Raw genomic sequence first — 72089 nt, forward strand, 5'->3', positions numbered from 1 at the left:
ACCTGTGGACCGCAAAAAAAAAGAGGTGTGTTTTTACAACTTGAGCCAATTACTGTTGAATCCACTAAAGTCTGGAAATCCCCACCCATAAAAGCTTGCCAGAACTTTCCTGACTTGAATGTCCCCTTAACAAATAGTGGAATCGTGCAGGTCTGAAACAAAATTCCACACTAATAAAAATCCAACACTCTTAGTAAATCAGGGCCATTGGCAGGGATTTACAAAGTCTGGTGTGAGTTATCAACAGCTTTAGAGCACAAATTGTGCAGCAAAAGTTGAGGACATGTGCCAAATTTATCAAATGTCGCGCAGACTTTGATACATTTTGCAGACGCTGAATCAAATTTACACAATAGAAAAGTCACAGAGTAAATGGCGTCCGTGCAACAATTGTTGCAAATGTTGCATGGACCTTAATACAATTGTCGAGTTCTATAGGACAGGGTTGACTTGCCCTGTGATAGCTACTAAATCTGTCCCGTGTGACATTTCCACAACATTTCACAAAAGTCGCACATGATAAATCAGTGACCACTGCACAAAATGCTTTAAATAAGAACACTTCATGGGAATGGTAGGCCAGCCTGCAACTTTTTTGTATGCCACAAATTTATACGAAAAAAGCAGACAAATTGGTTTAATAAATTCCCCTTATTGTGTTGAGTTTATGCAAGAATAATAGAAATATGTCCAAATAAAGGGATCCTTTGGATGTAAACAGAAAACCAAAAAGGGGACTAGAATTGCTGTAAAGAACAGTAAGTACTGTAAAAAAATGCTGGGATTTTTAACTAAAGTGTCCAGACACATATCCTTAATACAAATGGGCTATACCAGTAGATGGCCAGTTTGACTTCATTTGCTGTCTATGAAAAACAGAAAGGCAAATCTCTAGGGGAGAGCAAACATTGGATAATTGGACAGTGGAAAACATTGCCTGGTCAGATGAATCCGGATTTCTGTTGTACTGTGCTGATAGAGAGACAGAATATAGCTCAAGCAGCATAAACCGATCTACCCTTCTTATCAGGTTTCAACAGTTCGTGCTGGTGGAGGTGGCAAAATGTTGAAGAGAATGTTTTCATAAATCACCATGGCTCCCCTGATACCTGTGGACTGAGATTTGGACAGGGAGAAATGTCATGCCTTCATACAGTTGTGTACCCTATAGTAGGAGGATACTGTCAACAGGACAATGCACCATGATACAAATATAGAAATGTGTCGACAGATAAGAACCATTTGGCCCATCTAGTCTGCTCAATAATCTGAATCCTATCAATAGTCCCTGGCCCTATCTTATATGAAGGATAGCCTTATGCTTATCCCATGTATGCTTAAACTCCTTCACTGTATTTGCAGCAGCCACTTCTGCAGGAAGGCTATTCCATGCATCCACTACTCTCTCAGTAAAATAATACTTCCTGATATTACTATTAAACCTTTGTCCAGCTAATTTAAAACTATGTCCTATACAAGGGTCCTATAGCCATGAATTGGTTCCAGGGACATGGCAGCAAATTTACCTGGTGTCCCTGCATGTAACAGTTCCCATATCTTATTCCTATAGAGCATGTAGATCAGGCTATTAAGACCATCTAATGTGTGGCACTGGCAACAAGGAAAAGCAATATTCCTGCAGAACAATGAAATCTCTACCATAAATTTAGATTGATCTATTGCTTCTCAGCAAAACTTTAAAGAACTAATATAAGTAATAGTATACATAGGTAGTTGGTACGTATTTTGATCAAACTGTGTAAGCTAACTTGCCACTTCACAGTCTCCTCTTTCAAGTGGGTCTCTAAACCAAAGCTATCATACATAGAAAGTTGAGCTTTTGAGATCTGTTGACATGGTGTGGTGCAGTGTGGCAGCCATTGTTACTGTAGTGTTGTGTATATGGAATGAGTTGGGCGACTTATTATGGCAGTGGGGTTGCTGGACTACTGGGTCACTGGTGTTGCCGCGGTGGTGGTTACTGCCCAGCGCTATGCCTATAAGGTTAGGGATCTACTTTACAGAGGTGGTTATGAGGGGGCAAGTGGTCTAATATAGTTTGACCAAAATGTGTACTAATATACTCTGAAAGTATGCCAGTACTAAAGCATGATTACATAAACAGAATATGCAGTGAGTTTCGTTATGCATAATAAAATACACAATTTCACAAAGTACAAAAATCGAAATATATAAATATTGGAGAAGATGGAATATCCTGGAAGGTACATGTGTATATTAATAATGAAACATAAATTATTTTTGTTTAAGCCGCACGGAGCTCACGTCTGCAGTGTGAACTGCCAATATGCCTCCCTACTGAGGAGCTTGTAATGCATATCACCTCCTCTTACTGCTTTGTCTTGAGATTCTCAATAGCATAGATTTTACAATTATCAATTCGACCACCATGTACCTCCAGAAAATGTGCCGATGCTCCAAGATTTATTTCTATTTCCATCTGTTGTAGTTGCATCATTCAAATGCTCTCTGATTCTTACTTTCAGCATACGTGAAGTGCATCCTACATATTTTAATTCACAATTTGTGCACTCAATAATATAAGCCACATTCACAGAAATGCAATTCATGTATTGTGTTATCTTGTATTGCTTGTCGCCTGCAGAATCTAAAAGCACCACACCTGTAGAAGCCTGCATTCCCCAACCACCAATTCACACCTTGTGTTTGTGGTTTTACCAAACTAGGAGCCAAACTTTGTGTGGTGGCTTTTTTTTAGGTACTACAGTGACCTCTTGACTAAGTATGCCAGCTAATTTGCTGTCCTCTTTTAACAGAAGCAAATCGTTTTTACACTATATTTCGAATGGTTTTGAAATGGGGGTTGTTAAAGGGGTACTCCGCCCCTAGACATGTTATCCCCTATCTCATGCCAGATGACAGGCTTGTGACGTCATGCCGTGGAGGCTCGTGTCGTCATGCCGCACCCCGCTAGTAACGTCATGGCCATGCCCGCTCAATGCAAGTCTATGGGAGGGGGTGGGAGGGGGTTCCCAGCTATCAATATTCCTCCCCTCTTTCTTCATTACAGAGCGGGGAGAAGAGGGAGGGGCAGAGTAAGGGGAAGAATATTGATGAGCTGGGTGGCGCTGCGGCCAGTGGCGCTGATGTCAGAGTGCCAGTAAGCCCGGCCGGCGCCAGTTAGTACCTCATTAGCATATACCGAAAATCGAAGATTACGGCCAAACGGAGATCATTTATGAACCTTCTATACCACTGCACGTGAACTGAAAAATGATTTGTTACTGTATACAAAGTTTTTTCTTCCCAATAGGACATTGTTAAATTAGCTTACGAAGCAGAATGTCTTGCCCCCATTGAAACTCCACTACACTGGATAAAAAACTTTTATTTAAACTGAAAAAAATTGTGCGATATAAGAAACCAAGTCACCTTTTCAAAAATTCACAAAGATCCATAGAATAGTTACTGTGCCGACTCAGATGTAATCTAGGGCTTCCAATGTAAAAACTCAAAAATGAAATTACAATACAGACGGAGGTCGGGACACAGTATGGAATAACACACACTAACAGAAATATAAACTAAACATACACACACAATGGCCCTCATTTAGTAAGAGTGGAGTGTAGGTTTCTTTGTGGGTTTTAATTTCCTACAATTTATTTTCCACAGTAGTTACTAAGGTTTCCCTACATTTTCCACTTTCCCTACACTTTGCTTTTTTTTTTTACACATGTTCTGATCTGTCTGGTTCTCCTCAGCTCAAATCCACCACATTTTATGTGGAAACCTTAGTAAATATGTTGGGTTTTTGTGAAAATGTCGGGCGCAGACAGACTTTCTGGCGCAATGCGACAGAATCTGGCGCACAACCCAACAAAACATGTCGGCTTTGCAATAGTAAATGAGGGCCAATATGTTACAGTCCACAAGCCGAGTCAGTACCAAGAGATAACAGAAAAGCCAAATCGCAGAGACAGGAGAGGAGACAGAGAGCGAAGCCAATGGGTGAAATATAGCAGAAATACAAGATACAGTACAAAGGCTAGCTAGGAATATGAGCTCTTTCGCAGGCAAGGTATGGGAGCAGACTGCCAGTTTAAATAAGAGCCAGACCAGGTGCTCTCATCAGGGTCAGCTGACAAGCCAGAGAACAGGGCGTTTCCACAGTAACCAGAGTAACACAAGTGCAGATTAACCCTTTGGGTTCTTACAGCTGTCTCCTGTTAACAAGAATGTAACTATTATAATACTGCTCTTTATGAACTTGGTATGATATTTGTCTTGTCTTGTTGATTTTGTACTGACAGTGTGAGATTGTATAAGTTATATATATTATGCATCCAGTTATTATAGCATGCTCTGGATACATTGTGATACCTGTTGGTAATTTACAATGAATGGTTTTTCTGCCACATTTCCTCCTGGAGCTTGTGGTCGTTTTGCTGTCGGGGAGGATTAAATGCAATTAATAAATGTGAACTTCTCATCACTTCATCATTTGTTTTGTTTTTATTGAGTTATCTAGAACCGGCATTGTGGTGACTCAGCATTCGAATGAAGTGAGGGGCCGTGTTTGATGAGGGGGGCAGTGGTTCCTGCGCCATTTCATCACAATTACTGCATCTTTCTTTCTGAATCCATGACACCCTGCGCTCCGTGCACTAACACGAGCATTGATGTCATTCACAGAGTCAATAAGTATAAGGAGCTGTCACCGGAGGAGATCTGCAGTAAATCACAGGAATTACCTCTAATTCAGTGGTGCAATTTATTTTAATATAGAAATGGATTTGTTCTTTTATCCTCCGTGGTATAAGGGTTGAGTTGTAAAGAAGAAAGATTATTGATAAAGTCATAAACAATTAATGTCAGTCTATAGAGGATGAAGAGCGCCAGCACGAGTACTGAAGGGAAAGGCGTTATTGTTGCCCACAGTGTCCGTCCTCACTGCAGCTCTAGCATTTTATTCATGAAGAAGGTTAAGAATGATCTGAGCTTCATGTATCACCCTAAGATAGTTAGCAGTAAAACTTGGCTTCAGTGAGGCTTTTCTGTCCTCTGTTTCTATGACACAGCTCTGGAGATAACAGACATATGACCGCCAATGTTTAAAATCAGTTCTGACAACTTTGACTAAAGAAATCAAATCCATTGTAATAATGTAGAGAGACCAATTTGCCCTATTCTTAGCATCTTATCTTCTGCATTGATGCAAAATAATCAGACATGATGTGTTTACACACTGGACGGTCCCCCCAATAATAGTGATGTGAGCAGTGGTAACAAGCAGGGGAGGGAATATTTGTTATTTCTCTTCTCTCGTTTTTTATTGTTGGCTGCATCAATGTAAATATGATCAGGAATGAAAAAGGACTGAGCACAGAGAGTCAATAATGCTAATTCACTGAAGGGTCCGGATAACCATCAAACTATTATTTAATGGGGTTTATCTCAGGCAGGACAGGTCCACATAGCATCACCCAGGATTCACTGCTTCCTTGGCTATCCCCTACTAATCCAAAACAAGTGTGACACAATACAACCATAGCTAGCCCCAACCCTGTGGTAACATTAGCTGGACCACGAAACAGAGATGGATCACATTATATTGACAGTAACCCTGGAGTCTATGTGAATATGATCTGTTGCTCTCTGTTACCTGCCATTTGAAGAACAATAGAGGTCCAATGCACTACTAGATGGATGATGCTTTGGTCACATGATCATCCCAACCAATGGTTGCACGAGCAGTCCCTAATCTAATCCAACCTCTCTTTTCCAGGAGAAGGAGTGGACCCAAAACCTGCTAGAACCACTTGAGGCCTGGTCTAAGCCAGTGTCACATGTAAATCTCCTAGCTATGCTATTGTTAGGCATACCTTCATCTAGGCCACTTGCCTACAATAAAGTCTACTGTCTACAATAAACTCACTGTTCCTGCTTCTGTCCATGCTGTGAGAATAAAAGTTCTACAAGTTTGCACATCTTCAAGAAGGAGAATATAATCTTCACCAGAGAGGAGAAGGTTGAACAAGGACATATCTGAAATACACTAATCTCTCGTCAGCCTGTGGTTGGAGTTAGTGCTGCTTGGCTGCCACGTTAGGATGATTTCCCTGGATATTTCCGGGTACCGTATCACAGGACCCCTCTTGTGTAAGTACAGAAAGGTCTACATATTTCACCATAGTAAGCCACCCTGTGAAGATTCTCATCATTAGTTTCAGTCATTTTGGACTGAGAACCTGAGAACCTGCCCATATTACATCTGCATTAGACAACACACATATATGTGCTAGTGTGGTGACAGGTATGGGAGGGCAGATGTTATTAACCCTTTCACAGGTATTGGAGGGCAGATTGTGATGCCAAGGCATGGTTTACTTATTTCACATCTTGAGGAATAGCCAATTATTCCTGGGCCAGGCACGGGGCAAATAATCACTCCGACGCAAGGTTACGGAACAATGGTTCTTTACTGAGACAGGCAAGGTGTTACTGTCTATACAGCTCAGTTCAGCACCAAGGAGATGCAGGGTGAACTTAGGAAAGCTTATCGGCTTGCTGGGACTTGTAGTTGTAATATACTTGTCTGAGGCAACCATGCTTGAATTAAGTAATTGACAGACTTGACTATCTTGACTGGACTTGGACTTCTGTAGTTTTCCCACTGATTTAGTTATTGCCTTGCAGCTTTGACTTTCACTAGGTGCAGGGATTAACTTGCAGTAGAAGTGTGGTTGCAGGACTAGGCCTCAGGCCTCCTCCTGGATCTCACAGACAAACTCCTCAGCTCTTCACTTCACTGTACCTGACTAGCTGAACCCTGACCTCACCATATAAGGGGTACAGTTTAGAGAGATCCCATTGGTCACCGACAAGCCACCTGTTCACCTTGCATACTCCCCTTGACCACAAAGGTCCTTAGTAACACAGATTTAAGGTAACAGTGCATATAAAAGACATTATATTAACTCTTATGGAACAATACATTAATAATACATTCCTTAATGTAATAAAGAGAGTTCTAGGGAGAAGGGACCCATGACGGACATTGAGCTGGATCTGCCAGACAGGATGGGCAGAAGTACAGAGGAATACATGACTTTGTACTGGGTCACCACACTAGCACCTCAACATTGCTAAATTCAGTAACGCTACTATAAAAGCAACATTCAAAGGAATAGTGACCAAATATTCCATCTTCAGGCTAAAAGTTGTAAAATTCCAAGTTATACCAAAGCAACTGCATTTTATTGAAGTAAAGTTCTTAAAGGGGTTCTCCGGTGCTTACACATCTTATCCCCTATCCAAAGGATAGGGGATAAGATGCCTAATCGCGGGAGTCCCGCCGCTGGGGACCCCCGGGATCATGCACGCGGCACCCCGTTTGTAATCAGTCCCCGGAGCGTGTTCGCTCCGGGTCTGATTACCGATGACCACAAGGCCGGCGGCGTGTGACATCATGCCTCCGCCCCCGTGTCACGTCACGCTCCGTCCCTCAATGCAAGCCTATGGGAGGGGGCGTGATTGCTGTCACGCCCCCTCCTGTAGGCTTGCATTGAGGGGCAGAGCGTGACGTGACACGGGGGCGGAGGCATGATGTCACACGCCGCCGGCCTTGTGGTCGTCGGTAATCAGACCCGGAGCGAACACGCTCCGGGGACTGATTACAAACGAGGTGCCGCATGCATGATCCCGGTGGTCCCCAGCGGCGGGACTCCCGCAATCAGGCATCTTATCCCCTATCCTTTGGATAGGGGATAAGATGTGTAAGCACCGGAGAACCCCTTTAAAGTTGTCTAGAGGTATCATTCCTGCACTTTGCATATGGGAACAGCTTCCTTGACAAAAGGTTGTGGTTGGGTCACAAGGGAACAACGGGTTAGCTACAACACTCTACCAGGAGACATATACTAAGGATTACTACACCCAATGTCACCTAGTGTCAGATGTATCCCCTCAATCTATACCTGTAACAGAATTTGAAAGATACAGTGTAAAAATTGCCTTAGTGGTGAATCCTAGTTGAGTATACTGATGACATCACAGAAAGATTTCCACATAGAGGTCAATGTTGGCAGGGTAAGGGCAGGGTCACAGGGGGCACATACGCAGCGTATTTCATATGCTGCGGATTCACCGATTCAGGTACTTCCATTTGCAGATCCGCAGCATGAAATATGCTGCGGATGCGCCCCGTGTGACCATGCCCTAAAGCTTCAGTATGTTCTCTATCCTGTATGATAGAGCAACAAAACACATTCCAGGACGGTCACATGGGCTGAGGATCTTAAAGCAGATAACGCTGTCACTGAATATTGTGAGACAGTGACAGGAATGTCATCAGGGATCACTGTATTTCCCCAAGGTAGCGCATATCTACTCCAGGTAAAGCTGGGTGTAATATAGGAACTCTAGAAATAGTTAAAAATCCTGACGAGATTTACCTTGCTAGAGAAGTTGATAAGTCCTGTTATTGGGTCTAAAAGTCTGGACTGGCCCAAAAGGGGGATGGTAGACCCTACTACCAAACCTGCTTTTCATCCCTTTCCTTTTAGGTTGGCCCCAAGTCAGCACAGGTGCTGCAGCCAATTAATACTAGGGTTAAAGGGGTAATCTGGTGGGAAAAAAATTTTTGGGAAATCAACTGGTGCTAGAAAGTTAAACAGATTTGTAAATTACTTCTATTTAAAAGTCTTAATCCTTTGAGTACTTATCAGCTGCTGTATGCTCCACATGAAGTTCTTTTCTTTCTGGAATTCTTTTCAGTCTGAAAACAGTGCTCTCTGTTGACATCTCTGTCCATGTCAGGAACTGTCCAGAGTAAAAGCAAATCCCTATGTCAAACCTCTCCTGCTGTGGACAGTTCCTGATACGGACAGAGGTGTCAGCAGAGAGCACTGTGGTCAAACTGGTCAAACTCCAGAAAGAAATACAACTTCTTCTGGGACATACAGCAGCTGATAACTACTGTAAGGATTAAAAATTTTAAATAGCAGAAATTTACAAATCTGTTAAACTTTCTGGTACCAGTTGATTAAAAAAAAATTGTTTTCCACCGTAGTACCCCTTTAACAAAAGGTATAAAGAAGTCTGCTTTGAGAGGCTGTGATCAACCTCTGATGAGGTGTGCAGCCTTAAAGGGGACATTAACCATTTTGTTGACTGCTTTGTTGGGTGGCTGACCACCTATTGAGAAAGAAGATTTTATGAAGCTAGCATGGGACAAGCAGGATTTATTTTATTTGTGCCTGAATTAAAGGCTGTATTTGTCCTGTAACTGAAAAATAAAAACAGGAGAAGCCCTGTTTGAAGACCACTTCCCTGTCTCTTACTGCTATTTTGCCACTATTTGCCACCGATTATACGGCGCTAATCTCTCACAATATCCACTGAGTATCCCAATCTCTCTGCAATTGTAAATGATGTCATGGCTGCAGGATTACTTTGTCAGGTCTCCATCACAGCAATGCAAATTACTGCTGGGATTAGATGGAAATGAACAATGAGCCGGTGTAGAGGGCTGATCCGCAGCAGCTGCAGCCATGTCCTGGGATCATTGCCCCTTGCAGAGGCAGCAGTGTTGATTAACCCTTCATGTGCTCTTCATCAAAAGTGTCTGGAATTAAAAAATCTAAAAAATTTTAAAACATTTTAAAAAGTATAAAATTATAACTCTAGCAGTCCACAACATCAAAATATATATTTTTACACTGTAGTAAGCACAGGGAATGATAAAGGGTTATACTGGGTGGCATCTGTTTTACTATACTCCAATACTGCTTTATTGCCTCTGTATGGAATGTATATTTTTGGTAGTATGCCTGAAGTTGTAGTTTAACAACCGCTGTAGAACCAGAGGTTGGGGACTTCCTCTGATATTGTTCAGCTCCGGTCAGTGGGAGACATGTATCATTATTTGTGTATGGTAGAAGCAGTTTACCCCTTTTCCCGAATTCTAAATTATGTGCAGAAGCGCTAAATTTATCAATCAAGTGCAATGAGCTTCATAAATTGCGGGTAAATGTAGTAATCTCCTCAATCCCCTCTTTGGAAAATAGAATCGATGATTTAGAGCATCTCGCTACGTTAAGTCCAAGATGGCTTATATTTGCGCAAAAAAAACAGCTCTTGTGGCAAATTTTTTGGTGTAAAGGAAAAGTACGCAGTTAATAAATCCATGTGTACTATAGATGTCACTCCAAGGTACCCTGATTAGGCCACATCTGGAGGACATGCTCTACCAAAACTTGCGCAAAAAAATGTGCAAAAAAAAGGGCTTGCGCAAAATTTTGCGCCAAAAAATACACACAAAACAGGGGTAAAATCTTTGATACATGTCCCCCAGTATGTATCTGTATAATATTATAGACCTCAGGTCATTCATGATAAAAACACTGCACTTTGCTAATCCCTTGCCTCATTGTTTTCGTCTCAGTAGATTGTAAGCTCTTATGCTTAAAAGCTCTTGTTGGTTTGCAAGCTCTATTGTTGTATTTATCATACAGTACATGGTTTTACATGCATTGTCACTGTGGAATACTTTTCACTATATAAGCCGCGTGGTTGGGGGAGGTTTCAGGTTAATGAGTGTATGTATATCGATTGGTGTCAGATGGTGCGGAGCTGTGTAGGTGTCCATACATTATATATCAGACAAGGGCTCGGATCACACAGGTGACTCTCTAGGAAGATGATAAGCACTCACAGCCTCTTCATAATTCAGTACAAATCTATCAACTTCAAGGCTTCAGATGCTCATCCCACTGACATACTGTAGGGAGCAGCCATGTTCACTGACGGAGCGCTATCTCCGGGGAAGCGTATCCTGGAGTCAGGGGCGAATTTAATGAAGTGTTTTGTAACACACAAAAAAAGGCATACACACAGGAGGGGGGAGGGGAAATACTCTTTTCCTAAAGATAGAAGCTGGTAACTTCTAGGTGTAGAGCAGACTAAAGTACAAAGCTTCCTCACAGGGGATAGATCTAATTAAAGGAGTACTCCGGTGGAAAACATTTTTTTTTAATCAACTGGTGCCAGAAAGTTATACAGATTTGTAAATTACTTCTATTTAAAAATCTAAACCTTTCCAGAACTTAGCTGCTGTATGCTCCACAGGAAGTGGTTTTCTTTTTAATTTACTTTATGTCTGACCATTTTAGGAACTATCCTGCTCTAGACAGTTCCTGACATGGACAGAGTTGTCAGCAGAGAGCACTGTGGTCAGACAGAAAGGAAATTCAAAAAGAAAACAACGTCCTGTGGAGCATACAGCAGCTGGCAGGTACTGGAAGGATTAAGATTTTTAAATAGAAGTAATTTACAAATCTGCTTAACTTTCTGGCACCAGTGGATTAACAAAAAACGTTTTCCATGATGTCCGTGACGTCCCTGCTCCGCCCCCCGTGTGACGTCACGCTCCGCCTCCTCAATATAAGTCTATGGCAGGGGGCGAGACAGCTGTCTCGCCCCTGCAATAGACTTGCATTGAGGGGGCAGAGCGTGACGTCACACGGGGGCGGAGCTGGGACATCACGATCACCGGCCCCGTCATCAGATCTGGAGCGAATGTTCGCTCCAGGGCCTGATGAGAGCGCGGTGCTGCATGCGAGACCGCGGGTGTCCCCAACGGTGGGACCCCGCACGATCAGGAAACGTATCCCCGATCCTTTAGATAGGGGATAAGTTGTCAGCACGGTAGTACCCCTTTAAGTATCGTCCAAGGACTAAGAGATGTAACAAGACAAGACACTTATGCCGGATTTTCGCAATGTCGCTGCCACATGCAAATGGAAACTACACCCATGTACATTGGCCAATACTTGCACGATTTTGTTAGTAATACTTTGGTTTCACTGCTCCAGGGGACGAGGGGGGGCATTTACTTAATGCACATGGAAATTCACCTTATCTTGCACTTGCCTGGTTCCTCCAGTAACTGCACCTTGCCTTTTCTTTTCATTACATTTTGCATCAAATATTCCGTGTGATCCACCTGGGCATTTCCCAGCGACTGTAAAAAGCAAGACCATCTGCATCCTGCCACGAAAGGGATACCGATGTGTACTGCGGCATACTGCAGCGGCCCTATTCATTTCAATGGCTTGAAAGTTGTCACTTAGAGGGGAATTCATCAATTGTTGTCTAGTAGGTGTACTATTTTTGAGCAGAAAAGTTGTGTTTGAGGTTACCTTCCTGTGCCAAATTAATGAAAAGTCGCATGCCACTTGATTTACTGGCTCCTACGCCCATGGTACCTGTTTAGACTGCTTTACAGGGTTGAAGTAAATGAGTGTGGGTTTGTGTCTATAAGACAGCCGCTGCAACTTTTTTGCGACTTTCAGAGAAAAGTCACACTTAATGAATCAGTGCCCACTGCATAACACTAGTCTAAAGCACTGCATATTGTAGTTCACGTTCCAATATGATCAAAAGCAAAAGTATCTCAAAAGTTGCATGAAAAGTGACAGACTTTTTGTGCAACAATTTTAGACAAAAAAAAAAAGGTTCTAAATAGCTTGATGAATTTCCGCTTATTCACTACACTTGGGCCAATTCCAATAGTATACACATATTTAAGGCACTCAATAGTGTGGTTAGTCCCGTTAGACTAGCGTATTTCAGCAGAAAGTTGTCTGAACATAGTAGCTGAACTATGCCGAGGCCACTGAAATTAATAGGGCTCGCTGAAATACGTTGTTTTGCAAAATTACAACTCCCAGCATGCACTGACAGACCGTACATGCTGGGAGTTGTAGTTATGCAACAGCTTGAGGCACACTGGTTGGGATTGGGAAACACTGAGTTACGTAACAGACTACCACAGTGTTTCCGCACCACTGTCTGTTTCCTAACTCAGTGTTTCCCAACCCATGTGCCTCCAGGTGTTGCAAAACTACAACTCCCAGCATGCATGGTCTATTAGTGCATGCTGGGAGTTATAGTTTTGCAACAGCAGGAGGCACACGGGTTGGGAAACAATGGGGGATATTTATCAAAGGATTTAGACTGGTTTTTCCTGTCTAAATTCGCAGTCTAAATATGTGCGACTTTTTTGCGACTTTTGCTCTAGAGGATTTTTAGAACATGATGCATTCTAGTCTATTTTAGACGGAAATGCATTGGAAAATGCATTGGTGCTGAATTTATCAAAAGCGAGTTTTCAGCGACAAGTTGCATTGGCTGAAAATACGCTGAAATGTCAGACCATGCTGGAGCAGGTTTAAATACAGTCTAAAGTATAAATCACAAAGTCTGTGCACAGAATTTATCAAGAGCCGTGCGCCTTTTGATAAATTAGGCGCACAATAGATCAGCCTAACCCTCTGTGGTTTGGTCTATATTGATGCGGGACATAGACAACTTTGATAAATATCCCCATTGAGTTAGGAAACAGACAATGTTTCCCAAACAGTGTGCCTCCAGTTGTTGCAATACTACAACTCCCAACATGCCCAGACAGTCGAAGGGCATGTTGTGAGTTGTAGTTTTGCAACAACTGGGGACAGTTTGGAGACCACTTTGTAGTGGTCTCCAAACTGTTGCCCTCCAGATGTTGCAAAACTTTAACTCCAAGCATGCCCAGACTGCCGTGGCATGAAGGGCCAGATGTTGCTGAACTATAACTACCAGCATGCCTGGACAGTCTCGGCATGCTCTGAATTGACATCTGGAGCGCTACAGTTTGGAGACCACTGTATATGTGCCCTTCCAGATGTTGCAAAACTACAACTCCCAGCATGCTGAGACTGTTCACGCATGCTGGAAATTGTAGTACACGGTACATTCACATGGGCGGGGGTTTACAGCAAGTTTCCAGCTTTAAGTTTGAGATGTGACAAATTTTCCACTGTAGCGGGAAACTCACTGTAAACCCCCCCCCCCCGTGTGAATGTAGTCCAAAAACACTACACTACACTACCCCTAAATAAAGAGTAAAACACTACATATACACTCTACCCTTACACTGTCCCCCCCCCCCCTATAAAAATTTAAAATGTCTTGTACGTCAGTTTTTCCAAAACGGAGCCTCCAGCTGTTGCAACATAACAACTCCCAGTATTACCGGACAGCCATTGACTGTTCAGGCATGTTGGGAGTTTTACAACAGCTGGAGGTACTCTGTTTTGGAAAAGCTGACGTACAGTATTTTTGGTATCGGAGGCAAGTGTAATGCTTACATCCGGGTACACCCCTATGAAAATTCCTAATTTAGGTCTCAAATGGGCATGGCGCTCTCTCACTTCAGAGCCCTGTCATATTTCAAGGCAACAGTTTAGGGCCACATATGGGGTATTTCTGTACCTGGGAGAAATTACGCTACAAATATTTGGTGGCTTTTTCTCCTTTTACCCCTCATGAAATGGGGTCTACACCAGCATGTTAGTGTAAATTTTTAGTAATTTTTTACACTAACATGCTGGTGTTGCCCCATACTTTTCATTTCATAAGAGGTAAAAGGAAAAAAAAAAGACCCCCAAAATGTAATTTTTCATTTGCACAGCCCACTGTTCCAAAGATCTGTCAAACGCCAGTGGGGTGTAAATGCTCACTGCACCCCTTGTTACGTTCCTTGAGGGGTTTCGTTTCCCAAATAGTGTGTCATGTGGGGTGTTCTTCGCTGTTCTGGCACCATTGGGGCTTCCTAAATGAGAGATGCCACCCAAAAACCATTTCAGCAAAATTTGTTTTCCAAAAGCCCAAAGTCGCTACCTCCCTTCTGAACCCTCAAGCTCACCCACAGAGCACTTTACATCCACATATGAGGTATTTCCTTACACAAGAGAAATGGGGTTTCAAATCTGGGGGGAGATTTTTACCTATTACCCCTTGTGAAAATGAAAAATTTGGGGTAACATAAGCATTTTAGTGAAAAAATAACAATCTTTCATTTTCACGTCCAACTTTATTGAAAAAACGTCAAACACCTGTGGGGTGTTAAGGCTCACTGTACCCACTTGTTACGTTCCTTGAGGGGTGTAGTTTCCCAAATAGTATACATGTGGGGTGTTTTGCGCTGTTCTGGAACCATAGGGGCTTCCTAAATGTGACATGCCCAGCAAAAACCATTTTGGCAAAATTCGCTCTCCAAAATCCCATTGTCGGTCCTTCTCTTCTGAGCCCTCTAGTGCACCAACAAAGCGCTTTGCATCCACATATGAGGTATTTCCTTACTCAAGAGGGGTTGGGTTACAAATTTTGGGGGGCTTTTTCTCCTTTTACCCCTTGTAAAAAAAAAATATGGATCTACAAGAACATTCAATAATTGGGTCTACAAGAACATGATAGTGTAAAAAATTAAGAATTTGAATTTTCGCCTCCACTTTGCTGCTATTCCTGTGAAACACCTAAAGGGTTAACAAACTTTCTGAATGTCATTTTGAATATGTTGCAGTTTTCATAATGGGGTCCATTATGGCGTATGTCTAACATAAAGACCCCCAAATTCACTTCAAACTGAACTGGCCTCTAAAAAAATTCAGATTTTGAAATTTACATGAAAATTTGGAAAATTGCTGCTGAACTTTGAAGCCCTCTGATGTCTTCAAATAGTAAAAACATGTCAATTTTATGATGCCAACATAAAGTAGACATATTGTATATGTGAATCAATATATAATTTATTTGGTATTAGAAAATGAAACATTTTCTAATTTTTCATAAAAGTTTGGATTTTTTCACCAAAAAAAGATGCAAGTATCAACGAAAATGTACTAACATAAAGTAGAATATGTCACGAAAAAACGATCTCTGAAACAAATTAATAAGTACAAGCATCCCAGAGTTATTAATACTTAAAGGGACAGTGGTCAGATGTGCAAAAAATGCTCGTGTCCTTAGGGTCAAAATGGGCTTGATCCCCGAAGGGTTAGGCTCCTTGCCCCCCCAGTGGAAAATCTATAACAGGACCCCCCCCCACACACCCCATCACATGCTATTTCTAGTGCTTTTGGGATTCCACAGGATATAAGGCTGGGGTGTGAATGGCACCTGTGCAGCAGTTCAGCTGTACACCTTATGCAGCAGTCCTGGGATCTCTGCCCCTTTAGTACCACACATGGCTTGTAAGAGCGCAGGAGTGAGGAAGAGAGGTGCAGGAGGGAGGTGACAGTGGGAGAGGAGGAGGAGGAGAGGAGACAACAGACGCTCGACAAATTCCTTTTATTTTGCTGGCAGCAGCCAGTGAGGAGATGGGATGGAGACAGCAGAGCAGAGAGGAGGATGAGGAGAACCAGTCATCGACACTTACCTGGTGAGGGAACTTTACAGCAAGTGTCCTGCCTGATACCATGGAATTACTGCATCACTCCCATCATCCACTACCATCACCTGATGCATCAGCCAGCACTATCCATGCAGATTCTTTTTCAATGAACTACCACAATAAGAAAGTAGTGTTGTGTAGTTCTCTGCACCATCTATTACACATTATAGGCTTAAATACATGGTTCAACAGAAAGTATCACTCATGATAGGATTCCATACAGCAGCCGAGTTGACGTTATCCTATACAATAGGCTTATGTAGAGGGGCTCAGCAGGCTATATCATACAGAATAAGCTTAGATACCCCAGCACGGGCACCCACCACAAACATATATACACATTCCATCCCTCCTGGATCTACTTCGTATTTGTTAGTGATCGTCTTCCTCTCTTGCAGTTTTCCTGTGTGAAGTGTCAGCTTTCCATCAGAGATGCCTATAATCTCAGGAAGCAGCGAGCACGACTACAGCAACCTCAGCTACACCTCAAGCAGTACATTAAACCACTTCTTCCCCGTAGCTGTAGAGTCGCAGACACTTAAAGGGGTAAAGTACCAAAGGGCAAAGAGAATCTATGACCCCGATGATTTGTACACAGTCGACTTTAAGCGAGAGGTCATCATTAACGTGGGAGGCTTTCGGTACCTCATCCCTTGGAGTACACTGGACGAGTTCCCCATGACAAGGCTTGGCAAGTTGAGGTTTTGCAGCAACTATGACGAGATCATCCAGATCTGTGATGACTTTGATGAAGACACCAATGAGTTTTTCTTTGACAGGAACCCGTGTGCATTCAGGATGATAGTCAGCTTTTTGGCAGTGGGGAAACTGCGTCTGCTGCGTGAGATGTGCGCCTTGTCTTTTCAGGATGAGCTGATGTACTGGGGCATCGAGGAGTCCAACCTGGAGCACTGCTGCCTGAGGAAGCTGTTCCAAAAACTCGAGGAACTGGCAGAATTCAGGAAGGAGGAGGAGGCGCAGAGAACCCGGGAGACCATCTGTGTGCTAGAAGACCACTCCAAGATGGGCTACTATATGAGCAAACTGCGGGACATGGTGGAGAACCCCCAGTCTGGCTTGCCCGGGAAGGTATTTGCCTGTCTGTCCATCTTATTTGTGGCCACCACGGCCATCAACCTATGCGTCAGCACCATGCCGGACCTCCGTGCTGAGGAAGACAGGGTGAGTGTACGTCTCATGGATGTGAAGATTAGTGTTGCCACCTCTCTTGCCATGCTAATTTGCATAACTAATTATATATGCGCGACAACACAGAATACACATATGCGAGGAAAATTTTCTCCTATTCTGACCACCCCTATAACTTTTTTTTATTTCCCCTTATACGGGCCTGTATAAGGGCTCATTTTTTGTGCCCCAATCTGTAGTTTTTAACAGTACTATTTTGGTTATGATGTGACTTTTTGATCGCTTTTTTTTAAATTAAATTCGGGAGTTACTAACTGCAACTCCCAGCATTCCCTGATACAGCCTGTGGCTCAGCAGCTGCCCCAAACGAAAACTACAACTCCCAGCACGTTGGACTATATAGTAGTATATAGTATAGGTCAGTGTTTCCCAACCAGGGTGCATCCAGCTCTTGCAAAACTACAACTCCCAGCATGTTGGACTATATATTAGTACATAGTATAGGTTAGTGTTTCTCAACGAGAGTGCCTCCAGCTGTTGCAAAACTACAACTCACAGCATGTTGGACTATATAGTAGTATATAGTATAGGTTAGTGTTTCCCAACCAGGGGTGCCTCCAGCTGTGGCAAAACTACAACTCCCAGCATGTTGGACTATATAGTAGTGTATAGTATAGGTCAGTGTTTCCCAAACAGGGGTTCCTCCAGCTGTTGCAAAACTACAACTCCCAGCATGTTGGACTATATAGTAGTATATAGTATAGGTCAGTGTTTCCCAACCAGGGGTGCCTCCAGCTGTTGCAAAACTACAAATCCCAGCATGTTGGACTATATAGTAGTGTACAGTATAGGTCAGTGTTTCCCAAACAGGGGTTCCTCCAGCTGTTGCCAAACTACAACTCCCAGCATGTTGGACTATATAGTAGTATATAGTATAGGTCAGTGTTTCCCAACCAGGGGTGCCTCCAGCTGTTGCAAAACTATAACTCCCAGCATGTTGGACTATATAGTAGTGTACAGTATAGGTCAGTGTTTCCCAAACAGGGGTTCCTCCAGCTGTTGCCAAACTACAACTCCCAGCATGTTGGACTATATAGTAGTATATAGTATAGGTCAGTGTTTCCCAACCAGGGGTGCCTCCAGCTGTTGCAAAACTACAAATCCCAGCATGTTGGACTATATAGTAGTGTACAGTATAGGTCAGTGTTTCCCAAACAGGGGTTCCTCCAGCTGTTGCCAAACTACAACTCCCAGCATGTTGGACTATATAGTAGTATATAGTATAGGTCAGTGTTTCCCAACCAGGGGTGCCTCCAGCTGTTGCAAAACTACAACTCCCAGCATGCCCGGACAGCCGTTGGCTGTCCGGGCATGCTGGGAGTTGTAGTTTTGCAACAGCTGGAAGTGCTCTGATTGGGAAACACTAGTATAGTATATGGTGCAACACTACGGGAACACTACAGGAATTTTTAATATAAAAATACCGTCAAGGTGGTCAAAATATTGGCTGTGCCAGTAAATTACCAGGTGGCAACCCTAGTGAAGATGGGGTCACAGATATCTGACCAATGTCAGTTCAATCAGATCAATATTAATCCCTGTATGTAAATCCTCTACTGATCTGACTGGAATCTCTGACAGAGGATTACTTTCAGTATCACTACGATTGTAGATCACAAACAGCCGTACAAGAGGCGTCTCCAGTGTAGGGAGTGAGGGGTTATTTACTGGGATGCACAGAGATTCCTGGAGGAAGCAGCATCACTGGGGAAATGTCACATGCCTACATTATGGCTGAGGTTGTTGTATACAGTGGGTTAATAGTGATGTCTCCACTCCAGGTGAAAGTCTCCATCCAGAGCAAGAATATAACATAAAGTAGTGGGAAACAAGAAGGCGCGGTAACAGCAAGCCAAAAATTTTAAATGGTAAAGTGACCTCAAGGTGGCAGTGTCTTATCAACCAATGTATAAAGCAAAGTAACTGTTACACGTGGTCTATAATATACAGAGAAGTACAACACAGCTCTTGTATCCAAGCCTATCATTTGTACTACTGTCTGCTGAGAGGCTCTCTTTAATTCTGTCATGTGTGATACTATCTGCTGAGTTGATGTATCTAATCTAAACTTATGTAATTCTATCTGATGAGCTTCTCTGTAAAAAAAAATAAACTGTGTGATACCGGCTCCAGAGCCACTGTATCTAATCCTATCATGCGTAATACTGTCTGCTGGGTCTATTTATCTAGGCCTAGTATGCATGATACTGTCTGCTAAACTGCTGTATCTAAACTTTCATGTGTGATACTGCCTGCACGGCTTCTGTACTTAAACCCATCCTGTACGATATTGTTTGCTGAGCTGCTGTATCTAATCTTATCATATGTGATACTATGTGCTGAGATGCTGTCTGTAATCCTATCATGTGTGATACTGTCTGTTGAGCTGCTGTATGCAATACAATCCTGTGTGATGCTGTCTACAGAACTTCTTTATCTAATCTTATTTTGTGTGATACAGTCTACTGGGCTACGGTATCTAATACCATCATGTGCGATACTATCTGATGAATCTAATCTGAGCCATTGTAATACCACCTGCTGAGTCTCTGTATCCAATCCAATTCTGTTGGATACCATCTGCTGAGTTGCTGTATCTAAGCCTATTATGTGTGATACTTTGGTGGTAAACCAAAGTATTGTGTGTCTGAGGAGCTGTGGTACCTGTGGTAAAGGCTGAGCTAGTGAAACATATCTGATAGCTTACAGCGAAACAGCTTTTTGTCCAGATGCCTCCACACATATGATCGCTTTGTTTAGAATTGTGTTCCTGTGTTCAGAATTGAGGGAGAAGGAGGAAGGAGTCTGGTGGCGGCTCATCTCCTAGAACAAGAGGATCGAGTTGGAATTCAAGAAGCCCAATCTTTTTCTCCTCTAACATCATATGTCAGAATAGAATTTGGAGGCCCCCATACACATTAAATGGGCAGCCGATCCCACCTAAATGTAGGACGAAGCACTGCAGTTATGCAGTAGAAAATGAACCAAAGGCAGAAGTGGATCCAGCTGGAAGAAGGAATTTTAACACATTCCTTTAGATTTTTCCCTTCCAGATGGATCCCCTTCTGCCTTTGGCTTAATTTTGGATGCACACACAAAAAGGATCGTATATGGACCAAGTAATATCATAAGAGTATGCAAAAATTACATACATCTAAAATCATTTAAAATACATATGGATAAAAAACGGAGATGCAACTCCATGATACAGAGACAAAGAAAGGGGGATCTGGAAAAAACTCCAAATGCTTCAGCAGTGCAATAAGTATAAGGTATAAGGATTAAACCACCTGAGACAGCCCACAGTACCATACATGAAGCAAATTAGGGTAACTAAAAAAGACTGCAAATGAATGCATAGGAAAATATAAGAATTTATATAAAGGTAGCGCAAAGAGAAGAATAAAATAGCGGAAGCAAGGAGTTAGGTATTAGCAAGATGTGTAACAAACATAATTACCGAGTGGACAAAAGAGACCCAAACCCCCATCACCTGATGTTTCACCACTCAATGCTTCTTCCGGTTAGTGGAAATCTGCAGTGTATCTGCAATGTATGTTCATAACCTAAATCACCAGGTTCAGCCGGCACATGGCTAGAATGTATGGGAACCTTAAAGAGTACCTGTCATATACCACAAAAAATTGTTATATGTTACTCGGTACCTAATACTGATTGTATGCATACATTGTCGTGCGGTAATAACTCAATTATGAATTATGGTCATAACATTTTTTCATTATGAGAAATTAAAAATGTATTAAAATTATCAAAAATATCAAAATTATGACCTGGTGAATTGTAGACAAAGCCAATAAATACAATTCACATCTGAGTCCGACTATTTCCTCAGATATCAACAAGTTATTTTGCTTTAATGACATTAATGCTTAAAGGGGTATTCCAGGAAAAACCTTTTTTTATATATATCAACTGGCTCCGGAAAGTTAAACAGATTTGTAAATTACTTCTATTAAAAAATCTTAATCCTTCCAATAGTTATTAGCTTCTGAAGTTTTCTGTCTAACTGCTCAATGATGATGTCACGTCCCGGGAGCTGTGCATGATGGGAGAATATCCCCATAGGAGCTGGACAGCTCCCGGGACGTGAGTCATCAGAGAGCAGTTAGACAGAAAACAACTCAACTTCAGAAGCTAATAATTATTGGAAGGATTAAGATTTTTTTTATAGAAGTAATTTACAAATCTGTTTAACTTTCCGGAGCCAGTTGATATATAAAAAAAAGTTTTGGCCTGGAATACCCCTTTAAGGTAGTTTTGCAATATACAATAATACACAGGTATTATTAAAGTATGCAGATTTATTCGTTATAATGTTATAAACATAAAAGAGTAACAAACACAGTGATATATGCAAATGATTTCAATTAGATATATTAGTAAACATTATAAGCTTGTTAATTGACTACATAACAGTAGAACAATACATGTGAGTAGTAAGTAAGTAAGTAACTTGTTACAATGAAACATGAGCTATTAGGTCAGGATATTACACAAGAAAAAGGTTTATACATCACTCTGTCCAGAGGAAACCTCATTAAATCAAGATGGGCAATATCTAATCATAGACATCAATATGGAATGCTAAATACACTCCACCCCTTCTAACCAACTAAACGTTACAACTCCAAGAATGGGCAAATCCATCTAAGGATATAAACATGGAAGAAATTTTATATATTTCCACCTCATTCTAGACAATTTTATACATGACTTTGGTAAGATTATTAAGACAATTAAATAGAAATGATATATGATCTTGCTAGACTATATTTTAGGAGGAAGAACTTGAAGCAAGTTTCCTGTGTGGGAAATATACTTATAACACTTATACAAAAAAAGAAGATTGCAGCATCACACATTGGTCAAAAAATTGAGGCTCTTATCGCACTTTTTGATCAAAATGTGTCCCCCCCCATCCACCATGGGGAGGTGGCCTCATTAAGGATGGGACCCTAGCACAAATTCTGAGCCTAACGCTCGTATCCACTCACCCCTGCTGGACATAGCCTCTGACTGGGTGACATGCTGGATCCATTAACAATGTAAAACACCACCTGTGAAAAGGAGGGAGGGGTGCACATCTAAAGAGGGTGCCATTCCCCCTGAGTTGTACAAACAAGCAAAAAGAAAAATAGCCAGCACAACAACCTAATACACGGGTGCACGCTGCTGTGGCAGATACAGAGTATACAAAAAAAAAAAGATTGCAGCAGCACACATTGGTCAAAAAATGTAGGCTCTTAGCGCACTTTTTGATCAGAACGTGTCCCCCCATCCACCACGGGAGGTGGCCTCATTTAGGATAGGACCCTAGCACAAATTATGAGCCTAAAGCTCATATCCACTCACCTCTGCAGGGCATATAGCCTCTGACTGGGTGACATGCTGGATCCATTAACAATTTAAAACATGACGTATGGAACCCTAAATCAGAAAGTATGGGGTTAATCCCCATACTTACATAAGTAATCAAAGCATGGTTTTTCCAGACATAGAGGGGGACATTTATCAAAGCATTTCTTTATTTATTTTTTTTGCTTAAAATTGCCACAGAAAAGTCACACGTGCGACTAGTCTCTTTTTTGTGCGACTTTTTGATCTGTCTGAAACCAGTTGATAAATAAGTCGCACATAAGCAAAAAAAATTGTAAGAAAAAAAGAACCAAAAAAAAGGAATACATAAGCAAACATTGAGCCACCAATTAGACATTTCCAACACTATCAAATTTATGGGAAAGATAATAATACAATGGATGATTCTCCAACACAGATGTGTGAATGTCTATCTGTCCAGTTAAATGGGTAGTTAATTGTTAGTCAGAATAACATTCACAAGACTGGCTAACTAGCCCTCTCATCTGTCTTATCTAAACAGCCATAAATATCTAAAGAGACAAGAAATATTCTTCTCCCAGACAAGCACTTGTAGAGAAAAACTTTAGAATACAATGTGGTCTATTTAGAACATACAACATGGTGGACACATCATGCTATTATTCTATTAAACATAGTGATTCATTTTTGGGGCCTACAATAAGTATGACAATATATTTGTTATGTGTCTAGCACCTATATTTCTCCAACAAATCCCAAATATTTTTACTGCTCACTTGGTTTGTCATTCTATGCTTTTGAGGGGAGGTGTCCTCACTCTGCATGACTCATCTTTCTCAGTCTGCTGTGCTGGGTCTCTTCATCCAATCACTGCAGGTGTCAGGGACCGACCGGGGTGCACGGGGAAAGTGAGCCCTAAACTGACCCTAAAAACCATTCTCCCTGTCTACTTGCCCATCCCCCCCCCCCCCAACCAGTGGATCGACAACTGGGCACCGGTACCTCCCTGAACTAAAGTGCAGGGGCCTAATAAAAACACATACTAATAAATAGTCGGTCACAAACCAGAAACATAACAGGAACATAGTACTCCATAACAGATTAAGTTCAGAGGACACAAATCAGAGAGTTAGTACAGAGGACACTATATCAGCAGACATGAACAGAGGACTCTGTGGTCGTGAACAGAGCACACTAATAGATAAGCGGTCATGAACAAAACTCCAAGGATCTGAATAAAGAACTAATAAACATAAACGGATAAGTCTGAACATACTTCAGAACAAAACAGGAATAAACTTAATCCCCTAGGAAAACCTCCGGTAGATACAGGAATAACAATGCCCTCTGAGTCCCCACAGACAGGTAAACAGGATCTATCGCTAAACAGGAATTATCGCAATCCCTCCGAACACCTCCAGTAGACACGGAGTCCCCATGGACAGGTAACAGGGATGCCAAGTTACAACTCAGAAAAACGGATACAACAGGATATAATTATAGAACACTGTTCACACTGAACACAAGACAGGAATAATCACAATCCCTTCAGAACACGTCCAGTAGATGCAGGAATAACAATACCCTCTGAGTCCCCATGGGCAGGTAACAAGGATGCCTAAATAAAGTAACCCCCCGACATGGGATGGCCCCGACATATGATCAAATCGACATACGATGGCCTCTCAGAGGCCATCGCATGTCGATGTCAGCATCGACATACGATGCTTTTATATGTCGGGGCCATCGCATCAACTGCTATCCGACAGCGCAAAATGCTTAAGCTGCTGTCGGATAGCAGTTTAAGCATCCTGGACAGGTTCGCTTACCTATCCCCGCTGCTCTGGGTCCACTTCGCGATCCTCCGGCGTCTTCTGCATCTTCTCCAGGGTCCGGGCCTCGCTTTCCGCTGTAGTCATTACGTCGCTACGCACGCTGTGCCGGCGCAGCATTGTAATAATGTCACCAGAAAGCGAGGCCCGGACACTGGAGAAGATGCGGAGGAAGCTGGAGGATCCCGAAGAAGACGCCGGAGCAGCGGGACAGCATCGGGAGCGGTGAGGATGCGGTCTGGAGCGGCGGGGACAGGTGAGTATTAAATGCAATTTTTACATTGCACGAATCCCTCAACATACGATGGATTCGACAAACGATGTGTCGTTTGGAACGAATTACCATCGTATGTTGAGGGACCACTGTACACAGGATATAATATAGAACACTGTTCACACTGAACACAAGACAGGAATAGCAATACCTCTGAACACCTCCAGTAGACAAGGAGTCCCCATGGAGAGGTAACAGGGATGGAACATAGCACACTGTTCACAATGGACACACAAATTGGACACTCCACTCCACTAATGAAGTAGCCATTAATAATAGATCCAAATAGACTACTGGCCAGCGGCACGTTCCACAGTGTGGTCAGAAGCTGACCCAGTAGGAAAAACTGAAATATAAAACACAGAACTTCATATAAATGGATACAAGAGAAAACACAGTGTGAACAGACACATAGCAAAAAGAACATACAAATCCTAAAACCGGCTAAACAAACACAGATTAAAGTCTACTAAAAGCATGCCACCTAACCATGGCTAAAACCAGAAAATACAAAGTGCATGCTAAAGTAAAATAGTAGATTAAAAAGCTCAAATGAAGAGTGTTTCACCAAGAGCTCCATGCAGCATGCCCAGCATCTTAGTGAGTCTGGATATAATGAAGTCAATCAACCGCACAGAGGCTATACTGGGCTGACCTTAAATAGACACACCCTAGGAGCTATTGGCTAGCAAGCAAAAGGTTATTAACTATTCCCTGACCAGGGAACATAAAACTGTTCACACACAACCAAACCAATAGCTGTGTGTGAATACAGGCCAATACAGACATGACAGCAGGCTTCTCTGTAACCCCCTCCTTTCTGTTTTCATGCTTAAGTCTGATCTGATAGGACAGGACAGGAGTGAGCACAGAGGAGTACTAGTCTTGCCCTCACTTACTGGACTTTGTCCCAACCTGTGCGTCAGCTGGTACAAAGATGATGGTGCAGCTGGACAGGATTATATTCAGATGGTATGGGGACCCCTAGTGGTCTTTTTGATGACTTTTATGATTTCTATATTCTATGATTTCTATATATGAAGTATATTAGGAAGGTTAACGTTTTTCCAAGATGTACACCATATGAAAAGTTTTTGAATCTGACAGTGCCCATTTAACTTCAAAATGTATAGTACTGTCTGCTAAGCCGCTGCTCCACAATTTAGTCCTATCATGTGATACTATCTGATAAGCCACCTTTCCTAATACTATTATATTTGATACTGTCTGCTGAGGCAGTGTCTCTAAGGCCATGTTAACATTAGCTTTGAGCTCCAATCAGAGGAGCTCTGCTAACAAGGTTTGTTCATATTGCAGGCATTAAGCGCATGAAAATGTCTTAATTTTTTCCCCGCTCACCTTCTGTGAAACAATGGACCCCAGACAGAAATACGATGGACCCTATTCAAAGTCAATGTCCGATGTCTGATCATGGTGGGGCCTGCCGCTGGGACCCCCCGCGATCTCCGTGCAACACCCGCACACGGCTGCATCTCCAGTCTCAGAAACCTCTTTATTTCTGGGACTGGAGAGGTGATGCCACACCACGCCCCCTCCATTCATGTATATGGGAGGGGGCGTGACGGGTGACGGCTGTCACGCCACTTCCCAAAGACATGAATGGACGGGCATGGCATGACGTCACGCGCGGGGGGGGGGGGGGGGGGGGGGATTTGGGCGTGGCGTCACATCTCCAGTCCCGGAAACAAATAGGTTTTCGAGACTGGAGACGCAGCCCCACATAGAATGCGGGTGTTGTACGGAGATCGCAGCACCCGCAATCAGACTTCTTATCCCCTATCCTTTGAATAGGGGATGAGATGCATTTGGCCAGAATACCCCTTTTATGTGCAAAGCTATCTGCTGAGCTGTCTACTGCAGGACTGATGTCATAGCTCTTATTTACCTGCAGAAAGAAACCAGTCACATACCGGTAGGTAAAGCTAGGATAACTTGTTGACACAACCCCTAACATCCGGCACCCAGACAGCCCCTTCGTATGGCACATTCTATAAAAAGTGTTGAATCCTCATGCCAGCAGTAAAAGTGGTAAAACATTACCATGTGAAATTTAACCATAAGGCTATGTTCACACTGAGGAAATTCAGCAATGAACATTTCCTCACTGAATTCCTCTGTGGATCCACAATCTTCCTGCTCCATGGTAAATGGACGTGACGTGTCATCCCATTGACAGAAAGGACTAGTAGTGTGAACATTCCCTATAAAGTGGGTGACGAGAAGGGACAATAATGACTGCAGCTTCTTAGCGTTATTGTGTGATTTATCCAGCGGTCACACACTGTCTTGTATTATATGACATCTAAGCTTGGTCACTCTGGAGGTCATTCATGAGTCGGCTCTTGTCACCGCATAATTACACTGAATTATCATCTCCTACTGTCCTATATGGCTTAGTAATGGCACCTCGTACCCAGATCTGAACACCTCTGAATACCAATGATGTCCCACGCTGTGCCACTCCAGACTACTTTATGGGGTTTGCCAAGGTACAAATATCCAATCAAGCTAAGACTGAATCTAAAGATAGAACATTTCCTTTCATCTCATAAGACATTGTCTCCCATATAATGATTCATTTATGAGGCTGAAGTTCTGTTCTGTCCGGAATGAGCCACGAGGGAACATTGCAATCTGCAACAGAAAATGAGCCTAATCTCTGCAATATGAATTTTCAATGTGACAGCAATGATTACTGGACCAGAAGCTTATAGAACCTCATACGGATCACCAGGAGAACAGAGAATTTCAGGAGAGGAGAGGTAACTGGTTCTGAGATATATAGTAGGGATCGACCGATTCTCGGTTTGGCCGATATTATCGGCCGATATTCACGATTTTGGACACTATCGGTATTGGCAATTACCTTGCCGATAATCCGATAATGCCCTGCCCACAGCACCGCCCCCACTGGAACCGCGCCGCACCCCCCACCGCACCGCCCCGGCCAGAGATCGCCGCCGCCGCTGCCCCATTGGCAGTGTGGCCGGTGTGGCCGGGGCGGTGTGGGGTGCGGTGCGGTGGGGGGAGCGGCGTGGTGGGGGGAGGGGTGTTTGCTGTGGCGGTGATAGGACTCAGGAGGACCCTAGGACAGGCAGGGGGAGAGAAGCTGGTGGCAGCGGCGGTCTCTGGCACAGCAAAAGCCACTGCAGTTAATTGATTTAAGACGCCCGCTTTAAATCAATGATCTGCAACGGTGTCACCGGTGGGGGCGGGGGTTAAATAGCCGATAACTTATGCCGGAATATTGGTAAGTTATCGGCTATCGGCCCTAACCTCCACAGAGTATCGGTATCGGCCCTAAAAAATGGATATCGGTCGATCCCTAATATATAGTGGAAGCAGCAGGGTGTATGGCCGCAGGTTTTTCCATGGCTTTGCCACCAATATACACAGTCTCTAATAATCTAATCTAATAATCATTATTGATACACATAAAACAGGGCATGCATACCATAGAGGCAGATCGTGCAGATGCTAGGGGGTCCCTTTTCTTTCTCTATTGTTATAGAAAAGTGCCAGTTATCTGCATTATCAACAAATAATAGATGGGGAAATTCACCAGTGGGTCATGAGAAGAGAAGGAAAAACCAGACCTTTCTGTCTTGGGGGTAAAATCAGACACCAAAATAGGGCCCATTACGACCTTTGCTATGGGGCCCCCTTTATTCTGTGTATGCCACTGACCTAAAATAAATTCTGTGGAATTAACTTGAAAATCTGCACCTAAAATAGAATTTTACTGATGATCTTGTTGCAGATTTCAGTAGTGTTGAGCGGCATAGGCCAAATTCGAATTCGCGAATATTCGCGAATATATGGACGCATATTCGTCATATATTCGCGAATATTCGCATATTCGTTATATTCTCGTTTTATTTTCGCATATGCGAACATTCGCGTATGCGAAAATTAACATATGTGAAAATTAACATACACAAAATTAGCATACGTGTAAATTCGCATATGCTAATTTTCATATATGCGAATTTTCGCGCACCAGTCTCACACAGTAGTATTACAGCCTTCTTTACACCACACAAGCTGGAAGCAGAGAGGGGTGATCACTGTGATGTGTACTGTGAAGAAAAAAAAACAAAAAAAAACGAATATTCGTAATTACGAATATATAGCGCTATATTCGCGAAATTCGCGAATATGCGATATTCGCGAATAATATTCGAATTGCGAATATTCGCGAGCAACACTAGATTTCAGCTGTTGCACTGCAGTGAGTGAGAGTCATGGTACAAATCCTCTACACATGGTGCACTGTGAGGCTAGAATTCCACTGAGGTTTTTGCCCTGCTTTTTTTTTAGGCTTAAAAACGCCAGAAAAAATACCAGAAAAATTGCCACTGTGTTTTTTTCTGGCTTTTTTTCTGGCGTCTTTACCTTTGTGTGGAATGTGCCTTTTTTGGCCCCTTTGGCGTTTTTTTTCAAAATTTGTTGGGTACCAATAAAAAAAAGAAATAAAAAAAGGATGCAGTAGGGATGGAAAAAATGTATTTAACAAAATTTTTATTTTTTATAACGAAATTTTAATTAATTTTTTATAAACTGTGTGTGTGTTTTACTTTTTTTCTACTACTCCTAGCATGGATCAGACTGTTCCATGATGGGAGTAGTGCTACCTGTACTAATAGACATAGCGCCCCGGGTGTCAGTTCTGACACCCAATGCAATCATCCATAATATAGCAGAGATGCGGAGCGGATCTATACAGCGCTCACATCTCTGCTCTGTACTCCGGCCAGTGATGTGAATAGAACATCATATTTTCCGCCCAGAGTGGTGATTGGCTGGATGGTTGCAGCCAATCACCGCTCTCAGAGGGAAATATGAATGAATGATGTTCTATTCACATCACTGAGATTTATCCCCCAGCCCCTGTAGTCTATAAATCCCCAGGCCGTGCACTTTGTCATCCTCTTGTTCCGTTCAGTGAACACAGGCAAAGCAGGGGGAGGGGAGATGAGGGAGACGTGTACATCCTCTCTCCCCTGCTCTTTTTCTTTCTCCCGTGCAGACCTGTGTCCTCCGAAGGCAGAACAGGGAGAGGGGAGATGAGGGGGGCATGTACCTCCTCTTTCCCCCTGCTCTGCCTTCGCTCTGCCCTCCCCCCAGCTCTAACTTCAGAGAGCTGAGGGGAGGAGTGGAGGCAAGTCTGCACGGGGCACAAATTTCCATCTCACACTGGCCAGAGTATAGTGCAGAGATGCGGAGCGAAGTAGAAAGCTGCTCCGCATCTCTGCAATAGAAAGGACGATCACAGCGGATGTCAGGAGTGATACCCACTGTGATCTGTCCTTTAACTGCAGGTACTATTAATAGACAGATCGCAGCGAGTGTCACTCCTGACACCTGTTGTGATCTTCCTGTATAATGTATAGATACGGCAGCTGCTCTTCTATAATCCCTGCACTGACGTATATATACACCCAGTGTGTCCCATGCTGAGAGTAGTAGTACTACCTAAAAAATGTTTTAAAAAAACACACACACCCCACATTTTTTTTTTGTTGGCTACATTTTTATTGCCCTGCCACATAAATTGATCCCTGTTTAAAAATGTATAAAAATGTTGTTATAAAAAAAAGATACATTTCGTTAAATACAATTTTTTCCATCACTACTGTATCTATTTTATAAATTTTTTCTTATGGTACCCTACGAAATTTTAATTAAAAAGGTATCTCTATCACTTTTTTTGATCGCTAAAGTCCAAAAAAGAATAAAAAACCCTGGCAAAAACGCCAAAGTTAAAACCAACATGGCGTTTTCTTGGCGTTTTTACTCTCCCATAGACTTCTATGGGGGAAAAATGCCATGTTTTCTGTGAAAAAAAACGCCAAACTAGGTTTTGTTGGGCATTTTGAAAAATCAGCCTCTGAGACGAAAATTTCCGAAAAACGCCAAAAGGATTTAAAAAACGCCAAACTGAAAAATGCCAAGTGAATCTGGCATTTTGCAGTTTACTATTGATTTGCAGCTAACATCTGGCCGGGCGGGAAAATTGGCATTTTTTTTACAGAGTTTTTGCCAAAAAATCCTCAGTGGAATTCCATCCTAAATGCGATTTGCTGAAATCTCATTCATTTCTTTTGTTCTCAGTGCACGATGTGTGACATTCCAGTCATTGCTGAGAGAGGTCTAAAGTCGGGACAATGCTAGGAGCCTGTAGTGTAACATTATATCATTACATCATTATATCTTATTATGTTATTACTGTCTACCTCCACCCCCAGCTGACAGATCGGGTTGCTGCGGTGGTATCTATTGCTGGTCGCTATCAGCAGGGTGTCACGAGCCGCATTGTATTTCCCTTATGTCCTAATTAATCTGTCAGTCGATTACTCAGCGCTCAGAGTTTACGCTCTCGGAATCAGGAAATTGATTTCTTTCTGTTGTCTAAACACATTTGTCCTGAATATTTCATGTGTTGGTAGAAATAACCAGATAACTGAGGCCGCAAGTCTACGACTGTCAGAAGTCAACATTTCCGTAGATGATTATTCCATTCCTTGTCTTCATCCGGTGAAACTACAAATGTCATTGTGCCTGGTAGCTAGAAAGGTTATATGGGCATCCTGGAAAGTGAAGTTCTAGAGAAGTGGCAGTAAGTGGCAGATTATTGTGATATTAAATGGTACCTGTCACCATCAATGACATTTTATATATTATAGATTACCCTATTTGAATTTTTCCAATATACTTATACTTAAAACTATTTTGTAACTATGTGTTAAATTAACCCCTAGCATCCTTCAGGTCCTACCTCCAGTCTCTAGCCAAAGGCTGACCAGGCATGCTGGGAGTTGTAGTTTTTCAACAGCTGGAAGCACCCTGATTGGGTAACATTGCTGTGTAGTCGTGATGCCTTCAGTGCATAGTTCTATGGTCCTAGTGCCAGCGTGTTCTGCCGGCACTCCACTGTCTGTGGAATGTCCACGCAGATGAAGCATCTTCCTCTTGGTTTTATTGTCCATGATCACAGCTATTGCCCTTACTACAGTTCCATTTACGTCATTTGAAGGAGGAAAAAGATTGTGTTCTCCATCGTCTGCAGATATCACTGCGAGGAGTCATGTGTCGCCAGAGGCGCTGATACTGATTGCAGGGGATCGGGTTCCAGGAACAATGACATTGGTGGCAGAATCCAACAAATATTGTGCCCGGTACAAGAACAATATAAAGTTCCTTTGATGTCCAGCTCCTTATTTGGTGGTACATATATCCACCCAAGAAATGACATAACAAACTAGGGGTGATACTGTAGCAGATTAGCTAACTAAAACCCATTCTAGTGTTACAGCAGGTTAACAGATTAAAACCCACTTGAAATGTCACACTGGTTTACTGGATGGAAACAGTTGTGATGTCAAAAGCACTTACCTGTCTCAAACACAATTGTCATGTAATAGATTACCTGATGGCAACACACTGCCACAGCATCCTACATTACTTATTAAATTGTAGAATGTATCCACACTACACAAATATACACATCACACAGATACCATACTGCAAATGTATCCACATCACACAGATACCATGCTACAAATGTATCCACATCACACAGATACCATGCTACAAATGTATCCACATCACACAGATACCATGCTACAAATGTATCCACACCACACACATATCACACTGCAAATGTATCCACACCACACAAACCACACTACAAATGTATCCACACCACACACATACCACACTACAAATGTATCCACACCACACACATACCACACTACAAATGTATCCATACCACACACATACCATACTACAAATGTATCCATACCACACACATACCATACTACAAATGTATCCACACCACAAACATACCACACTACAAATGTATCCACACCACACACATACCATACTACAAATGTATCCACACCACAAACATACCACACTACAAATGTATCCACACCACACACATACCATACTACAAATGTATCCATACCACACACATACCATACTACAAATGTATCCACACCACACACATACCATACTACAAATGTATCCACACCACACACATACCATACTACAAATGTATCCACACCACACACATACCATACTACAAATGTATCCACACCACACACATACCACACTACAAATGTATCCACACCACACACATACCATACTACAAATGTATCCATACCATACACATACCATACTACAAATGTATCCACACCACACACATACCACACTACAAATGTATCCACACCACACACATACCATACTACAAATGTATCCATACCACACTGCAAATGTATCCATACCACACACATACCACACTACAAATGTATCCATACCACACTGCAAATGTATCCATACCACACACATACCACACTACAAATGTATCCACACCACACACATACCACACTACAAATGTATCCACACCACACTGCAAATGTATCCATACCACACACATACCATACTACAAATGTATCCACACCACACACATACCATACTACAAATGTATCCACACCATACACATACCATAAGACAAATGTATCCACACCACACACATACCATACTACAAATGTATCCATACCACACTGCAAATGTATCCACACCACACACATACCATACTACAAATGTATCCACACCACACACATACCATACTACAAATGTATCCATACCACACACATACCACACTGCAAATGTATCCACACCACACACATACCATACTGCAAATGTATCCACACCACACACATACCAACTACAAATGTATCCACACCACACATATACCACACACATACCACACTGCAAATGTATCCACACTACACACATACCATACTGCAATTTTATCCATACCACACTGCAAATGTATCCATACCACACACATACCATACTACAAATATATCCATACCACACACATACCATACTACAAATGTATCCATACCACACACATACCACACTGCAAATGTATCCACACCACACACATACCACACTGCAAATGTATCCACACCACACACATACCAACTACAAATGTATCCACACCACACATATACCACACACATACCACACTGCAAATGTATCCACACTACACACATACCATACTGCAATTTTATCCATACCACACTGCAAATGTATCCATACCACACACATACCATACTACAAATGTATCCATACCACACACATACCACACTACAAATGTATCCACACCACACACATACCATACTACAAATGTATCCATACCACACACACACATACCATACTACAAATGTATCCACACCAAACACATACCATACTACAAATGTATCCACACCACACACATACCATACTACAAATGTATCCACACCACACACATACCATACTACAAATGTATCCACACCACACACATACCACACTACAAATGTATCCACACCACACCCATACCATACTACAAATGTATCCATACCATACACATACCATACTACAAATGTATCCACACCACACACATACCACACTACAAATGTATCCACACCACACACATACCATACTACAAATGTATCCATACCACACTGCAAATGTATCCATACCACACACATACCACACTACAAATGTATCCATACCACACTGCAAATGTATCCATACCACACGCATACCACACTACAAATGTATCCACACCACACACATACCACACTACAAATGTATCCACACCACACTGCAAATGTATCCATACCACACACATACCATACTACAAATGTATCCACACCACACACATACCATACTACAAATGTATCCACACCATACACATACCATAAGACAAATGTATCCACACCACACACATACCATACTACAAATGTATCCATACCACACTGCACATGTATCCACACCACACACATACCATACTACAAATGTATCCACACCACACACATACCATACTACAAATGTATCCATACCACACACATACCACACTGCAAATGTATCCACACCACACACATACCATACTGCAAATGTATCCACACCACACACATACCAACTACAAATGTATCCACACCACACATATACCACACACATACCACACTGCAAATGTATCCACACTACACACATACCATACTGCAATTTTATCCATACCACACTGCAAATGTATCCATACCACACACATACCATACTACAAATGTATTCATACCACACACATACCATACTACAAATGTATCCATACCACACACATACCACACTGCAAATGTATCCACACCACACACATACCACACTGCAAATGTATCCACACCACACACATACCAACTACAAATGTATCCACACCACACATATACCACACACATACCACACTGCAAATGTATCCACACTACACACATACCATACTGCAATTTTATCCATACCACACTGCAAATGTATCCATACCACACACATACCATACTACAAATGTATCCATACCACACACATACCACACTACAAATGTATCCACACCACACACATACCACACTACAAATGTATCCATACCACACACATACCATACGACAAATGTATCCATACCACACACATACCTTACTACAAATATATCCACACCCCACACATACCATACTACAAATGTATCCACACCACACATACCACACTGCCAATGTATCCATACCACACACATACCACACTGCAAATGTATCCACACCACACACATACCATACTACAAATGTATCCATACCACACACATACCACACTGCAAATGTATCCACACCACACACATACCACACTGCAAATGTATCCACACCACACACATACCAACTACAAATGTATCCACACCACACACATACCAACTACAAATGTATCCACACCACACATATACCACACACATACTACACTGCAAATGTATCCATACCACACTACAAATGTATCCATACCACACACATACCACACTACAAATGTATCCATACCACACACATACCACACTGCAACTGTATCCATACCACACTGCAAATGTATCCACACCACACACATATCATACTACAAATGTATCCATACCACACACATACCACACTGCAAATGTATCCACACCACACACATACCACACTGCAAATGTATCCACACCACACACATACCACACTGCAAATGTATCCACACCACACACATACCAACTACAAATGTATCCACACCACACATATACCACACACATACTACACTGCAAATGTATCCATACCACACTACAAATGTATCCATACCACACACATACCACACTGCAAATGTATCCATACCACACACATATCATACTACAAATGTATCCATACCACACACATACCACACTGCAACTGTATCCATACCACACTGCAAATGTATCCACACCACACACATATCATACTACAAATGTATCCACACCACACACATACCACACTGCAAATGTATCCATACCACACTGCAAATATATCCACACTACACACATACCACACTGCAAATGTATCCACACCACACACATACCAACTACAAATGTATCCACACCACACATATACCACACACATACTACACTGCAAATGTATCCATACCACACTACAAATGTATCCATACCACACACATACCACACTGCAACTGTATCCATACCACACTGCAATTGTATCCATACCACACACATACCATACTACAAATGTATCCATACCACACACATACCATACTGCAATTGTATCCATACCACACTACAAATGTATCCACACCACACACATACCACACTGCAAATGTATCCACACCACACACATACCACACTGCAAATGTATCCACACCACACACATACCACACTACAAATGTATCCACACCACACACATACCACACTACAAATGTATCCACACCACACACATACCATACTACAAATGTATCCACACCACACTCATACCACACTACAAATGTATCCACACCACACACATACCACACTGCAACTGTATCCATACCACACTGCAAATGTATCCACACCACACACATATCATACTACAAATGTATCCATACCACACACATACCACACTGCAAATGTATCCACACCACACACATACCACACTGCAAATGTATCCACACCACACACATACCACACTGCAAATGTATCCACACCACACACATACCAACTACAAATGTATCCACACCACACATATACCACACACATACTACACTGCAAATGTATCCATACCACACTACAAATGTATCCATACCACACACATACCACACTGCAACTGTATCCATACCACACTGCAATTGTATCCATACCACACACATACCATACTACAAATGTATCCATACCACACACATACCATACTGCAATTGTATCCATACCACACTACAAATGTATCCACACCACACACATACCACACTGCAAATGTATCCACACCACACACATACCACACTGCAAATGTATCCACACCACACACATACCACACTACAAATGTATCCACACCACACACATACCACACTACAAATGTATCCACACCACACACATACCATACTACAAATGTATCCACACCACACTCATACCACACTACAAATGTATCCACACCACACACATACCACACTGCAACTGTATCCATACCACACTGCAAATGTATCCACACCACACACATATCATACTACAAATGTATCCAAACCACACACATACCACACTGCAAATGTATCCACACCACACACATACCACACTGCAAATGTATCCACACCACACACATACCAACTACAAATGTATCCACACCACACACATACTACACTGCAAATGTATCCATACCACACTACAAATGTATCCATACCACACACATACCACACTGCAAATGTATCCATACCACACACATATCATACTACAAATGTATCCATACCACACACATACCACACTGCAACTGTATCCATACCACACTGCAAATGTATCCACACCACACACATATCATACTACAAATGTATCCACACCACACACATACCACACTGCAAATGTATCCACACCACACACATACCACACTGCAAATGTATCCACACCACACACATACCACACTGCAAATGTATCCATACCACACTGCAAATGTATCCACACCACACACATACCACACTGCAAATGTATCCACACCACACACATACCACACTGCAAATGTATCCACACCACACACATACCAACTACAAATGTATCCACACCACACATATACCACACACATACTACACTGCAAATGTATCCATACCACACTACAAATGTATCCATACCACACACATACCACACTGCAACTGTATCCATACCACACACATACCATACTACAAATGTATCCATACCACACACATACCACACTGCAATTGTATCCATACCACACACATACCATACTACAAACGTATCCACACCACACACATACCACACTGCAACTGTATCCATACCACACTGCAATTGTATCCATACCACACACATACCATACTACAAATGTATCCATACCACACACATACCATACTGCAAATGTATCCATACCACACACATACCATACTGCAATTGTATCCATACCACACACATACCACACTGCAAATGTATCCATACCACACACATACCATACTACAAATGTATCCATACCACACACATACAACACTACAAATGTATCCACACCACACACATACCACACTGCAAATGTATCCACACCACACACATACCACACTGCAAATGTATCCACACCACACACATACCACACTACAAATGTATCCACACCACACACATACCACACTGCAAATGTATCCACACCACACACATACCACACTGCAAATGTATCCACACCACACACATACCATACTACAAATGTATCCACACCACACACATACCAACTACAAATGTATCCATACCACACTCATACCACACTACAAATGTATCCACACCACACACATACCACACTGCAAATGTATCCACACCACACACATACCACACTGCAAATATATCCACACCACACACATACCATACTACAAATGTATCCATACCACACACATATCACACTGCAAATGTATCCATTCCACACTCATACCATACTACAAATGTATCCACACCACACACATATCATTCTACAAATGTATCCATACCACACACATACCACACTACAAATGTATCCACACCACACACATACCATACTGCAAATGTATCCATACCACACACATACCATACTACAAATGTATCCATACTACACACATACCATACTACAAATGTATCCATACCACACACATACCATACTGCAATTGTATCCATACCACACACATACCACACTGCAAATGTATCCATACCACACGCATACCATACTACAAATGTATCCATACCACACACATACAACACTACAAATGTATCCACACCACACACATACCACACTGCAAATGTATCCACACCACACACATACCACACTGCAAATGTATCCACACCACACACATACCACACTACAAATGTATCCACACCACACACATACCACACTGCAAATGTATCCACACCACACACATACCACACTGCAAATGTATCCACACCACACACATACCATACTACAAATGTATCCACACCACACACATACCAACTACAAATGTATCCACACCACACACATATCATACTACAAATGTATCCATACCACACTCATACCACACTACAAATGTATCCACACCACACACATACCACACTGCAAATGTATCCACACCACACACATACCACACTGCAAATGTATCCACACCACACACATACCATACTACAAATGTATCCATACCACACACATATCACACTGCAAATGTATCCATTCCACACTCATACCATACTACAAATGTATCCACACCACACACATATCATACTACAAATGTATCCATACCACACACATACCACACTACAAATGTATCCACACCACACACATACCATACTGCAAATGTATCCATACCACACACATACCATACTACAAATGTATCCATACTACACACATACCATACTACAAATGTATCCATACCACACACATACCACACTGCAAATGTATCCACACCACACTCATACCATACTACAAATCCATTAGTCATGAGCGGCATATTCCATAATCGAATTTGGGATATTTTGTGACTATATGGACGAATATTCGTCCTATATTCGCGAAATTCACATATTCGATATATTTGCAGTTATATTTGCTTTGCGTAAATGTGCATGCGCATATGCGGATAACTATCTACCTATCTATCTATCTTATCTATCTTTTCATCCATCTATCTCCTAATATTCTTGATCTATACAGAAGTGATAATGGGTCTATGACATTTTTCATTTTGAATATTGTCAAATCATATTTGCAAATATCGTCTATCTATCTATCTACCTTATTTTAGTGACGATATTCGTGAATATGAGGATATTCCCAAATATTCGCATCTTCTCATTCGCGAATATTCACTCTCCAGTCTAATACAATAAATAGTATAGGAGCCTTCTTTAGACCACAAGTTGAAAGCAGGGAGGGATGAGATCACTGTGACGTGTTATGTGGGGAAAAAATGACAAGTATTACACACATACCATTCTACAAATGTATCCACATTGCAAACATACCACGCTACACAGCTATCCACACTGTACAGACATATGCACACTGTACAGGTATTTCCATGTATACACTGCACAGGTAACCAAAGCTCTCCTTGCTTGTGCCGCATCTATGTGCCGCGACAGTCTGATGATAAACTGCCTTCCCTGTCCTGTACCTCTTATTCAGCACATCCAAAAATAACTGCAGAGTGTGGACAGTGCAATGATCAGTCTTCTTTCCGCTCAGATGCTGTCATTTTACCTCTCTCTGTTCTACTCTCTGTTACACTCACTTCTAGTTTTGGCTTACAAATATGGATGTGAAATACACACATTCAGGAGTTAATCAATCTCTGTTTAAAGTTTATTTGTACTTACAACTTTTATGATTTTGTTACATTATCCCATCAGAATTGGGACAAGGTGATTTTAGTGCCCCCACTGCTGATATTGAACTCCTGGGAGCCCCCTCCATGGTGCACAGCTATTTCTCTTCTTACATTCCAGTGGGCGAAAAAAGAGATTGGCTGAGGAAACAAGAAAAGGGTTACATCACAAAAGCAGCCTTGATCTAAACAGTGAGCTGCTAATAATAAAGCAGTGAGTTCATAGTAGGAACACAAGTATTTATGCATCTACATTAAGGACCAACTGCCTAGAACTTATGGGTGGTAAGAGATCAGCCTTGATTTTACCCATCAGGCACAGCATGGACCCTCTGGAGGAGGCAGACAGGCTCAGAATACATGTAGAGAGACCAGGCTTTCTCCCCTGCATAGCATTAGGCCCCACCTCCACTTTATGTGTTCTGTTTCGGTCTCTGCTTCTAGAGATAAAATTCCCCTAACAAAAGGTAGTGGCAGGAAAGTCAACTTGTAGCCAAGTCTTTAGGGATTGTTTTAAATTAAAAAAAATGTTTTTACAAATATTTTAAAGATCACAATCCTTATCAAACGTAGGGAATGTGTTTGAAACTACTATGACCATTTAAATATTCACCAAGTATAAAGTTCCTCCTCACGCTATGACCGCATTAGAGAAGTGTTTGAATAGAGTGGTCACATGCAGCCCCCCCAAAAAACCTGTGCATAATATGCATGCATCTACGGTACATTGAATGGCAAAGGGGCTCATCATCCCTGTGCAGATCTAAGGCAGAAATCTGAGCGCCACCTTTCAGATTTCTGCCACAGATCCTATTGTAAAATGACAGGTCAGATTTAATCTGAGATGTGTGAACATATTCTACTCCTCGATTTCATCCTTTAACTGATCCTACTTATCATAATTTTTCTTTTCCAGATGTGTAACGTTTTCATCCTCTTAAATCAGAAAAACATAGAAACACAGAATGTGTCGGCAGATAGGAACCATTTTGGCCCCTCTAGTCTGCCCAATATTCTGAATCCTATCAAAAGTGCTTGTCCCTATCTTATATGAAGGATAGCCTTATGCCTATCTCTATTTTATATGAAGGATAGCCTTATGCCTATCCCATGCATGCTTAAAGCATACTCGTCAGATCCAGATTTTAATATATCACTCAGTACCTAATCCTTACCATGTACATCTAATTTTTATGTGTCTAGCACCTTTATTTATTTTTTTATTACACTTTTAATTTAGCTCACTAGTCTGAATTCCTCTCAAAGGGAGGGGGCGTGGCCTCACTGTGCAGGTCCCCACCCCCTCCCTCTGTATGCTGTCTGCTCACATCTCCCCTAGCATTAGCAAAACTACAACTCCCAGCTTGTCCTCACTGACAGTAGCGGGACACAAGCTGACAGTGGATCTTTCCTCCAGGTGTGAGCCCTGTGCACTCACAGCTGTCAATCAAGGAAGTGTGTCCATGACATAGGTGATGATGCATGGACACAGCAGGACTAGTATGTGTCCAAGCAGGCGGGGGGTGGGGGTGGGGGGAGCAGTTGTTTGACTGGCTTTTTTAGTATGAAATACTGAAAAATTTCTAAAGAAAGCAATTGCTTTACAACATATCAAAAGTTTTTGTATCTGACAGTGCCCATTCAAACTCCTTCATTGTATTTGTAACAACCAGTTCTGCAGGAAGACTATTCCATGCATCCATTACTCTCTCAGTAATGTAATACTTCCCCGGTTGCTTGCCTATTTGTACAGTTTAAAGGGATAATTCAGGGATAGAAAAACCAGAGTTGATTTTTTTTCCAAAAACAGGAACACACCTGTACTTAGGCTGTGTGTGTTATTACATCTTGGATCATTTTCTTCAATGGAACTGAGTTAGAAATGTCACACACAACCTGAGGACAGGTGTGGTGCTGTTTAAATCCTTGATAATCCCTTTAAGCGGTAATGCTTCATCTTATGAGACCACTGCAGTCTTTGACTGCGTCAGTCACCTGTCAACACAACAGGTCATCACTGAATGCAGGTATTCATAAACTGGGAGGTGTTTTATAAACTGAGACCAAGGAAGAGTTGCCATGCAAGGTCTAGAAGAGGTGGATATAGTGTTTTATGTTTTTTCATCTCTATGACTTGTTATATTCTGCGGATCCACATGTCACCTGCAGCAAAATCCACAACCACTGGGTTTTGTTGTGGATTTTGACTTCTTTATTAAGAATTGGTCGTAGTCTGCAGCTCACACTTTAATTCATGCACTTCAGATGTGCACACCCTGCAGCTGATAGCATAGTAGTACACACTGAACTGCAGCAATGATCTGAGTATCTATCTATCCTTTCACTTGTTCCTCTTGGTAGCATATATATACCCCATTATTCAATATAGGAGAAAACTACTCCAAGTGCAATACAATGATAAATCTGTGCTGCATGCCTATGTATAATAGGAATTGCATTCGGGATATATATATATATAAAGGGATTTGTAAACCTGATGACCCCTAATGTCATAAATATGTGACTCTAGAAAAACTCTAACCCAGTGATTATATTAGTATTAAAAGGAGTTGCCCTTTAAAGGGGTACTCTGCACCCTAGACATCTTATCCCCTATCCAAAAGAAAAGGGGATTAGATGTCTGATCGCAGGGGTCCCGCCTCTGGGACCCCAGTGATCTCTGCTACGGCACTGCAGTCATCCACTGCAGATGACTAGCCTGATGACTAGCGATGTGGCGCTGAAGTCTTGGCCATGCCCCCTCATGACGTCACGCCCTCCCTCTCAATGCAAGTCTATGGGAAGGGCGTGACAGCCACCAAGCCCCCTCCCATAGACTTGCATTGAGGGGGTGTGGTTGTGACATCATGAGGGGGCATGGTCATGATGTCATGAGCCTCTGGTGCCGCAGCTGCTGTTCTAAATGAACGCTGGGTGCTGCAGGGAGATCGCAGGGGGTCCCAGTAGTGGGACCCCTGCGATCAGACATCTTATCCCCTATTCTTTGGATAGGGGATAAGATGTCTAGGGGCGGAGTACCCATTTAAGCAATATATATATTCACTTGATTTCTCTTTCTTCTTCCAGGGTGAATGCTCTCAAAAATGCTACAACATCTTCATCATTGAGACAGTCTGTGTGGCTTGGTTCTCTCTTGAGTTCTTATTAAGATTTGTCCAAGCCAAGAGTAAGTGTCAGTTCTTCAAGGGTCCACTGAATATCATTGATGTATTGGCCATCTTGCCATATTATGTTTCTATTATAGTGGAAGATGAACAAAAAACATTTGATAAGCCAGGCAGCAACTCATACCTAGAGAAGATTGGGCTGGTGCTACGGGTCTTACGTGCCTTGAGAATATTATATGTCATGCGCCTTGCTAGACATTCACTGGGCCTGCAAACATTGGGCCTCACAGTGCGGCGGTGCACGCGGGAATTTGGACTCCTTCTGCTCTTCCTGTGTGTGGCTGTCACACTTTTTGCTCCTCTTGTTCACTTAGCAGAAAACGAAATGGGAAGGTGCCAGGAATTTACCAGTGTCCCTGCGTCCTATTGGTGGGCAATCATCTCCATGACAACGGTCGGCTATGGCGATATGGTGCCCAGAAGTATCCCGGGTCAGGTGGTTGCCCTGAGCAGCATCCTAAGTGGAATCTTAATCATGGCATTCCCTGCAACATCTATCTTCCACACATTCTCGCGCTCATACGCTGAGCTGAAGCGAGATCAAGAAAGACTTCAGAGTCGTCTTATGAGACTGAAAGATGGCAACCAATCAGAGGAGAGTGACACCTTCAACGACACGGACAGCTTAGCCTCAGAGGAAACGTACAAGTATTTCTTTGCAGGGAAGTAGATGACATGGACAAATGATTAGGACAATCTGATATTATGTGGAGCCAAGCCATGTGCTCCCCATTACTGATGGGGAAATGCCATCCAGCAGGTAAAGCATTAGCAGCAAAGATGACGTCTGACCATAAAACTATTAATTGCTCATCAGAGATGAGTGCTGTAAAATATAACGCAAAAGAATAATCACGTTTAAATAAAAAGCCATACCTTTGCACATTGTATTGTTTTCCTATGAGACTCTTACTAGGCAAACCTTAAAGATGATCTCGCAGTCTACATGCAGCAGTTTCATGGCAGTTTTCTCTTCTCACTGATGATTTACAGTTACAAGAAAAGGTAAGTGAACCCTAAAGAATTTCCAGGATTTCTGCATTGATTGATAAAAAAATGGGGTTTGATTGTTATCTACAGTAAATCACAATTATGCACATACATTCTAACTAACTGCTCATGTATTTTACTGAGTGCTCTGTGTAAACATTCACAGGAAAGGGAGAAAAGACTTTCATGTGAATAACTTCTCCAAGAGATTGTTGGTAAACAGCTAAGGTGATGAGATGTCTTGAAGCACATAAGTTGTCTAGCCATGGGACGATGTAGCCTTTTCCAACTCTGTCTGCAAATGGACAAAATTCCGGACCACTGCTAGGCTAAGTTTCTACTTGACTTTTTTGTCCTGCTTTTTTTTTTTTTTGCTTTGTTTTTTCATTTGTGTGGAAATTGCATTTTTGGCACCTTGGCAGTTTTTTTGGGTACCCAAAATTAGTTGGGTACCAAAAAAAAAAAAAAAAAAAAAGGATGCAGTAGTGATGGAAAAAAAAATGTATTTAACGAAATTTGTATTTTTTATAACAACATTTTAATACATTTTTAATAAAGTGTGTGTTTCCCTTTTTTTCTAAATTTTTTACATTTTTTAAGTAGTACTACTACTCCCAGCATGGAACAGACTGTTCCATAATGGGAGTAGTAGTACCTGTACTAATAGACATATCGCCCCGGGTGTCAGCCGTGACACCTGATGCGATCGCCCATAATATAGCAGAGATGCGGAACGGCTCTATACAGCGCTCACATCTCTGCTCTGTACTGCGGCCAGTGATGTGAATAGAACATCACTCATTCATAGTTTCGGCCCAGAGTGATGATTGGCCGGATGGTTGCAGCCAATCACCGCTCTCAGAGGGAAATATGAATGAGTAAGTGGCCGGCCGGAGTATAGTGCAGAGAGGCGAGCGCTGTATAGAGCCTGTCACGATTCGGCTGGCTGGAGGTGGATCCTCTGTGCCAGAGAGGGATTGGCGTGGACCGTGCTGGTGGACCGGTTCTAAGTTGCTACTGGTATTCACCAGAGCCCGCCGCAAAGCGGGATGGTCTTGCAGCGGCGGTAGCAACCAGGTCGTATCCACCAGCAACGGCTCAACCTCTCTGACTGCTGAAGATAGGCGCGGTACAAGGGAGTAGACAAGAGCAAGGTCGGACGTAGCAGAAGGTCAGGGCAGGCAGCAAGGATCGTAGTCAGGGGCAACGGCAGGAGGTCTGGAACACAGGCTAGGAACACACAAGGAAACGCTTTCACTGGCACAATGGCAACAAGATCCGGCGAGGGAGTGCAGGGGAAGTGAGGTACAAATAGGGAGTGCACAGGTGAACACACTAATTAAGCCAGCTGCGCCAATCAGTGGCGCAGTGGCCCTTTAAATTGCAGAGACCCGGCGCGCGCGCCCTAAGGAGCGGGGCCGCGCGCGCCGGGACAAGACCGACGGAGAGCGAGTCAGGTACGGGAGCCGGGATGCGCATCGCGAGCGGGCGCCTCCCGCATCGCGAATCGCATCCCGGCTGGGAGAGGTATTGCAGCGCACCCGGTCAGCAGGTCTGACCGGGGCGCTGCAAATGCGAGGATGTTGCGAGCGCTCCGGGAAGGAGCGGGGACCCGGAGCGCTCGGCGTAACAGAGCCACTCCGCATCTCTGCTATAGACAGGACAATCGCATCGGGTGTCAGTAGTTATACCCGCCGTGATCTGTTCTTACCTGCAGGTACTACTACTCCCAACATGGAGTACACTCTGCTCCATGATGGGAGCTGTAGTATCTGCATTAATAGACAGATCGCAGCAAGCAGAACTTCTGACACCTGTTGCGATCTGTCTATTAACCCCTTAAGGACTAAGACAATTTTAATTTTATATTTTCGTTTTTTCCTCCTCCCCTTCAAAAAATCATAACTCTTTTACATTTTCATCCACAGACTAGTATGAGGGCTTGTTTTTTGCGCGACCAGTTGTAACGCCATCACTCACTTTACCATAAAATGTATGGCGCAAACCAAAAAAATACTATTTGTGTGGGGAAATTAAAAAGAAAACCGCAATTTTGCAAATTTTGGAAGGTTTTGTTTTCACGCCGTACAATTTATGGTAAAAATGACGTGTTTTTTATTCTCTATCAATTCTCGGTCAATACGATTAAAATGATACCCATGATTATACACTTTTCTATTACTATTGCGCTTAAAAGAAAATCACAAACTTTTTGACCAAATTAGTACGTTTAAAATCCCCCTATTTTGAAGATCTATAACTTTTTCATTTTTCCGTATAAGTGGCGGTATGAGGGCTCATTTTTTGCGCCGTGATCTGCACTTTTTTATTATTATCATATTTGCTTATACAAACTTTTAATACATTTTTTATTAATATTTTTTGGAATAAAATGTTATTAAAAAAAAAGCAGCTATTTTGGACTTTTTTTTTTACGTTCACGCCGTTCACCGTACGGTATCATTTACATTTTATTTTAATAGTTCGGATAGTTACGTACGCGACGATACCAAATATGTATATAAAATAATTTATTTATGGGACAATTTACGTTTTTATTGGGGGAGGGGTTTTCTCAATTTTTCTTACTTTACTTTTATTTTTACACTCTTATAGTCCCCATAGGGGACTATTTATAGCAACCATTTGATTGCTAATCCTGTTCAGTGCAATGTATAGGACACAGCACTGAACAGGGTTATCGGTCATCTTCTACTCTGGTCTGCGGGAAGGCAGATCAGAGCAGAAGACTCCCGGAAGACACCGGAGGCAGGTGAGGGGACCTCCATCTTCCATGCAGGATGATCGGATCGCCGCGGCAGCGCTGCGGGTGATCCGATCATCCTGTTAAGTGACCGCGATGCTGCAGATGCCGTGATCTGTATTGATCACGGCATCTGAGGGGTTAATGGCGGCCATCCGTGGGATCGCGGGTGTCCGCCATTACCGGCGGGTCCCTGGCTGCGATCCACAGTCGGGACCTGCCGCGCATGATGCCAGCATCGCTCCGATGCCCGCGGTTATGCTCAGGACGTAAATGTACGTCCTGGTGCGTTAAGTACCACATCACCAGGACGTACATTTACGTCCTGTGTCGTTAAGGGGTTAATGCAGGTACTACACCTCCCAGCATGGAGCAGAGTGTGCTCCCTGTTGGAAGTAGTAGCACCTGCAGTTAAGGAAAGATCACAGCGGATGTCACTCCTGACACCCGCTGTGAACCTCCTGTTTAATATATAGATGCGGCCGATATATATACATATTCATATTTCCCACAGAGAGCTGTGATTGGCTGTAACCATCTGGCCAATCACAGCTCTCTGCGGGAAATAGGAATAGGTGTATATATACGGCAGTGCAGGGAACCATAGAAGAATGGCCGGCCGCATCTATATCGCAGTAGTACTACCTAACAATTTTTAAAAAAATAAAGAAAAAAAGTGAACAAACACTACATTTTTATTATTGTCGGCTACATTTTTAGGTCCCTGCCCGCACACATAAATTGATCCCTGTTTAAAAATTAATAAAAATGTTGTAATAAAAGATACATTTCATTAGATACAATTTTTTACAACACTACTGTATCTTTTTTATTTTTTTTTAAAAGAGTCCAAAAGAGAATAAAAAACGCCTGAAAAAACACCAAAGTTAAAACCCACATATCGTTTTTCTTGGCGTCATTTTACTCCCATAGACTTCTATGGGAGAAAAACACCATGATTTCAGGGGAAAAAAAAAAAAAACACACCTGTGGCTCAACATGCTGCAATTTTGCAAAACCGCCAAGGAGCTGAAAAACGCCAAAAAAGAGTGAAAAACGCCAAAAGGATAAAAAAAAACCTGCCAAACTGAAAAACACCAAGTGGAAAAAGAATTTCGCGATTTCTCATTGATTTACAGCCAACATCTGGCTGCAGCGTTTTTCTTGGTTTAAAAAAAAAAAAAAAAAACAAGTAGAAGCTTAGCCTTACTCTGTCTAAAAGTGGGCATCACTGGCATAGTGCAAATGGAGGCAGACCATGAAGCTGCTATGGGGTCTGTGGGACAGCGGGGCCTCTATGAGACCCCCCCCCCCCCCCACCAGACCTCATGTCCCCTCATGCCATCAGGGTCCCTGATCACATTTAACATATAAAGGGGCCCATTCTCCCTGCACTGTCTGGGGTTGTAGAGAGCACAGTGCCATCCGTAAGTACTTCTCTTCATATGGACCCCCTGAGGCTTTGTTGCATTATAAGCAAGTGTGAGTGATATATATATATATATATATATATACACATATACACACACACACACACACACACACACACACACACACTAGCTGAGTACCCGGCGTTGCCCGGTTTTTCCTTCCTAATCCTTGTTGGGGAGGAAAATAAACAAAGGAGGAAGCTTTTGACTTCATATCCCGTCCTCATATTGTTGTCATATCCCGACCTCCTTTCCAGTCCTCCTATCCCAACCCGTAATATGTGTACCAGTTATTGAAATATCTCCAGCCGTACAGAAGTTATGTGAGAACACACATTTCCCATTGATTTGCATGGGACTTTAAACAAAACCCCCAACCCTCACAAATGGGGGTAGTTAAGGGTTAAATTAACTATCCTATATTTTAAGTGGACATATCAGTAACATGTGACCAAGTACTATCAAAATATCACCAGCCGTTTGGAAGTTATGCAGTAATATATATTTCCCATTGACTTGTATAGGACTTTAAACATAAACCCCGCCCCTGGCAAATGGGTGTGAGTAAGGGTTATATATATATATAGTTAGTAAGGGATTAGGTAACGGGGATGACGTCTCCTGGGTAGACAGGCACAGGAACACTGTAGAAATTGCAGTCCAAACAGCAGGGAATTCGTTTAACTGACCTCAGCCAGTTTTATTATCAGGTTGAGGTACAGAACATAAAATATAAAAACAAAATCCTAAGCCTGTCCGGCTCTAACTAACAACAGGAAACCTCACTAACCAAGTGCCGGCCTAATACCGGGCACCAAACAATATAGCGACGTCCATACCACTTGTAGGGCTCTCACAGGCTCCATGCAGATAACCTGTTCCCAGGCTGAGAGAGAGATGTGTCTGCTTTCTCAGCCTTATATCAGGCCAGCACACCTGAGGAGTGATTACCTGACAGCCCAAAACCCGGACTGTCCGGATGGAGTGGGGGCCCACCCTTCTCTCCCCACTCCAGCAACACAGGCCCTAAAAACACACAGGTTTTATACAAACCCGAATTGCAGAGACGTCTGCATAGACCTCTGCTGAACATTTCCCTGGTTGCTTTAAATTACATAAGTGAGGAACCTCGGGCACACATAGACCCCATAGTCCACTACTTCTCCAGACACTCTGTCACTATATATATATATATATATATATATATATATATATATATATATATATATAGTGTGTGTTGAATATAAATATATACACTACTCAAAAAAAAATAAAGGGAACGCTTAAACACATTGTAACTCTAAGTCAATCATACTTCTGTGAAATCACACTGTCCACTCAGGAAGCGACACTGACTGACAATTAATTTCATATGCTGTTGTGCAAATGGAACAGACAACAGGTGGAAATTATAGGCAATTAGCAAGATACCCCCAATAAAGGAGTGGTTCTGCATGTGGTGACCACAGACCACTTCTCAGTTGATATGCTTCCTGGCTGATGTTTTGGTCACTTTTGAATGTTGGTGGTGCTTTCACTCCCACACTACCTAACCCACACACAAGTGGTTCAGGTAGTACAGCTCATCCAAGATGGCACATCAATGTAAGCTGTGGCAAGAAGGTTTGCTGTGTCTGTCAGCATAGTGTCCAGAGCATGGAGGCGCTACCAGGAGACAGGACAGTACATCAGGAGATTTGGAGGAGGCCAAAGGAGGGCAACAACCCAGCAGCAGGACCGCTACCTGCGCCTTTGTGAAAGGAGGAGCAGGTGAAGCACTGCCAGAGCCCTGCAAAATGACCCCCAGTAGGCCACAAATGTGCATGTGTCCACTCAAACGGTCAGAAACAGACTCCATGAGGGTCGTATGAGGGCCCGACGTCCACAGGTCGGGGTTGTGCTTACAGCCCAACACCGTGCAGGACTTTTGGCATTTGCCAGAGAACGCCAAGATTGGCAAATTCGCCACTGGCACTCTTTGCTCTTCACAGCTGAAAGCAGACTCACACTGAGCACATGTGACAGATGGGACAGAGATGCCGTGGAGAACGTTCTGCTGCCTGCAACATCCTCCAGCATGACCGGTTTGGCGGTGGGTCAGTAATGGTGTGGGTTGGCATTTTGTTGGGGGGCCGCACAGCCCTTCATGTGCTTGCCAGAGGTAGCCTGACTGCCATTAGGTACCGAGATGAGATCCTCAGACCCCTTGTGAGACCATATGCTGGTGCGGTTGACCTTGGTTCCTCCTAATGCAAGACAATGCTAGACCTCATGTGGCTGGAGTGTGTCAGCAGTTCCTGCAAGAGGAAGGCATTGATGCTATGGACTGGCCCGCCCATTCCCCAGACCTGAATCCGATTGAGCACATCTGGGACATCATGTCTCGCTCCATCCACCAACTACACGTTGCACCACAGACTGTCCAGGAGTTGGCGGATGCTTTAGTCCAGGTCTGGGAGGACATCCCTCTGGAGACCAGCCACCACCTCATCAGGAGCATGCCCAGGCATTGTAGGGAGGTCATATGGGCACGTGGAGGCCCCACACACTACTGAGCCTCATTTTGACTTGTTTTAAGGACATTACATCAAAGTTGGATCAGCCTATAGTGTGGTTTTCCACTTTGATTTTGAGTGTGACTCCATATCCAGACCTCCATGGGTTGATAAATTTGATTTCCATTGATCATTTTTGTGTGATTTTGTTGTCGGCACATTCAACTATGTAAGGACGAAAGTATTTCATACGATTAGTTCATTCATTCAGATCTAGGATGTGTTATCTTAGTGTTCCCTTTATTTTTTTGAGCAGTGTATATATACACATACTATATGTGTGCATATAATTTGTGGGTGTTTATACTGTGTGTGTCTGTATATGTTGGGGGCCTAACAGCAGCCAAATAGTACATGCCTCTTTACTGTTCGCTTCGCTGGTCACAAGTCCCCCTTTCCCTTAGACCGGATCATGTGGGCACCAATTGCACACTGAGAACCGCAACAAGACAGCCAATTCAAAAAAAGCATTCCCTCAGCCCAGAGGAAGTGGATGGACTGCCATTAATTACTATGGTCATCTCTGACAACCATATATAGTACAGTACCCACTACAGTACAGAGCGAAGGATTACTTTGGTTAGCTGTGCAGTACACCATCTACTTCTGTTCTTATTGATCTGTTAAATAGTACACACACTTAGAAGAGAACACCAACTACTACTATTGCTTCTACATAAAGACTACTACCACCAATATTATGATAACAAATATTGCTACTATGGTCTATTGTGGATCATTCCACAAATCAACAATATAGGGGATAACAATCAGATTGGTTGGGATCTGACTGCTGGGACCTCAGCCAATTCCAAAAATGGGGACTGTGGACATATTTTTCCCCCGAATGAATTGTATAGACCGCACCTGATCAGCCATGTTTTAGTCATTCTCTACTGGACCCTTGAACATTTTTGGCTGTCCCACTGACAACTAAAGGAGCGGTGGCCGCGCAGGAGCGATCTACACCATTCATTCCCTGTGGATGGATGATAACTTAATGAGATGGGAAAACCCTTTTAAACTTCTGACATATCATAGTGACAAGAAACGAGACTACATATAAAATGTCGGGTTATATGCCATCCCAGTTAAATAAATTTCCCAGCATATCAAATTGGAAAAGGGGAAGTGCCCAAAACTTATTCTTTATTGGTATACATTAAAATACACCCAAAATTAAAGTGAGTCCCATCTAGTGCAGACTAATAACTAATTAATACTTTTATCAATGTTTGCCGGGCTTAGTTTCTCCGCGTGGCGACACGTGTGGAAACTAAGCCCGGCGTGAGAGCTCCATTGATACTGGAGCCACAGTGGATACATATCAGAATTTTTATGGGGGTTGTATATATGTACAGTAATTTACTCTATGATCTAAATGTCTATGTTTTGCTATCACCGTCTCTGCTCATGACCTCAGTATATTATCAATAAGGTAGCAAAGCACAGATCAGCGATGGTAATGTGAAGCAAATTAAATGTAAGATTCTATTGTATACCCAAAATACTGGATACTATACTCTAATGCTATAAGATCCCCAGAGGACATCCCCTAGGTGCACGTTGTTGCACAAGAGCACAGAAACGTACGTTGGGAATGTGGATTAGTTAATGTTGCAGTACAATACTGCAGGGTATATGGATATCATTGGATATTTGCATGATATCATTATTCCATCTAATATATAGTGTTAATAGCATTCAGCTATAAGTACTCTGCATGACCCTATGCAAAACTTTGATAAAAGTATTAATTATTAGTCTGCACTAGATGGGACTCACTTTAATTTTGGGTGTATTTTAATGTATACCAGTAAAGAATACGTTTTAGGCACTTCCCCTTTTTCAATGTCATAGTGACAAGTCAGAATTAGTGATCAGTGGGGGTCTGGCTACTAAGACCCCCACTGATTCTAGGAATAAAGGGGCAGAGAAGCTCAGCTTGTGAAAGCAGAGCGAGAAATATATGGATTCAATAAAACTCTTTGACGCGTTCTGCAAATTCATATATCGCTCGCTCTGCTTTAATGAGCATAGCTGAGCAGAATAACAAAGTAACAAAGCGCCCAGCCAAGCGATTCTGCCTCTTTGATCTAGCAATAACTGGGGGAGGGGCACAATTCAGATTTTTGCTATGGGGCCCTGCGTTTTTTAGATAGTGGGCATGCCGTTAACATCACGTGAAAAGCACAATAAGCACTTCTGAAAACGATGAGAAATAACCCAGGAGTTACAGCAATCTACAGAAAACTCTTCAAACTGCAAAAAAGGCAGTTCATATGTCAAGTACAAAACCACTGAACTTAGGTGTTGTTAAATGTCTCTACAAGTTTGAAGTTTTCCCAAGACCCCGTGGATTATCTACAATTCTTCTGGGAAAATAATTTTATGCAGAGATGAGACCGAAATGAAAGCTTTTAGCACAACTGCACAATGCTCGGTGGAAAAATACAGTCAGATCAGTCTGATACTGAGAACTCCATTGATGATTAAAATGAGGGGGTAGAAGGGGGCCACTGTGCACTTCAATACCCTGCTCGCTGCGATCTTCATCCAGTAGCACTAGATGGGTTCAACTATAAGTCTGTGGAGCCCATCTAGTGAAACTGGATCAAGAAGGAGAGTGAAGTGCCCAGTTGCTCTATTTTCCCCCACTCATTCTAATGATCGATGGTAGTCTGAACAACCAGATCCTGACCATTCGAAATTTTTAACATGTTTCTGTAACTTGTCAAAAGTTTTGTTAAATGACAGGGACACTTTACATTTATGTGTTCACTTCGCTATGTAGTGTGCCTGTTTTCACAATGTGCTCAGCAAAAGACAAGGACAGGACAAATGTGTTTGAGTTCCTTGGTTGGTTATATTGTGGGTGTCTATAGTTGTGACATACATAACAATATGACCACATTTTATTAGTTATCAATTCATAAATCTTGTAAATTCAAAGCGCTTCATTTATTTTCTCTTCCAAGTCTACGAGTTTATCATCTTCTTTCCTTTTTTTTTTTTAATAGGATTTAGTTACAATTTTACAAACATAAACAAAAGAAAAATAAACAGCAGCTTTGGCATTGAGGCGTGAAGAATAAGTAATGCCTTTGTATGACATCAAGCTGAAACAAGAAGCTGGATCTCATAAATAAAAGCAGAATGCAAATCAACCTCACAAAGGCAGGAAACAGCCGGATGCTGCTACCAACACCATATACACTGCCAAACACACCTTTGGGCCCTTCCCCTCTCATTCCCCATAATAAAGTTTGGTAGAAATCCAGACTTTTAACAATAATCAGCTCCAATGCTGTCTGCTCAAGAAAAAGTGAATTTGCAATACTTGAAGAAATATGGACAAGTCCTAGCTGGAGTTCTGTTTATGTAGAGAACAACACTCACATTATAGTGTTTACAAAGCCACTCTCACACTCACATTATAGTGTTTACAAAGCCCCTCCCACACTCACATTATAGTGTTTACAAAAGCCCCTCCCACTCTCACATTATAGTGTTTACAAAGCAACTCCCACACTCACATTATAGTGTTTACAAAGCCACTCCCACACTCACATTATAGTGTTTACAAAGCCACTCCCACACTCACATTATAGTGTTTACAAAGCCACTCCCACACTCACATTATAGTGTTTACAAAGCCACTCCCACACTCACATTAAAGTGTTTACAAAGCCACTCCCACACTCATATTATAGTGTTTACAAAGCCACTCCCACACTCACATTATAGTGTTTCCAAAGCCGCTCCCACACTCACATTAAAATGTTTACAAAGCCCCTCCCACACTCACATTATAGTGTTTACAAAAGCCACTCCCACACTCACATTATAGTGTTTACAAAGCCACTCCCACACTCACATTATAGTGTTTACAAAGCCACTCCCACACTCACATTATAGTGTTCACAAAGCCACTCCCACACTCTCATAATAGTGTTTACAAAGCCACTCCCACACTCTCATAATAGTGTTTACAAAGCCACTCCTACACTCATATTATAGTGTTCACAAAGCCACTCCCACACTCATATTATAGTGTTCACAAAGCCACTCCTACACTCTCATAATAGTGTTTACAAAGCCACTCCTACACTCATATTATAGTGTTTACAAAGCCACTCCCACACTCACATTATAGTGTTTACAAAGCCCCTCCCACACTCACATTATAGTGTTTACAAAAGCCCCTCCCACTCTCACATTATAGTGTTTACAAAGCCACTCCCACACTCACATTATAGTGTTTACAAAGCCACTCCCACACTCACATTATAGTGTTTAAAAAGCCACTCCCACACTCACATTATAGTGTTCACAAAGCCACTCCCACACTCACATTATAGTGTTTACAAAGCCACTCCCACACTCATATTATAGTGTTTACAAAGCCACTCCCACACTCACATTATAGTGTTTCCAAAGCCGCTCCCACACTCACATTAAAATGTTTACAAAGCCCCTCCCACACTCACATTATAGTGTTTACAAAAGCCACTCCCACACTCACATTATAGTGTTTACAAAGCCACTCCCACACTCACATTATAGTGTTTACAAAGCCACTCCCACACTCACATTATAGTGTTTACAAAGCCACTCCCACACTCACATTATAGTGTTCACAAAGCCACTCCCACACTCTCATAATAGTGTTTACAAAGCCACTCCCACACTCTCATAATAGTGTTTACAAAGCCACTCCTACACTCATATTATAGTGTTCACAAAGCCACTCCCACACTCATATTATAGTGTTCACAAAGCCACTCCTACACTCTCATAATAGTGTTTACAAAGCCACTCCTACACTCATATTATAGTGTTTACAAAGCCACTCTCACACTCACATTATAGTGTTTACAAAGCCACTCCCACACTCACATTAAAGTGTTTACAAAGCCACTCCCACACTCACATTAAAGTGTTTACAAAGCCACTCCCACACTCATGTTATAGTGTTTACAAAGCCCCTCCCACACTCACATTATAGTGTTTCCAAAGCCACTCCCACACTAAAATGTTTACAAAGCCCCTCCCACACTCACATTATAGTGTTTACAAAAGCCACTCCCACACTCACATTATAGTGTTTACAAAGCCCCTCCCACACTCACATTATAGTGTTTACAAAGCCACTCCCACACTCACATTATAGTGTTTACAAAGCCACTCCCACACTCACATTATAGTGTTCACAAAGCCACTCCCACACTCTCATAATAGTGTTTACAAAGCCACTCCCACACTCACATTATAGTGTTTACAAAGTCACTCCCACACTCTCATAATAGTGTTTACAAAGCCACTCCTACACTCATATTATAGTGTTCACAAAGCCACTCCCACACTCGTATTATAGTGTTCACAAAGCCCCTCCAAGACTCACATTATAGTGTTTACAAAGCCACTCCTACACTCTCATAATAGTGTTTACAAAGCCACTCCTACACTCATATTATAGTGTTTACAAAGCCACTCCCACACTCACATTATAGTGTTTACAAAGCCACTCCCACACTCAGATTATAGTGTTTACAAAGCCACTCCCACACTCTCATAATAATGTTTACAAAGCCACTCCTACACTCATATTATAGTGTTCACAAAGCCACTCCCACACTCTTATTATAGTGTTCACAAAGCCACTCCAAGACTCACATTATAGTGTTCACAAAGCCACTCCCACACTCTCATAATAGTGTTTACAAAGCCATTCCTACACTCAAATTATAGTGTTTACAAAGCCCCTCCCACACTCACATTATAGTAAAAAAAAGAAGGTATACCGCTGGCACTGCTCTCCTATATCTCCTCCCAGTGGACCGGAGCTGTAGGAATGTCCGGACCTCTGATCTAGATCCCAGGTGCTCTCTATATGAACAGGATAGACTCCGCAGCATACAACACAAAGAAAAACAGCACGGAGGCACTCTGTACGATCTATTTGACTTTATTCTAACGCAGGTGAGAATGCACAGGCCTGTGCATTCTCACCTGCGTTGGAATAAAGTCGAATAGATCGTACAGAGTGCCTCCGTGCTGTTTTTCTTTGTGTTGTATACTCACATTATAGTGTTTACAAAGCCACTCCGACACTCTCATAATAGTGTTTACAAAGCCACTCCCACACTCACATTATAGTGTTTACAAAGCCACTCCCACACTCACATTATAGTGTTTACAAAGCCACTCCCACGCTCTCATAATAGTGTTTACAAAGCCACTCCCACACTCACAGAATAGTATTTACAAAGCCCCTCCCACACTCACATTATAGTGTTTACAAAGCCACTCCCACGCTCTCATAATAGTGTTTACAAAGCCACTCCCACACTCACAGAATAGTATTTCCAAAGCCACTCCCACACTCACGGAATAGTATTTCCAAAGCCACTCCAACACTTACAGTACAGTACGTCATTGTGACATAAAATATGATGGTTTAACCTACGACAGTCAGCATTGCAAATCTTTGACAAAGCATTAATATTTTTCATAACAGTTCCCCCTTTTTGTCATATTCCTTCCTAGTGGTATTTCATTAGAGGGAAGAAGAACTAGATAGGCCAAGTCAGCCCCACCAATGAAAGCCATCTCAAGGGCCATTAACATAAGGAAGTCCAGAAATCTTATTAAATAGTCAAAAAATGTTGATCTTTCTGCTTTCAGCTTCAACTTTAAACTTGTGATATAACGGCTTCATCTTCATCAATCTCTTGAGAAGTTAAGAAGATGATTTTCACACCATTCTTATACATTCTGGTTCCAAAGCTGAAACTAAAACACACCTGCGGATCATCCAGCCTTCCTTAATCCCAGATGGGGCCTGCGCATGAGTTATGGTAATGGTTGAAGTTATACAGACCACCCCTTCCCACTTTCCCATCCATTAATGAGCTTTTGAGTTTAATTGTTAGACCCCTACCACCTCCTACAGACAACCCAAAATTATATTTGCCATAGATATGCTCTGACTGAGATTAGGATGGTCACTCATACACAAGTGTGGTAACCTTGGTGGGGGTATAGGGTAGTTGGGGTGTTGCGGTTCTTGAATTATAAAGGGCGCTGTTAACCCTTGTCACTCGTGACACCAGGGTGAGGGTTAAAACTCTGAGGTAATGCTGGGCCTATCGCCACCCTTCCCAAGAGCGATAGGTGAGTGTAGAATAATGGATTGTCCACAACCAGTGCTGAACTGAAAAAACTTGTAGAAACTTTACTGAAGATTTTCTGTACATGCAGTAACGGTAACAGTCCATATAACAGAGTCTATATATACAGCACGGCAATGACTGACAGTCGGTTGGGACCAGTAAGCTCTCATTGGAGTAAGAGAATTGGATTGCATAGATCCGCTGGATTTAGGGGTTTGTTTAGGTCCAGTGATCTTGCGGAGGCTTGCGGGGATTGCAGTAACTCACAATTTGGATTACTCACCGTTACAAAGGATTGTGGGTGATCACCTGACTAGAACCACCAAAGGTCCTTTAACATACCATAGAGTTCTGAGCCGTGTGACATGACCCGCAGGTCCTGCGACGCTAAAACAAGTGAGTAACACCATATACATATATTTACATAGATAATATTTATAAATATCAAGTTACTAAGGGGTGACTAGGGGTTAATTAGGGAAGCGAACCCCGACAGTCCTAGGGACTCTGCCTTTGGGGACTAATAACTAAGGCACCGTATGAAATACGGTGCCGGGACACCACACAAGCCTAGGGTAAAAAGGCAAGACAGTAGCCGACACTAATCCTTAGACTCATTGGCCCTGATTTACTAAGAGTGGAGTGTAGGTTCCTTTGTGGGTTTTAAAAGGGTTCTCCGTTGCTTACACATCTTATCCCCTATCCAAAGGGCGCCCCCTACCGTAGGCTTGCATTGAGAGGCGGAGCGTGACGTCACACGGGGGCGGAGGCGTGACATCACACGCCGCCCGCCCTGTAGTCGCCGGTAATCAGTCCCGGAGCGAACACGCTCCGGGGACTGATTACAAACAGGGTGCCGCGCGCATGATCACGGGCGTCCCCAGCGGCGGGACTCCATCGATCAGGCATCTTATCCCCTATCCTTTGGATAGGGGATAAGATGTGTAAGCACCGGAGAACCTTTTTAATTCCCTACAATTTATTTTCCACAGTATTTACTAAGGTTTCTCTACATTTTCCACTTTCCCTACATTTTGTTTTTTTTACACCTGCTCTGATCTGTCGGGTTCCCCTCATGGCCACGCCCCCTTTTTGAGTTAGTCAGTTTTTTTTTTCAATTCTGGTGCATATTCTGGCAGGGCCATTTTCTTGTATTCAGCCACTTCTTGTAGTGGCTGTTGTGGATGCAGATATCCTTTCCTTCAAGCTTTAAAGATGAAGGTGTTGTGAGTAGCACTTGAAAAGGATCAATGTAGTGAGCTTCTATTCCCTTCCATTCAAACTTTTTAATGACAACCTAATGCCCTAGTTTGATGGAATGTCAACCTGTTATTAGATCACAGTGGGAAATAGATTCATCGATGGTGGATCTCAGTGTGCTTGCGTTGTAGGCAGTGGCGGATCCATGGGGGGGGGGGTAACGGGGCAATCCCCCCCCCCCCCCCAGATTGCTGCCCCTCCCGATACTATAGTATTGATGAGCAGGAGCTGTCAGCCCCGGCTCCACTGTCCCCTCACCTGCAGCATTTGCAGCGTGTGAACCGCGCTGACATCATCCTTATATTATATTCAGTGGGTACAATGTGTGGCAGTATTATATTAAGTGGATACAGTTTGTGGCAGTATTATATTCAGTGGGTACAATATGTGGCAGTATTATATTCAGTGGGTACAGTGTGTGGCAGTATTATATTCAGTGGGTACAGTGTGTGGCAGTATTATATTCAGTGGGTACAATGTGTGGCAGTATTATTCAGTGGGTACATTGTGTGGCAGTATTATTCAGTGGGTACAATGTGTGGCAGTATTATTCAGTGGGTACAATGTGTGGCAGTATTATATTCATTGGGTACAGTGTGTGGCAGTATTATATTCAGTGGGTACAATGTGTGGCAGTATTATTCAGTGGGTACATTGTGTGGCAGTATTATTCAGTGGGTACAATGTGTGGCAGTATTATTCAGTGGGTACAATGTGTGGCAGTATTATATTCATTGGGTACAGTGTGTGGCAGTATTATATTCAAAGGGTAAAGTGAGTTGTAGTATATTCAGAGGGTACAGTGTGTCAGAATTATATTCAAAGGATAGGATGTTTGGCAGTTTTATAATAATACTTGTTTTCATATAGAGGTTCAGAATCCGCTGACATAGTGAGGAGCCGTCTGGGCGTCACGTTCTGCAGCGAGAACATTTAGCTGGACCCGGTGGTATGTACCATCTGAATTAGATAAGGAAAGACTATAGAGAAGACGTCACCTGTAGTCACTGATATCATTGTGTATTGTCCTGACTGTCCCATCAGAGCGGTAGTCACTTGTAAGTTTTGAAGTAATGATGGGTGAAACAACAACTCCCAGCATCTCCTCACCACTACTTAGGTCATTCTGGGAGCTGTAGTTTTAAATTGTAAAAACTTCTTTAGCGCTTTCCCATTCTGTGGCAATTGGTATATTTGATTATTATACTGGATACATTTAACAATATTGTAAGTTCTTTAAGAAACACCTTATTTTCTGTCCACCAATACGAAATTCTCTAATAGTGCCCCTCCCTCCTAGACTCTGGATCTGCCCCTGGTTGTAGGGACTACCAATAGTCAGCTCAGAGCATAAAAATGACAGCTATTGGGGAAAGTACAGTCATGCCTTAAGCTTGCTACCAAAGAGATTTTTATTGACCCTGGCAGTGACGTGCACATAGGGTCAAAACGGACCCATCTATTGCTGCTGCCCTCTGGTGCCCTAACAACTTGTCAGGCACTTGCCTGAGCTCAGCAATCCTCCTTCTCCTCTGCTGGACTGGCTCCTCCCCCTCTGCTGGACTGGCTCCTCCCCCTCTGCTGGACTGGCTCCTCCTCCTGACACATGGAGCTGGAGGCCGAACTACACAGGGTGCAGGTGGTGAGTACATACCACAGTAAAGCCTCCATGTTCTACCATCCCCAATAGCCTCTGCCCTCCTTCCTCAGCCTCCATATCCTCCATGCCAGTGGTTCCTAACCAGTGTCCCTCCAGCTGTTGCAAAACTACAACTCCCAGCATGCCTTTGACTGACTAAGCATGCTGGGAGTTGGAGTTTTGCAACAGCTGGAGGCACACTGGTTGGGAAACACTCCATATTCTTCTTCTCCTGAGCCTCCATTACCCATTAACCTCTATGTCATCTTATCTCCTTAGCCTCCGTATTGTCCCTTGTCCTCGGCCTCCATGCCCTCACACCCTTTAGCCTCTATGTCAGTGTTTCCCAACCAGGGTGACTACAGCTGTGGCAAAACTACAACTTTCAGCATGCCTAAACAGCCATAGGCATGCTGGGAGTTGTAGTTTTGCAACAGCTGGAGGCACCCTGGTTGGCAAACACTGCTCTATGTCATCACTTCTCTTAGGCTATGTTTACACAGTGGAATGTCTATGTGGAATTCGGTCGGATTATTCTGCATGGACATTCCGCGGCAGCACAGTCCCATTGATTTCAATGGGATTGTGTTGCACCGTGCACACGGCAAACTTTCTGCCACAGATGTATATCAAAAAGTTCCATCAATACAAAAATGGTACCAATAAAATCTACAGATCTCAGCAAAAAAATTACCCTCATACAGCCTAATTTACGGAAAAGTAAAAGAGTTATAGGGGTAAAAGGGGCCAATTTTAAGCATACAAATTTTTGTACAAAAAGTTTGTAAAAGTAAAATAAAACAAAAACCTATATAAAACGGGTATGTTACGCCGAGCGCTCCGGGTCCCCGCTCCTCCCCGGAGCGCTCGCTACACTCTCGTTACTGCAGCGCCCCGGTCAGATCCACTGACCGGGTGCGCTGCGATACCGCCTCCAGCCGGGATGCGATTCGCGATGCGGGTGGCACCCGCTCGCGATGCGCACCCCGGCTCCCGTACCTGACTCGCTCTCCGTCGGTCCTGTCCCGGCGCGCGCGGCCCCGCTCCCTAGGGCGCGCGCGCGCCGGGTCTCTGCGATTTAAAGGGCCACTGCGCCGCTGATTGGCGCAGTGGTTCTAATTAGTGTGTTCACCTGTGCACTCCATATATATACCTCACTTCCCCTGCACTCCCTCGCCGGATCTTGTTGCCCTTGTGCCTAGTGAAAGCGTTCCCTTGTGTGTTCCTAGCCTGTGTTCCAGACCTCCTGTCGTTGCCCCTGACTACGATCCTTGCTGCCTGCCCCGACCTTCTGCTACATCCGACCTTGCTTCTGTCTACTCCCTTGTACAGCGCCTATCTTCAGCAGTCAGAGAGGTTGAGCCGTTGCTAGTGGATACGACCTGGTCACTACCGCCGCAGCAAGACCATCCCGCTTTGCGGCGGGCTCTGGTGAATACCAGTAGTGACTTAGAACCGATCCACTAGCACGGTCCACGCCAATCCCTCTCTGGCACAGAGGATCCACCTCCTGCCAGCCGGCATCGTGACAGTAGATCCGGCCATGGATCCCGCTGAAGTACCTCTGCCAGTTGTCGCTGACCTCACCACGGTGGTCGCCCAGCAGTCACAACAGATAGCGCAACAAGGCCACCAGCTGTCTCAACTGACCGTGATGCTACAGCAGCTACTACCACAGCTTCAGCAATCATCTCCTCCGCCAGCTCCTGCACCTCCTCCGCAGCGAGTGGCCGCTTCAGGCCTACGACTATAATTGCCGGACAAATTTGATGGGGACTCTAAGTTTTGCCGTGGCTTTCTTTCACAATGTTCCCTGCACTTGGAGATGATGTCGGACCAGTTTCCTACTGAAAGGTCTAAGGTGGCTTTCGTAGTCAGCCTTCTGTCTGGAAAAGCTCTGTCATGGGCCACACCGCTCTGGGACCGCAATGACCCCGTCACTGCCTCTGTACACTCCTTCTTCTCGGAAATTCGTAGTGTCTTTGAGGAACCTGCCCGAGCCTCCTCTGCTGAGACTGCCCTGCTGAACCTGGTCCAGGGTAATTCTTCCGTTGGCGAGTACGCCATACAATTCCGTACTCTTGCTTCTGAACTATCCTGGAATAATGAGGCCCTCTGCGCGACCTTTAAAAAAGGCCTATCCAGCAACATTAAAGATGTTCTGGCCGCACGAGAAATTCCTGCTAATCTACATGAACTCATTCATCTTGCCACTCGCATTGACATGCGTTTTTCCGAAAGGCGTCAGGAGCTCCGCCAGGATATGGACTTTGTTCGCACGAGGCGTTTTTTCTCCCCGGCTCCTCTCTCCTCTGGTCCTCTGCAATCCGTTCCTGTGCCTCCCGCCGTGGAGGCTATGCAAGTTGACCGGTCTCGCCTGACACCTCAAGAGAGGACACGACGCCGCATGGAGAATCTCTGCCTGTACTGTGCCGGTACCGAACACTTCCTGAAGGATTGTCCTATCCGTCCTCCCCGCCTGGAAAGACGCACGCTGACTCCGCACAAAGGTGAGACAGTTCTTGATGTCTACTCTGCTTCTCCACGCCTTACTGTGCCTGTGCGGATATCTGCATCTACCTTCTCCTTCTCTACTATGGCCTTCTTGGATTCCGGATCTGCAGGAAACTTTATTTTGGCCTCTCTCATCAACAGGTTCAACATCCCGGTAACCAGTCTCGCCAGGCCCCTCTACATCAATTGTGTTAACAATGAAAGATTGGACTGTACCATACGTTACCGCACGGAGCCCCTTCTAATGTGCATCGGACCTCATCAAGAAAAAATTGAGTTCTTGGTCCTCCCCAATTGCACTTCCGAAATTCTCCTTGGACTACCGTGGCTCCAACGCCATTCCCCAACCCTGGATTGGTCCACGGGGGAGATCAAGAGCTGGGGTATCTCTTGTTTCAAGGACTGCCTTAAACCGGTTCCCAGTACTCCCTGCCGTGACCCTGTGGTTCCCCCTGTAACCGGTCTCCCTAAGGCCTATATGGACTTTGCTGATGTGTTTTGCAAAAAACAAGCTGAGACTCTACCTCCTCACAGGCCTTATGACTGTCCTATTGACCTCCTCCCGGGCACTACTCCACCCCGGGGCAGAATTTATCCTCTGTCCGCCCCAGAGACTCTTGCTATGTCTGAGTACATCCAGGAAAATTTAAAAAAGGGGTTTATCCGCAAATCCTCCTCTCCTGCCGGAGCTGGATTTTTCTTTGTGTCCAAAAAAGATGGCTCCCTACGTCCTTGCATTGACTACCGCGGTCTTAATAAAATCACGGTAAAGAACCGCTACCCTCTACCTCTTATCTCTGAACTCTTTGATCGCCTCCAAGGTGCCCACATCTTTACCAAACTGGACTTAAGAGGTGCTTATAATCTCATCCGCATCAGGGAGGGGGATGAATGGAAAACGGCATTTAACACTAGAGATGGACACTTTGAGTATCTGGTCATGCCCTTTGGCCTGTGCAACGCCCCTGCCGTCTTCCAAGACTTTGTTAATGAAATTTTTCGTGATCTCTTATATTCCTGTGTTGTTGTGTATCTGGACGATATTCAGATTTTTTCTGCCAACCTAGAAGAACACCGCCAGCATGTCCGCATGGTTCTTCAGAGACTTCGTGACAATCAACTTTATGCCAAAATGGAGAAATGTCTGTTTGAATGTCAATCTCTTCCTTTCCTAGGATACTTGGTCTCTGGCCAGGGACTACAAATGGATCCAGACAAACTCTCTGCCGTCTTAGATTGGCCACGCCCCTCCGGACTCCGTGCTATCCAACGTTTTTTGGGGTTCGCCAATTATTACAGACAATTTATTCCACATTTTTCCACCATTGTGGCTCCTATCGTGGCTTTAACCAAGAAGAATGCCAATCCTAAGTCCTGGCCTCCTCAAGCGGAAGACGCCTTTAAACGGCTCAAGTCGGCCTTTTCTTCTGCTCCCGTGCTCTCCAGACCTGACCCATCTAAACCCTTCCTATTGGAGGTTGATGCCTCCTCAGTAGGAGCTGGAGCGGTTCTTCTACAAAAAAATTCTTCCGGGCATGCTGTTACCTGTGGTTTTTTTTCTAGGACCTTCTCTCCGGCGGAGAGGAACTACTCCATCGGGGATCGAAAGCTACTGGCCATTAAATTAGCACTTGAGGAATGGAGGCATCTGCTGGAGGGATCTAAATTTCCAGTTATTATTTACACCGATCACAAGAATCTCTCCTATCTCCAGTCTGCCCAACGGCTGAATCCTCGCTAGGCCAGGTGGTCTCTGTTCTTTGCCCGGTTTAATTTTGAAATTCACTTTCGCCCTGCCGATAAGAACATCAGGGCCGATGCTCTCTCTCGTTCCTCGGATGCCTCGGAAGTAGAGCTCTCTCCGCAACACATCATTCCTCCTGACTGCCTGATCTCCACTTCTCCAGCCTCCATCAGGCAAACTCCTCCAGGGAAGACCTTCGTCTCTCCACGCCAACGCCTCGGAATCCTCAAATGGGGTCACTCCTCCCATCTCGCAGGCCATGCGGGCATCAAGAAATCCGTGCAACTCATCTCTCGTTTCTATTGGTGGCCGACTCTGGAGACGGATGTTGTTGATTTTGTGCGGGCCTGCACTGTCTGTGCCCGGGATAAGACTCCTCGCCAGAAGCCTGCTGGTCTCCTTCACCCTCTGCCTGTCCCCGAACAGCCTTGGTCTCTGATTGGTATGGACTTTATTACAGACTTACCCCCATCCCGTGGCAACACTGTTGTTTGGGTGGTCGTTGATCGATTTTCCAAGATGGCACATTTTATTCCTCTTCCTGGTCTTCCTTCAGCGCCTCAGTTGGCAAAACAATTTTTTGTACACATTTTTCGTCTTCACGGGTTGCCCACGCAGATCGTCTCGGATAGAGGCGTCCAATTCGTGTCAAAATTCTGGAGGGCTCTCTGTAAACAACTCAAGATTAAATTAAACTTTTCTTCTGCTTATCATCCTCAATCCAATGGGCAAGTAGAAAGAATTAACCAGGTCCTGGGTAATTATTTACGGCATTTTGTTTCCTCCCGCCAGGATGACTGGGCAGATCTTCTACCATGGGCCGAATTCTCGTATAACTTCAGAGTCTCTGAATCTTCTTCCAAATCCCCATTTTTCGTGGTGTACGGCCGTCACCCTCTTCCCCCCCTCCCTACTCCCTTGCCCTCTGGTTTGCCCGCTGTGGATGAAATAACTCGTGATCTTTCCACCATATGGAAAGAGACCCAAAATTCTCTCTTACAGGCTTCATCACGCATGAAGAAGTTTGCTGATAAGAAAAGAAGAGCTCCCCCCATTTTTTCTCCCGGAGACAAGGTATGGCTCTCCGCTAAATATGTCCGCTTCCGTGTTCCCAGCTACAAATTGGGACCACGCTATCTTGGTCCTTTCAAAGTTTTGTGCCGGATTAATCCTGTCTCTTACAAACTTCTTCTTCCTCCTTCTCTTCGTATTCCTAATGCCTTTCATGTCTCTCTTCTTAAACCACTCATCCTCAACCGTTTCTCTCCTAAACTTATTTCTCCCACTCCTGTCTCCGGGTCTTCGGACATCTTTCCTGTAAAGGAGATACTGGCCTCCAAAAAGGTCAGAGGGAAAACCTTTTTTCTGGTTGACTGGGAGGGCTGTGGTCCTGAAGAGAGATCCTGGGAACCTGAGGACAATATCCTAGATAAAAGTCTGGTCCTCAGGTTCTCAGGCTCAAAGAAGAGGGGGAGACCCAAGGGGGGGGGGGGTACTGTTACGCCGAGCGCTCCGGGTCCCCGCTCCTCCCCGGAGCGCTCGCTACACTCTCGTTACTGCAGCGCCCCGGTCAGATCCACTGACCGGGTGCGCTGCGATACCGCCTCCAGCCGGGATGCGATTCGCGATGCGGGTGGCGCCCGCTCGCGATGCGCACCCCGGCTCCCGTACCTGACTCGCTCTCCGTCGGTCCTGTCCCGGCGCGCGCGGCCCCGCTCCCTAGGGCGCGCGCGCGCCGGGTCTCTGCGATTTAAAGGGCCACTGCGCCGCTGATTGGCGCAGTGGTTCTAATTAGTGTGTTCACCTGTGCACTCCATATATATACCTCACTTCCCCTGCACTCCCTCGCCGGATCTTGTTGCCCTTGTGCCTAGTGAAAGCGTTCCCTTGTGTGTTCCTAGCCTGTGTTCCAGACCTCCTGCCGTTGCCCCTGACTACGATCCTTGCTGCCTGCCCCGACCTTCTGCTACATCCGACCTTGCTTCTGTCTACTCCCTTGTACCGCGCCTATCTTCAGCAGTCAGAGAGGTTGAGCCGTTGCTAGTGGATACGACCTGGTCACTACCGCCGCAGCAAGACCATCCCGCTTTGCGGCGGGCTCTGGTGAATACCAGTAGTGATTTAGAACCGATCCACTAGCATGGTCCACGCCAATCCCTCTCTGGCACAGAGGATCCACCTCCTGCCAGCTGGCATCGTGACAGGGTATCATTGTAATTGTATGGACCAACAGAATAAACAGAACATTGGCATTTTCACCAGAAAGTGCACTGCATAGAAACAGAAGCCCCCACAATTAGCAAATTGGTCCATTTTTATTTTTAAATTTTACCTCACAAATCATTTTTGTTGGGTGTTACCATAGATTTTGTGGTAAAATGACAAGTGTCATTTAAAAATACAAATATGGTGGAGCCAAAAACAAGCCTCATATGGATCTAAAGTTGAACAGTCGAGGGTAGAGGGCGAGGAGAAAAAAAAGAGTGCAAAAATAAAAAATCTCTTAAAGGGGTTATCCAGCATAAGGGGATTTTAGTACGTACCTGGTAGACAGTAATGGACATGCTTAGGAAGGATCTGCGCTTGTCTTGGGGCTAAATGGCTATGTTGTGAGATTACCATAATACTGTGGCTATTTTTTTGTGAACTGGTATTTCCGGTTTCAGTTTTCTTTTTTTGACTACAAATCCCATAATTACATTTTCTTCCCTCCCACACATCAACTACCCCACCCATTGAAACATAAATGAGCTGCATCCATCAAAAGACCTGTGGTTTTCAACCAGGGTGCCTACAGCTGTTGCATTTGTGGTGAACCAGGAGAGTTGTGGTGTCTGGAGTGTTGAGGTGATGTAAGTTAAGGGTCTGGTGGTATTAACCCTTGAATGTCGTGATGCCAGGGTGAGGTTTGCTTAGAGTCAATGGTCCTACCGCCAACCAGCCCAGAAACGGCAGGGAAAAAACGGAATGTCCACAGCAGACTTTATGAATAAACTGAAGAACTTTACTTGCAGATTTTATGCAACAGTCTCTATACACAACAGTCTCTTAAGAGATAACCGGAATGCAGGTTCTTTACAGGTTTTGCTGGGACTTTGAAGCAATGAGCTTTGATGCAGGCCACTGTGCTACTACTTATAATATTTTAGCTGGTAGCAGTCACACAGGATTTGATAGATTGAGCTTTGTAACTCACGGTTTAGTGGCTGCAGGTTCTTAAGCTTTGGCCTAGATGAATTGAGTGAAGTTATGCTGATTGTTCTTCTTTAGTGTCCAGGTCTCAAGAGAGAGAACTTACAGACTACAGCCCTTTATATATGAAGGGGGCTGGACTAAGCTCATTGGTCAGCAAACCTGTAAGTCCTGAACCCAGTGAACTCTGGGTACATCACATGACCCAGTAAGGTCCTTAAGCAATTATACATTACAACTGTTCATCAAGTGACCCGGGGAAGGTCCTATACATATATATTTCCTATACATTAAATAATATATTAACATAAGTTGTATGAGGCGACCAGGGGTAAGCCCTACAGGAGAGCCCTATGGAAATGGAGGGACTCTAGCTGAGGGGACTCCAGACAGGGACAGGACAAGGTCCTGTACCGGGATACCACACATTAGTTGCAGTTGATCTCTCTCCCACCAAGCGATCCATCCACCCATTGAAGCAGACAGGCTCCCTGTCATCAGCTGACTAGTGAGTCAGGTCTCGGCCGCATTGCAACCTGGGAAGAATCTGAGACAACAGTCATTTTGTATGCTGGTAAAAATAAATATTGGAGTGAAAATCTCATAAGAATTGTGAGAAAACAGTCACACACAGGTACAGACACTATATTATGAACTACACTAACTTTACAGCCCCTGTAGCATTGTCAAATAAAAATAATTCCTGGAATACCCTTTAACGGTCTATTCACACTTACAGTATTCTGTGCAGATTTGATGCACAGGATCTTCTGCTGCAGATTTTAATGTAAACAGAATGACTAAACACAGGTTGAAATCCTGCGCATCAAACCTGCGCATCAAATCTGCGTAGAATACTGTACGTGTGAATTGACCCTAGGAGGATAAAATGGTGTTTTCTCAGTCATGCAAAGCAAACAACTAACCTTCTTTAGCTATTTAGGGCTGTAAAGCAGTTTCACTACCACAAAACTGCTAATAGATTTACTTCAACGTTTTTTATAAACATTTTTAAATAATTGTGTGAGTGGTGCCCTTTTTATTAACTTGAGCACCTGCCCCCAAAATGTCTGTGCCCGTCCCTGGACCCTGGTATCAGAATGCAAAAGTGTACTAACATAGTGAGTCCAGTGGCACAGAGAAAAACGAATAGGCGAGGTCAATAACACTAAAACAGGATGCATTAGGTGGGTATCTTTCACCCCTCCCCGGACATCTAACAGACTAAACAGCTTATTTAGGGGTCTACTTACTAAAACGGTTAGACCAAAATAGAAACCCATCTACAAAATAGAAACCCAACAGATCAAAAGACAAAAATTTCTTATTTTACCATTTTTACCAGAGCTTTCCAAATTTTTCATGTTGGTGACACACAAATGGACCTACAGAATAAAGATAAGGTTTAATTTTTCGAAAAGTACACTGCTTAGAAACGGGAGCCCGGGAGATTTTGTTATGAAATGATTGATGTCAATACAAAGTACAAATGGTGGCACAAAAAACAACCCCTTATGTGGGTCTGTAGGTGCAAAATTGAAAGCATTTTTACATGGGAGGAGAAAAAAACAAAATTGCAAAAGTGAAAATTGGCCTGGTCCTTAAAGGGGTATTCTGGCCCTAATGCATTTTATCTGATAGATGTCTGATCGCGAGGGGCCCACCACTGGGGACCCCCACATTCTGTCATTCCGCACCCACCTTTGTGAGCTCTCCACAGCGCTGGAGGCTCCAAATGTGTAGCATGAGGACCATGGGGCCGGAGTATCATGACGTCACGACTCCGCCCCCATGTGATGTCACGCTCCACTCCCTCAATGCAAGTCTATGGGAGGCCCCCATACGTCACGATACTCCGGCCAGTGGTCATCACGCCACACATTTGGAGCCTCCAGCGCTGCGGAGAGGGTGATCAATGACAGAATGCGGGGGTCCCCAGTGGCAGGACCCCAGTGATCAGACATCTTATGCCCTCTTCTTTGAATAGGGCACAAGATGTATTAGGGCCATAGTACCCCTTTAAGGCCAAAATGGGCTTGGTCCATAAAGGGGTACTCTACTGGAAAACATCATCAACTGATGCCAGAAAGTTAAATAGATTTGTAAATTACTTCTACTTAAAAATCTTAATCCTTCCAGTACTTATCAGCTGCGGTATGCTACACATGAAGTTCTTTTCTTTTTGAATTACTGACCACAGTGCTCTCTGTTGACCTCTGTCCATGTCAGGAACTGTCCAGAGCAGGATAGGTTTGCTATGAGGATTTTCTCCTACTCTGGTCAGTTCCAAAAATGGGCAGAGGTGTCAGCAGAGAGCACTGTGGTCAGACAGAAAGGAAATTCAAAAAGAAAAGAACTTCTTCTGGAACATAGAGCAGCTGATAAATACTGGAAGGATTAACATTTTTAAATATAAGTAATTTACAAATCTGTTTAACTTTCTGCCACCAGTTGATTTAAAAAAATGTTTTCCAGTGGAGTACCCCTTTAAGGGGTTACATTGCAAGTATTTGGATTTTCAACATACGATGGATTCGACAAACGATGGGTCGTTTGGAACGAATTACCATCGTATGTTGAGGGACCACTGTACTGCAAAAGAAGGGGGTAGTGCCCCTATTAGCCAGGTATCTCCCCCCCCCCCCCCACTATAAAGCTATTCTAGAGCCCAAAGTTTATTCAGATACATGTACAGTCAGGAGCCCTCTGCCACTTTAAGATCAGATGACCATGACTACTTCAGAGGAAGTGACCAGTAGCTGCAGCCGCCATACAGATTTTTTTTCATGTACACCCAGGAGAACTGCAAAGTACCCCTTGGGGTACATGTACCCCAGGTTGGGAAT

The 72089-nt window shown here is 43.3% G+C and overlaps 1 protein-coding gene across 3 annotated transcripts; it reads left to right on the plus strand.

Moving 5' to 3' along the window:
• Positions 1 to 15925: 15925 nt before the first annotated feature.
• On the plus strand, positions 15926 to 44861 carry KCNG4 (potassium voltage-gated channel modifier subfamily G member 4). Of its 3 annotated transcripts, XM_056525473.1 has the most exons (4): positions 15926 to 16246; positions 16657 to 17440; positions 43880 to 43979; positions 44058 to 44861. In XM_056525473.1, exons 2-4 carry the CDS (start codon positions 16691 to 16693, stop codon positions 44648 to 44650), a joined length of 1443 nt encoding a protein of 480 aa, XP_056381448.1. In that variant the 5' UTR covers positions 15926 to 16246; positions 16657 to 16690; the 3' UTR covers positions 44651 to 44861. The 3 variants fall into 3 exon arrangements, with proteins under 3 accessions (XP_056381448.1, XP_056381446.1, XP_056381447.1); XM_056525471.1 differs by having other exon boundaries at positions 15929 to 16246; positions 43880 to 44861; XM_056525472.1 differs by lacking the exon at positions 15926 to 16246 and having other exon boundaries at positions 16256 to 17440; positions 43880 to 44861.
• The last annotated feature ends 27228 nt before the right edge of the window (positions 44862 to 72089 follow it).

This window comes from Hyla sarda, chromosome 6 (genome assembly GCF_029499605.1).
Source record: "Hyla sarda isolate aHylSar1 chromosome 6, aHylSar1.hap1, whole genome shotgun sequence".
In the NCBI taxonomy this organism is placed as follows: domain Eukaryota; kingdom Metazoa; phylum Chordata; class Amphibia; order Anura; family Hylidae; genus Hyla; species Hyla sarda.

Excerpts from the sequence above, each read along its gene's own strand:
- KCNG4 (XM_056525471.1), top strand. The coding sequence starts at position 16,691 with ATGCCTATAATCTCAGGAAGCAGCGAGCACGACTACAGCAACCTCAGC. Across the intron at positions 17,441-43,879 it reads TCCGTGCTGAGGAAGACAGG|GGTGAATGCTCTCAAAAATG; the intron begins GTGAGTGTACGT and ends TTCTTCTTCCAG.